Source organism: Malania oleifera, chromosome 3 (genome assembly GCF_029873635.1).
Source record: "Malania oleifera isolate guangnan ecotype guangnan chromosome 3, ASM2987363v1, whole genome shotgun sequence".
NCBI classification, from domain to species: domain Eukaryota; kingdom Viridiplantae; phylum Streptophyta; class Magnoliopsida; order Santalales; family Ximeniaceae; genus Malania; species Malania oleifera.
This window is the reverse complement of record NC_080419.1, coordinates 98,993,567-99,065,655: the sequence shown is the minus strand read 5'-3', so window position 1 is coordinate 99,065,655 and position 72,089 is coordinate 98,993,567. Positions and strand designations below refer to the sequence as shown.

At 36.9% G+C, this 72,089-nt stretch overlaps 2 protein-coding genes across 2 annotated transcripts; one reads left to right on the top strand and one right to left on the bottom strand.

The window, feature by feature from the left end:
* The first annotated feature begins 32,469 nt into the window (after positions 1 to 32,469).
* On the top strand, positions 32,470 to 38,810 carry LOC131151901 (pentatricopeptide repeat-containing protein At5g11310, mitochondrial). The gene is made up of 3 exons (XM_058103373.1): positions 32,470 to 33,197; positions 33,465 to 38,301; positions 38,419 to 38,810. Exons 1-2 carry the CDS (start codon positions 32,597 to 32,599, stop codon positions 34,691 to 34,693), a joined length of 1,830 nt encoding a protein of 609 aa, XP_057959356.1. The 5' UTR covers positions 32,470 to 32,596; the 3' UTR covers positions 34,694 to 38,301; positions 38,419 to 38,810.
* On the bottom strand, positions 35,486 to 52,004 carry LOC131151902 (uncharacterized). Its single transcript, XM_058103374.1, has 2 exons — positions 51,447 to 52,004; positions 35,486 to 36,023 (listed from the first exon to the last, which is right to left on the bottom strand). The coding sequence occupies exons 1-2, from the start codon at positions 51,914 to 51,916 to the stop codon at positions 35,783 to 35,785; spliced, it is 711 nt and encodes a 236-aa protein (XP_057959357.1). The 5' UTR covers positions 51,917 to 52,004; the 3' UTR covers positions 35,486 to 35,782.
* Between the last annotated feature and the right edge of the window lie 20,085 nt (positions 52,005 to 72,089).

Here is a 72,089-nt window from a genome sequence, read left to right as displayed (position 1 = left end):
GTTCTGGAAAGCACATTTTATACACACCAAACACTATGGCCGCGGAGGTTGCTAGATGAGATAACTTTTGATGAGGGGATGGGATCAAAAAACATCACATGTGGCTAGGTTACTGTCAAGACTTTCGCCATACAGTGGAAGCTTTGCAACCCGATGCAATCTAGATGCAAAGCCGAATGTAGGGTTCTTGCTATGGGAACTCCCCCCCAACACTCCAAGATTAGAAAACCAGGTGCCGAACCAGAACTCTGGGGGTGCCCAAGATGCCATAGGAGTTAGAGAACTTCTTGTTTTGATTTGTAGCATACTTCGTGTTGTGAGGATGGCCTCAAAAACATGGGAAAAAGGGGGGAAAAGGGGGGGGGGGGTGGGAAGGATAAAGGTGGCTACTACACCATGTACTTGAATTGTTGTGCCAAATTGTGTGGCGTACCAATCCAGAGAATGGGTAAAAAACATGGAGTTATGTAATGATAGTTGGCAAGACTTGAAAAGAATCTCAAAGGGCCAATTCTTCCTGAAACGTAGATTATAATGCGAGGAGACAACTGAAGATCTCAAGCATACGGGTCACTCAGCGATATGGGAACATTTTCTGCTTTAATTTTGGAATCGGGTATTCCAAAGACAGTTGTTCTATTTCTAGAGGGGAGAAACCATGGCACAACTGAACTGATAGGTCAGGTTCAAGACTTGTCACGGCAACAAGCGGCTGCAACGCTTGACTGACACGCGGGTGATGATACCCTTTTCAATGGTTTGCGGATTAGGGAAACGGTGGAATTTTTCAAGAATGGAAACCCAGCGTGGGGAGGCCATCTAAAATCCTCAACCTCAAAGGAAGCTTCGTCTCCTCAATGGTTCAGTCAAAACACCCATGGAAAGGGGAAGAGTAAACTTAGGTTTTTCCTTGTGTCGAGGTCCTCCCTAGAGTTTTTTGATTGCCCTCACAAACATCCACTTATGCCTTACAAGCTTCCATTGTAAACAGGCAGTGGAAGAGGATGATGCCCCGGGGTGGGTTTCATTGCGGTTGGTGACGCATTGGAAGTCATGAAAAAACAGCCGAACGTTACACAGCGAAAGGTTTAGATGCGCAATCCGACATGGCCCTTTAGCAGGGTTGTTTCACCCTGATAAACAACTCGATTCATCCTTTCCATCCGTCGTGAAAGGGCAAATTGTGAGGCCAGCTTATCTGGCAACACCTCCTTAGCCGCATCCAACACCGCTTGGATGTCAAGCAATCCAGCGCGTGGCCTACTTCGGTGTCTACCCACCACCGTGGCTAGAACTGTCTGCTCACCCCATTACCCAATTCCTTCTTGAGTTGTATGGCTGAAAGGGCTTCCCGTCGTCTCTTTTGTTTGAAATGACTTTCCAGGCATGGCACTAGTGTCTCCCACAGACCCGGGAACCACCGCAGAGCATCAGCACTTGCCCTCGTCCCCATTAGGAACTCCTTCCTAGAAGACTGAGATAGTCATCCATGGCAACCCGCTGGGAATTTCGCAGACCTTCCCATTCCTAAGCTTTATATCCACTTCTTGCTACTTTTTCACCTCCCAGAGTAGGCTGGGCTACAAGTTAACTGCTTTCATGCGTCTGTATCCTTCTCTAAGATGTTGCGTCTCCATACGTCCAATTATCGCAACAAAATTATGATAGCCCCCATCCCACCATAGCGTCTGTACTCTTTTTCTTCCCATGTAATCCTTAAGTCAACAACTCAGAGATAGATAATTTGGGGAACGCTTGATAATTGGACGGGATGTGTTCGCCTTCCAAAACGCCGTTGGGATCAATCGGTGTTGTTTCAGAGGAACATAAGACATCTTTCTACTGAGTTGTTTCGACAGCTGATTTAAACGTCTATATTGAAAGGAAAATTTCTCTTTCACCTATGGGCAACAATTCCTTGGTTAAGTGGTTAACAAGGTCTATCCCGATAGGGTAATGGAAATCTCAGGGATGATTCAAATGAAGATCCCCACGACAATGAAGAGTTGCGTTCCTTTCTTGGCCTTCTATATTCTCCAAGAGTTCGTTGAGGGGTATGTACGGAAGACCTGCCCGCCTATGACAGCCTACTAAGAAGGGTCCTGTGGAACTGGACAGAGGAGTTCCCAGGGGAGCCTTTGAATGACTTGAAGCTGCCTGATGGAGATTCGAATTTCTGTCTCCCTTCCGGATGTCATGAAACCCTTCGAGGTACAGACAGATGCATCAGACTTCGCCCTTAGGGGAGTCTTGGTACAGGAGGGGCACCCTATTACATACGAAAGTCGTAAGCTTAGTGAAGCAGAGCGGAAGTACACAACTCAAAAGAAGGAGATGCTAGCGGTGATACATTGTCTCCGTGTGTGGAGGCATTATTTACTTGGGGCAAGGTTTGTGGTGAAAACAAATAATTCAGGTGTTAGCCATTTCTTCACACAACCAAAGTTGACACCCAAGTAGGGCCGATGGCAAGAATTCTTGGCAGAATTTGATTTCTCATTTGAGCACAAGGCGGGGCGATTGAACCAAGTCGCGGATGCACTGAGTAAAAAGGCCGAAGTGGCAGCCTTACAAATGGTAACACATGTAACTTCAAGTACTGTTACCACAACGATGTGGGAACGCATCAAAGAGAACTTAGCCAAAGATCCAGTTGTGCAGAACTTAATGAAACTTACCAAAGAAGGGAAGGCACGACAGTTTTGGATGGAAGATGGATTGCTGATAACCCATGGTAACCGACTCTTTGTGCCACGAGCAGGTGATCTGAGGAAGACATTGCTGAAGGAATGTCATATACTATGTGGGCTGAACATCCTGGATGGCAGTGCACTTTGGCCTTACTTAAGTGGGGGTACTATTGGATGCACATGCTTGATGATGTGGTTGATTATACCCGAACTTGTCTCACTTGCCAACACGACAAGGTTGAGCGGAGGAAAACTGCTGGGCTGTTGGAGCCCCTACCAGTACTGTCCAAACCGTGGGAAAGTGTCTCATTGGACTTCATCACCAACCTGCCTAGAGTGGGAGACACAGGGTCTATACTTGTTATTATAGACAGGTTTTTGAAGTATGGTACATTCATAGCCGCACCAAAGTACTGTTCGGCAGAGGAGACAGCACAGTTGTTTTTTAAGAACATTGCGAAATATTAGGGTGTTCCCCACGACATTGTTAGTGACCGAGACTCAAGATTCACTCGAAACTTCTGGACAGAACTTTTCAAAATCCTCGGTTCACAACTACTAATCTCTTCGAGTTATCACCCGCAGACAGATGGACAAATGGAGAGATTCAATGGGCTACTTGAAGAGTACTTGCACCACTTTGTCAACGCCAACCAGAAGAATTGGGTGCTACTTGATGTGGCACAGTTCTGTTTCAATGCCCAAAAGTGCTCCACAACCAACAAGAGTCCTTTTGAGCTTGTTACAGGCTAGCAGCCACTGTTACCTCACACAGTGGATGAGTCGTACAGAGGAAAGAGTCCCAGGGCGTACGTCTTTACCAAAGAATGGAAACGGAATGTTGAGATTGCCCGAGCCTACCTCGAGAAAGCTACTAAGCGGATGAAGAAGTGGGCAGATCAGGGGAGAAGACCACAGCACTTCAACGTAGGTGACTTGGTGCTTGTTAAGCTCAATCCTGAATAGGTCAGGTCACTATGAGGACGAGATAGGAGACTACTTCGCAAATATGAAGGACCAGTCCCCATCTTGGCCAAAGTCGGGAAGGTCTCTTACAAAATCAACCCTCCGACTTGGATGAAAGTGCATCCCGTGTTTCACGTCAGCTGCCTCAAGCCGTACAACGCCAACACTGACGAACTAAGCAGTAATTAGTCAGCCAGAGCAGAAGTGAGTACAGTGTAACCTAACAGACGTGAAGTTGAAGAAATCCTTGTAGAGAGAGAGTTCACATCCTCAAGGAAGAAGCGGCAGGAATTTTTAGTGAAGTGGAAAGGCCTTGGTGACGAAGAAATTAGCTGGGTTTCTGTGGAAGACATGCAACCATTCGTAGACGAAGTCGAAGTGTATTTTGCGTCAAAGTCTATGAGGATGTCGACCATATAAGTGGGGGAGAATGTCACGAGCTAAACTTGTTCAGGGCATTATGCTTGTGTGTGACTGCTTGTCTCATGTGTTTGGGATGGGTTTCCATCATGTAAATACTAGTGTAGGGTTATTTTCCAGTATTTATTTCATTGTAAGCCAAATAAGGCAGTATGACTCCTCGGTCACTTTGATGTTTCCTAGTGCCAGAGTGAGAATAGCCTAGAAAGCTCTTTAGGGGAGGGTGAGTGTTCATCAATCATTGTAAAACTCACGAGAAATTGTCAATGTGCTTAGCCTACTTGCCTCCCTCGCTAAGTACAACATGTTAACGGAGGAGTTGTTAATGAATTACGTTTGCTTCAATGTTTACTGCTTGGTTGCCACGGCTTTCATGAATTGATTACTATTTTCTCTTCTATCTAAATGAATGTTAATGAAAGTGCTTCGTGGATGAATGTTGGTAAACAATAGGCTGGCTAGTTAAGCAAGAGTGCTTTAGCTAGTGCCGCACGACCCTTCACAACGGTGTGAAAATAGTCGGCCCGTGACAGTTAGGTCAGTATGCCATAGAGGCTTTCCAGTAGTCAGGTAAGGGAAATATGCTATGCTAGGCAATTTTTCTATGTTTCAGTATAAACTATACGTTTTTATCAGATGATTATTCACGATAGAAATTTATGCAGGTTATCATTTATGTATAATATGTTTAAAATTACCGTGTGGCTTGAGAATATGGGTATAGTAAAGAAACATGTTTTACAGTATTTTCAGGATATGAATTACAGAATATACAGACAGTGGTTATGTTTTTTAGTAATTATAGTACCATGATTATGTAGTTTTCAGTACCATGATTATACAGTTTCCAGTACCATGACTTACAGATTACAGTTCAGTTCAGAGACACAATTGACGCAGTTACAGTTTATTTCATTGTCATGGTAAATACAATTATTCAGAATCATGGTAAAACAACTAGTTGTATATAAAAATATATTATATAGTATCAGACCCTGTTGGACCATATAGTTACAGAGCACGGCACTGTAGCTACAAACAGTTTACAGAGTGCAACCACCTATTCAGATAATACATGGTAGTAGGTCGATTGTATAGTGCCCTAGATGTGGACAGGCTCCCCATCAGATATGAGTTGAGGAGGGCAGATCAGACCGAGGGAGTATAGTGGTTTACCCTAGTCGGCCAGCCAGGGTAGATCCCGCCTAAGGGCCGCACAACCCTGTCATGAGGGTTAAATCATGACACACAGTTATCCACAGGGAAGTTTTCAGTTATTATTATGTATATACATATTTACAGAGACAGAGAACATAATTATGTACATTAGAAGTATTTTAAATAGTAACCTAAAATACTGATATGTTAAGCAACATGGGAATGGTGGTGGTTTCTATTACTTGTACTTTATTTACAGATCCAGTTGTACATGATTTTATAGAAACAGATTTTCATAGTATTGTAACTCAATTGCCACACACTACTAATAACATATTTTCTCTTACTGAGCGTTGCCTCGTCCTAATTACTTTAACATTTTTCGGGTGATCTAGGTAGGCGAGCAGATCAGGCTCGCAGGTAGAAGGGCCTTGGTATTGCCCTGACAGTTGTGTGAGTATTTTTGGGAATATTTTGTATAGCCCTAGCCAGTTGAGTGTATTTTGGGGAAACAATCATATATGTTTTTATTTTGGAAAATACTTTAGCACTCTAGTATTGTATTACATATGGTTATGTTTATTTGAATTTTGCTTCTCGCTGCTTAGGTTGATGATTGGGTTTAATCCAGCATGGTATTAGAGCATGTTAAATGTTAAAAAAAAAAACCCTAGTTAAATAACAGGTCGTTACAGTTTGGTATCAGAGTTTAGGTTGCTAGGTTCTGTAGACTTTAGAGTGCAGCGGAAGCAATACCAGAGTATAGGAAAGAATTTGAGGTTTGTTCTGTGGTCTGGGTACAAGATTACCGTGGTGGTTTCTGTGTTTTCCTTGGGGTAACGATTTCAGGAAAACCATAGTAAACTATTGTCAGGTCGTGTGTCTAGGTGACGAAACTGGATATTGGGTAAGGTCAGGGAAGGTAATTAATTTTGAATTGGTATAGAATAGGTCCGTATAGGAGATAAAGTGCTTAAGTGTGTTTCTTGTTTTCAGGATGGACCTAGGAAGCAGTAGCACGAATGATAGGGAGGATAGACCAGGACCTTCCAGCATAAGTGGAGGAGATACAGATGTTGTACTGTGTAGCGACACTCAGCAGGTGATGGCTGAGATGTCCAAGAGCTTTGGGGAACATAGCTGTTCGATCGAGCAATTTACACGGATGAAGCCCCCATCCTTTGCTGGAGGAGATGACCCGATTGTAGCTGAGAATTGGGTCTAGGATATCGAAGAGACATTGGTGGTGCTTCCATGTACGGATGAGCAGAAGGTAGTATTTGCAACATTTAAATTGACAAAGGAGGCAAAGCGCTGGTGGAGAGCAGTGCAATTGATAGAGGAGCAAAGGTCGGTTCCAGTGCCAGTGACGACAGGACCCCATGGGAATCAGGGTACGCTGACTTCCCCAGTATGTCAGACATGCGGGAGATGTCATTTAGGGTAGTGCCAGGTAGGCAGAGGAGTATGTTAACGCTGTGGAAGACCCGGTCACGTGGTACGCGAGTGCCCAGGTAAGCCTGACTAGGTCCCTGCTCCCAAGTCCTATCAAGGAGGACATCAGGTAGCTCGGGGAGGATGCCAGGCACCTCATGGTGGCCAGCAGAAGAATGTGGCCCCAGCGCGAGTATACACTCTGACGCCGGATGATGCAGAGGCTGCTATAGATGTGGTGACAGGTACATTTACTATTTTATCATATCTAGTTATGGTTCTTTTTGACTCGGGTGCTACTCATTCTTTCATTTCTGTATCCTATATTAAATTATCTGAGAGTGAGACCCAGTCATTAGATATAGCACTGTCAGTAGCTATACCATCAGGGTCAATGATCAGATGTTAGAGGGTACTTAGAGGCTATCCGATAGAAATTCAGGGGAAAGTGTTACCAGCTAATTTGATTGTATTTGATATGTGTGAGTTTGATATAATATTAGGTATGGACTGATTGGCTGCCAATCACGCCAGTATTGACTGTCATAAAAAAGAAGTAATTTTCAGACCCCCTAGAGAGCAGGAATTCAGATTTGTTGGTTCACGGGTGCGTGCTCTATCGCAGCTGGTGTCAGCTGTGTAGGCCAACAGATTACTCCTAGATGGGGGTCAGGGGTTTATAGCGTTTGTGGAAGAAGTATCCGAAAATGAATTGAAGATTGACAGCACCCTAGTGGTACGAGAATTTCTAGATGCTTTTCTAGAGGAATTACCTGGGTTGCCTCCTATGCACGAGGTGGATTTTCCTATAGATTTACCTTCAGGGACCGCGCCGATCTCTAAGGTTCCCTACCGTATGTGTGACAACCCGAATAAAAATGGAATTTAAATGATAAAGAGGAATGGAAATGGAAAAAAAGTAACAGAAGGAGGAGGTCGAAGCATTCGTTGACGACATTGCACTTTGAAAGGAATAACCGAGGGAATCATCAGGGCTTCGTCGACGAATACAGGGGATTCGTCGACGAGGGTATAAGAAAATTTGTCGACGAAGACTGAATTTCCTCGACGAAGAAATGCCGAGAGAGTTTTGAGCCTACTGAATTTCATCGAAGAGGACTGAATTTCGTCGACGAAATTATTGAAGGATTTGTCGACGAATGATGTGGCTCGTCGATGAATCCAGTTCTATAAATATCAAAAACCTGAATTTAACTTCACAATTAAGAAAATTTTCCACTCTCTCTCTCTCTCTCCCTTCGGTCCTCCCTCCCTTTCTCTTCGATTCCGAGCCAAATTTACACCATATCAACTATTTGAAGCCACCACGACGCTCTTGGGGAAGTTCTCTCCAAATCTGCCAGAGCGGATCGTTGGTGAAAGCAAGTTGTAAATCATCCCTGAGTTGAGGTAAGGTTTTTTAAGCCAAATTTGGTCTTGCGTTAGTTATAGGAAATGATATACACGTGGAAATACTGAAGTTTAATATTGGAAGTTTTCAGTTTCAGGGTATTGATCAGAAAATCCTACAACGGGTAGACCATGATATTTTAGGGGTTTTCTTAGTAGCCAGGTAAAGGAATAAACTAAAGCAGTTATCTTTCACTCAAATTGCTATTATTTATGAGCAAACTGTTTCTTGAAAATATGTATGATATTTGAATATTATGGAATTCATGCACATATGGGAAAAATACCGTTATTATGTTAAAACATGTATATATGTATGAGATGCCAGAAATTATGATTTTCAGAATACAATGTATAGTTTTATATATGTATGAGATGCCAAAAATTATGATTTTCAGAATACAATATATAGTTTTATACAGTAAATGTGTGGCATGAATGTTATTTTACGTGGAGAAATATTATGATATGAATGCAGTATGATTTGAGAAGTTATGAAAGTATACAGTATATTATAATTATGATAAATGCATGATAAAATGATTATTTTCAGAATGACGTATTTATGTATGACATGTTCAGCACGAGGCCGTAATTATGAAATGTTCGGCACGAGGACGTGATGATGATATGTTCGGCACGAGGCCGTAATTATATCATGTTCGGCACGAGGCCGTAATTACGATATGTTTGGCACAAGGCCATAATGATGTTATATATGATCATGTATTATATGTTATCAGAACTCGAATGTTAGTTTAGTTCAGTTCAGGGGCTCGGTACCGTAGCTTATAGATCATACGTTTACGATCACATTAGTGCTAACCACCCCACGAGGGGGTGGGAGATGGATAGTCGATATGGCTTTCAGTAGAGTGTGGACGTTCACCTGGCAATCCGGACCAAGGTGTGGCTGGCCCATCGTACTTACAAACATATTTGACTCGGCAGTGGTCGGCCAGCCATTGTCGGGTCCCGCCTTCGGGCTGCACAACCCGTCATGGGGGGTAATGCATGACATCATCTAGCTATTCATCTTGGGTATGTTTTCAGTATTATTAGTATAACAGATGTTTACGTACGATATGATTTATCAGCAATTATGAAAGTATATGATTATTCAGTATGTTTTGATAAATGTTTACAAATATTTGAAATGTACTGTATATGTATAATTACATTAAATATTCATGTTGCCACACAGCTGTATTTAGTTTATTTTCCCTTACTAAGAAGTGCCTCACCCCCTAATATTAAATGATTTTCAAGAAATCAAGAGAGACCGGCGGGTCAGGGCCGTCGTTGAGTGATTGGAGCTTCCCTACTAGAAGGGTAAGCGTTGAACTAGGATTGGGAGATTTTGTTGTATGATCCTAGTGTGATTTTGAATTTTTGTAGGTTGTATATAGTAACATTATTTTGATGATATAGTAAACTCTGGTATAATGTTTTATGGTTGGATGATTGAGATTTTATACCTACTGCTGCTTAGGTTTCCGCTGTGATTGACAGGTGTCCCCGTTACCCACAGGTTCGGGTTGGCTGTTCTATTTGTTATGTTACATTTTATGTTAAGAAATTGAGGTCGTTAAAATTTGGTATCAGAGCCTAGGACACTAAGTTCTATACACTCTAGAGTGCAGCAGTAATAATACCAGAGTATAGGATAAGGGAATTTGAGGTCTGGTTTTGTAGTCTAGATACAGGACTTCCGTGGTGGTTTGTGTGATTTTCCTAGGGTGACGATTTCAGGAAAGTCGTTGTAAACTATCGTCAGGTTGGGTATCTAAGTTGCAGGATTGAGCCTTGAATTGAGATCAAGAGAGAGAATTAATTAGGAGAAAAATATTATATGAGTTGGATGAGATGTATAGAGAAGGGAGTTTTGAGTTAAGTTATTTGTTTTCAGGATGGACCTTGGTTGCAATAGTGTCCATGCCAGTAGGAGTGAGGGTGCTAGACCCTCAGGCCCTGCAGGCAGTGATTCAGATGCTGTTTTATGTAGCATGGGAAAGTAGGTTATGGCAGAAATTTCCAGGAGTTCAAAGGAATAGGGCCACGGTAGCTTAATCGGGAAATTTATAAAGATGAGTCCTCCGAATTTCTTAGGAGGGACAGATCTTGCAGTCGCTGAAAATTGGGTGCAGGAGATCGAGAAAATCTTTGCAGTGCTGCAGTGTTTGGAGGAGAAAAAGGTACTATTTGCCACATATAAATTGACTAGAGAGGCCGAGAGATGGTGGTCGACGGTGAGATTATTAGAGCAGCAGAGGACGGTACCTGTGGAGATAATGTGAGAGCAGTTTAAGGAAATATTCTTCGACGGGTATTTTCCAGCCTCGTCCAGGGAGGCTAAGATTGAAGAGTTCCTGAATTTGAAGCAGGGACAGCTATCAGTGCAGCAGTATGCGGTGAGATTCATTGAGCTATCTCGCTTCGCCCCGTACATCATTACAGATGAGGTGAAGAAGGTACGATAGTTTGAAAGAGGCCTGAGGAGAGAAATATATAAGCATGTATCGATTTTGAAGTTGCAGGATTTTGCTGAACTAGTGGATAGAGCCACTATAGCAGAGATTGGTGATCGGTTGGAGGCTGAGGAACAGAGACAGAAGAAGAGATCCACACCTTCCGGTTCCCAGTAGGGGGGTGGACGTGGTTCATGGAAGAGAGGTGGCTATTATAGAGACCGGAGATAGGAGATCGGGAATCGTGGTTTCCAGGGTGTGCAACCATCTCCAGCTTGCCCATCTTGCAGGAAGGGACACCTAGGGAAGTGTCATGCCGGGCGAGGTGTCTGCTACAGGTGCGAGGAGCTAGGACATATGATGAGGGAGAGTCTGACACAGATGGGTGCTGCTCCTGCTCCTAGACCTGCACGAGGAGGTTACCAGGTGCCACGAGAAGGCTAATAGAGGAATATAGACCCAGCCAGGGTTTTTGCTTTGACGCCGGTCGATGCTGAGGCGGCCGGCGATGTGGTGATAGGTACGGTTAATGTGTTTTCATTTAAAGTTATTGCACTATTTTATTCTGGTGCCACACACTCGTTTGTGTCCTTGGGGTGTGTTAAATTATGTGGGGCGAAAATGCAATCATTAGATGTTGAGTTATTAGTGGCAACACCGACCGGGTCACTAGTGAGATGTAGTAGGATGCTCTGTGGTTGTCTAGTTGATGTTCAGGGGAGAATTTTATCTGCTGATTTGGTGGTGCTGGATATGCACAGGTTTGACATTATCTTTGGCATGGATTGGCTAGCAGCTAATTCTGTTATTATAAACTGTCGTGCAAGGGAAGTGATATTCAGATCTCCAGGGAAACTAGAATTTAGATTTACAGGGTCACGAGTGCAATCCTTACCTCAGATGGTCTCAGCTGTTCAAGCGAGGAAACTGCTTCAAAATGACTGTCTGGGATTCGTGGCTTTTGTGAAAGAAATGTCAGAAAATGAATTGAAGCTTATCAATTATGGTGAAATAATTTACAGACGTGTTCCCAAATGAATTGCTAGGTTTGCCGCCTGATCGTGAAGTAGATTTTTCCATTGATCTACTTCCAGGTACAGCGCTGATCTCTAAAGCACCATACCGAATGGCGCCAGCAGAGTTGGCAGAACTGAAAAATCAGTTGCAGGATTTGCTTGATAAAGGTTTCATACGACCTAGTGAATCTCCGTGGGGAGCTCCAGTGCTATTTATGAAGAAGAAGGACGGGTCTATGAGGATGTGCATAGATTACAGAGAGATTAATAAAGTGACAATCAAGAACAAGTATCCTCTACCCCGTATCGACAACTTATTCGATCAGCTCCAAGGTACACGGGTGTATTCCAAGATCGATCTTAGGTCAGGCTACCATCAGGTTAAGGTGAGAGCAGAAGATGTATCGAAGACGGCTTTCAAGACCAGGTATGGGCGTTACGAGTTTCTTGTTATGCCATTTGGTCTGACAAATGCTCCAGCGATATTTATGGACTTGATGAATAGAGTCTTCCATCAATACCTAGATCAGTTTGTTGTTATTTTTATTGATGATGTACTGGTCTATTCGAGGAGCTATGAGGAGCACGAGATACTTTTGAGGCGGGTTTTACAGATGCTCAGGGAGAAGAAGCTATATTCCAAGTTCAGCAAATGTAACTTTTGGCTCGAGAAAGTTGTGTTTTTGGGGCATGTTATTTCAAGAGATGGAAATTCTGTAGATCCGAGTAAAATTGAGGCAGTGGTGAACTGGGCTAGACCGAGGAATGCCCAGGAGATTAGGAATTTCTTAGGGTTAGCTGGTTATTATCATCATTTTGTCGAGGGATCCTCAACTTTGTCAGGACCTTTGACATAACTGACGAAGAAGAATGCTATATTTGAATGGAACGACAGCTGTGAACAGAGTTTTCAGGAACTGAAGCAGAGGTTAGTCACTGCACCGGTATTGATCATCTCGTTTGGGGGTGAGGGTTATACTATTTATAGTGACGCGTCCTTGAAGGGACTTGGTTGTGTGTTGATGCAACATGGCAGGGTAGTGGCGTATACGTCTAGACAGTTGAAAGAATATGAAAAGAACTACCCTACCCATGATCTTGAATTAGCTGCAGTGATACATGCATTGAAAATTTGGAGGCATTGTCTATACAGTGAGCAGTGTGAGATTTTCTCTGACCACAAAAGTTTAAAGTAATTCTTCACCCAGAAGGAATTCAATATGAGACAGAGAAGGTGGTTAGAGTTGATTAAAAATTTTGATTGTACTATCAGTTACTACCTAGGGAAAGCAAACGTGGTAGCTGATGCACTGAGCAGGAAATCTGGGGTATCAACGTTGGCAGCTATGGAGATCCAGCGTCTGATCATGATGGATCTAGAGAGGCTTGGCATTGAATTGATAGAGAGTTATACTCCAGTATGTATCTCCAGTCTAGTGGTATAGCCTACTCTGCAGGAAAGAATTAAAGTTGCCTAGAAAGAAGATCTAGAATTGGTAGAAGTAATGGATAGAGTGCAGAATGGTCAGGAAGAAGAATTCTGCATTTCAGATGACGGAGCTTTGTAGTTCTATTCCAGACTATGTGTTCTTGCCGATGCTAACATTAAGAGGACTATTTTAGATGGGGCTCACAGATCCTTGTATACAATTCATCCCGGTAGTACGAAAATTTACATGGATCTGCAAGAGTTCTACTAGTGGAGTGGAATGAAGAGAGAGATTGCCGAGTATGCAGTCCAATGCTTGACATACCAGCAGGTAAAAGCTGAGCACCAGAGGCCAGCAGGTCAGTTGTAGCCGCTATTTATCCTATAATGGAAGTGAGATCATATTTGCATAGATTTCATTTTAGGGCTACCGTCGACATCACATGGCCAGAATGCGATTTGGGTGATAGTAGACCAGTTGACTAAGTCCGCCCATTTCCTCCCTATTAAGATCAGCCATTCCCTCAGCCAATTGGCGAAGATTTACGTTCAAGAGATAGTTCGTTCTCATGGGGTGCTTGTATCCATAGTGTCAGATCGAGACCCACGTTTCACGTCACGATTTTGGAGGAGCTTGCAGAAGGCTCTGGGATCTCAGTTATCGTTTAGTACGACATTCCATCCTCAGTCAGACAGGCAGACTGAGAGGACGATATAGATACTAGAAGATATGCTCCGTGCATGTGTTTTAGATTTTGGGGGTAGTTGGACTCAGTTCATGCCACTGGTGGAGTTCGCGTATAATAATAGTTACCAGTCCAGTATTAGCATGGCACCGTTTGAGGCATTATACGATAGGAGATGTCGATCTCCTTTGTATTGGGATGAGATGGGTGAGCAGCGAGTTATGGGGCCAAAGATGGTGCAACAGGTGTACGATAAAGTTCAGCTCATTAGGGAAAGAATCAGTGCTGCTCAGAGTCGACAAAAAAGTTATGCCGATAATTGCCGCAGGAAGTTGGAATTCAATGCTGATGATCATGTGTTTTTGAAAATAGCTCCATTAAAAGGAGTTATGAGGTTTGGTAAAAAGGGTAAACTTAACCCTAGGTTTATTAGTCCGTTTGAGATTTTAGAGAAAGTGGGGCCGGTGCCCTACAGGCTGGCTTTGCCACCTACACTATCCAGGATGCACGACGTATTCCACGTTTCTATGCTGAGAAAATACGTCCCAGATCCTTCTTATATTATCAGCTATGGTGAGTTAGAGCTCAGTGACATGCTAGTTTATAAGGAGGTACCAGTGCAGGTTCTGGACATAAAGGAATAGGAACTACGTAGCAAGAAAATTCCTTTGGTAAAGTTCTATGGAGGAATTATGCGATAGAAGAGGCCTCTTGGGAACTCAAGGAACAGATCAGACAGAAATATCTGCAATTCTTCCAAGAAGTTTAGATGCAATTAGAAAATGTGAGTAATATGTAATGTTTCTTTTGCAGGTACATGTAATATTCTAGTAGTAAGTGGTATTTTAGTTTTGGGGGAAATTTTCTTTTGATATATGTACTCTCCCAGAATTTGAGGTTGTAACCACAGCATTTCTTCGCCATAAGTGAGGGTAAGTAATAAAATGAGTAGACCATTTTGCCTAAGGGATGATAAACTATGTGAATAGTAAATTTCGATGATGAAATTTTATAAGGGGAGAATGTGACAACCCGAATAAAAATGGAATTTAAATGATAAAGAGGAAAGGAAATGGAAAAACAGTAATAGAAGGAGGAGGTCGAGCGTTCGTCGATGACATTGCACTTTGAAAGGAATAACCAAGGGAATCATCAGGGCTTCGTCAATGAATACAAGGGATTCATCAACGAGGGTATAAGAAAATTCATCGACGAAGACTAAATTTCATCGACGAAGAAATACTGAGAGAGTTTTGAGCCGACTGAATTTCGTTGACGAAATTATTGAAGGATTCGTCGACGAATGACGTGGCTCATCAATGAATCCAGTTCTATAAATATCAAAAACCCGGATTTAACTTCACAATTAAGCAAATTTTCCACTTTCTCTCTCTCCCTTCGGTCCTGCCTTTTTCTCTCTCTTCGATTTCGGGCCAAATTTACACCGAATCGACGATTTGAAGCCACCACGACGCTCCTGGGGAAGTTCTCTCCAAATCTGCTGGAGCAGATCGTTGGTGAAAGCAAGTTGGAACTCATCCTTGAGTTGAGGTAAGGCTTTTTAAGCCAAATTTGGGCTTGCGGTAGTTATAGGAAATGATACACACGTGGAAATACTGAAGTTTAATACTGAAAATTTTCAGTTTTAGGGTATTGATAAGAAAATCCTACGGGGGGTAGACCAGGATATTTTAGCTAGGTAAGGGAATAAACTAAAGCAGTTATCTTTCACTCAAATTGCTATTATTTATAAGAAAACTGTTTTCCTGAAAATATGTACAATATTTGAATATTATGGAATTTATGCACATTTGGGAAAAATACCGTTAGTATGTTGAAACATGTATATATGTATGAGATGCTAGAAATTATGATTTTTAGAATACAATGTATAGTTTTATATAGTAAATGTGTGGCATGAATATTACTTTACGTGGAGAAATATTATGATATGAATGCAGTATGATTTGAGAAGTTATGAAAGTATACAATACATTATAATAATAATAAATGCATGATAAAATGATTATTTTCAGAACAACGTATTTATGTATGACATGTTTGGCACGAGGCCGTAATTATGTTATGTTCGGCACGAGGCCGTAATTACAATATGTTCAGCACGAGGCTGTAATGATGTTATATATGATCATTTATTATATGTTATCAGAACCCGGATGTTAGTTTAGTTCAGTTCAAGGGCTCAGTACCATAGCTTATAGATCAAACGTTTACGATCAGATTAGTGCTAACCACCCCACGAGGGGGTGGGAGATGGATAGTCGATGTGGCTTTCAGTAGAGTGTGGATGTCCACCTAGCAATCCGGACCACGGTGTGGCAGGCCTATCGTACTTACAGACATATTTGACTCGGCAGTGGTCGACCAGCCATTGTCGGGTCCTGTTTGTGGGCTGCACAACCCGTTATGGGGGGTAATACATGACATCAACTAGCTATTCATCTTGGGTATGTTTTCAGTATTATTAGTATAATAGATGTTTACGTACAATATGATTTATTAGCAATTATGAAAGTATATGATTATTCAGTATGTTATGATAAATGTCTATAGATATTTGAAATGTACTGTATATGTATAATTACATTAAATATTCATGTTGTCACACAACTGTATTTAGTTTATTTTCCCTTACTGAGAAGTGTCTCACCCCCTAATATTAAATAATTTTCAGGAAATCCATAGAGACCGGCGGGTCAGGGCCGCCGTTGAGTGATTGGAGCTTCCCTACTAGAAAGGTAAGCGTTGAACTAGGATCGGGAGATTTTGTTGTATGATCCTAGTGTGATTTTGACTTTTTGTAGGTTGTATATAGGAATAGTATTTTCACTGTTATTGACAGGTGTCCCCGTTACCCACGGATTCGGGTTGACTGTTTTATTTATTATGTTACATTTTATGTTAAGAAATTGAGGTGGTTACAGTATGGCTCCAGCTAAATTGGGAAAATTGAAAGAACAGTTGCAGGATTTGTTGAATAAGGGGTTTATACAACCCAGTGTATCACCATGGGGAGCTCTAGTGTTATTAGTAAAGAAGAAAGATGGGTCCATGAGGATGTGTATTGATTACAGAGAAATCAACAAAGTTACTATTAAGAATAAATATCTTCTACCCCGTATAAACGATTTGTTTGATCAGCTGCAGGGTACACGGTTATACTCCAAGATCGACCTCAGATCTAGGTATCATCAGGTGAGAGTAAAAGTTGAGGATGTCGCGAAGACAGCCTTCAGGACCAGGTACGTGCACTATGAATTCCTCGTTATGGCGTTTGGTCTGATGAATGCCCCAGTTGTGTTCATGGACTTGATGAATATAGTTTTCCACCAGTATCTAAATCAGTTTGTAGTAGTTTTCATTGATGATATACTGGTGTACTCGAGGACTTTTGAGGATCATGAGGTGCATTTGAGGCAGGTGCTGCAGACACTCAAAGAGGAGAAGCTCTATGCCAAGTTTAGCAAGTGTGAGTTCTGGCTTGAGAAGGTAGCATTTTTAGGCCATATGATCTCACAGGACGGTATTTCAGTGGATCCCAGCAAGATCGATGCGGTGGTAAGTTAGGCCAGATCGAGGAATGTGCAGGAAGTTAGGATTTTCTTAGGACTAGCAGGTTATTACAGTCATTCTGTTAAGGGGTTTTCGGTTTTGTCAGGACCTCTCATGCGGTTGAGTAAGAAAAATGCCAGATTTATGTCAGATAAAGAATGCGAATAGAGCTTCTAGGAATTAAAGTAGCAGCTCATCATTGCACTAGTACTGATGATTCCATCGGAAGGTGATGGTTATGTTATCTACAGTGACGCGTCTTTGAAAGGGTTTGGGTGTGTACTGATGCAGCATGGTAAAGTGGTGGCCTATGCGTCCAGGCAGTTAAAGGAGTATGAAAAGAACTATCATACTCACGATTTGGAATTGGCTGCGGTTGTACACGCATTGAAGATCTGGAGACATTACCTTTATGGTGAGAGGTGTGAGATATTTTCGGATCACAAGAGCCTAAAATACTTCTTTACACAGAAAGAGTTGAATATGCGACATAGAAGGTGGTTGGAACTTATTAAGGATTACGACTACACCATCAGTTACCACCCAAGTAAAGCAAATGTGGTGGCTGATGCTTTGAGTCGTAAATCAGGAGACACAACACAGCTAGCAGCGGTAGTTCAGCATCCAATTCAGATGGACTTGGGAAGACTCGGTGTGGAGTTAGTGGAAGATGATCCTTAGGCGCTTATTGCTGGTTTAGTTGTACAGCCTACACTTTATGAGAGAATTAAAGCTGCTTAGAGAGATGATCCAGAGTTAGTGGAGGTGTTTGCCAGAATACAGGATGGTCAGGGAGAGGAATTCAGCATTTCTAACGATGGGGCTATGAGATTTCGCACCAGATTGTGTGTGCCTGCAGATGACAGTATCAGGAGGACGATTCTAGAGGAGGCACACAGATCTCTATACATTATTCATCCTGGAAGTACAAAAATGTATAGGGATCTACGGGAGTATTTCTGGTGGAGTGGCATGAAGAGAGAAATAGCAGAATTTGTGCAGCAATGTTTGACATGCCAACAGGTTAAGGCTGAGCACCAGAGACCAGTTGGTCAATTGCAGCCATTATTCATTCCTGAGTGGAAGTGGGACCACGTATCCATGGATTTTGTTACTGGGCTGCCGCTAGCACTACATGGTCAGAATGTCATCTGGGTAATTATTGACAGGTTGACAAAGACAGCGCACTTTTTGCCCATTAAGGTTAGCTACCCTATGAACAGGTTAGTAGAGATTTACATACAGGAGATTGTTTGACCCCTTGGAGTGCCTGTATCCATAGTCTCAGACCATGATCCACGTTTTACATCATGATTTCGGAGGAGCTTACAGAAGGCATTGGGGACTCAGTTAGCATTTAACACTGCTTTCCACCCTCAAACCAATGGTCGGACAGAGAGAACAATCCAGGTATTAGAAGATATGCTTCGTTCCTGTGTGCTAGACTTTGGAGGTAGTTAGATTCAGTTTTTGCCGCTAGTTGAATTTGCTTATAATAACAGTTATTAGACTAGCATCAACATGGCACCCTATGAGGCATTATATGGTAGGAGATGCCGATCTCCTCTTTTCTAGGATGAAGTAGGTGAAAGGCGAGTTTTGGGTTCAGAGATAATTCAGCAAGCGTGTGATAAAGTCTGACTTATTCAAGACAGCATCAGTGTAGCGCAGAGTCGGCAAAAGCTACGCTGATACTCTCCGCCGAGAACTAAAATTTGAAGTGGGTGATCATGTATTTTTGAAAATAACTCCACTGAAAGGGATCTTGAGATTTGGGAAGATGGGTAAGTTGAGCCCTAGGTTTATTTGCCCATTTGAGATACTAAAGAAGATTGGTTTAGTAGCCTATCGGCTAGCTTTACCACCATCTCTATTTCGAGTTCATGATGTATTTCATGTTTCTATGCTAAGGAAATATGTCCCAGATCCTTCCCATATAATTAGCCATGCAGAACTAGAAGTTAGTGAGGCTTTAGCATATAAAGAAGCTCCAGTACAGATTTTAGATAGAAAAGAACAAGAATTGCGCAGCAAGGAGATACTACTAGTAAAAGTTCTATGGAGAAACCACGCGATTGAAGAAGCCTCATGGGAGCTTGAAGATGAAATCAGACGGAAATATCCCCATTTATTTGATGAATTATAGTATTGATGTATATGCTAAGATGGTAGTTTTATTTTGTTGAGTCCAGAGTAAATGTAATGTAGAGCGTAGGTTAGGTAGTATTTTGGTTTTAGAGGAAATTTTCTTTTATGGTTGTAATCTCCCAGAACTACCCATGTAACTACGGTATTCCTCCACCATAAGTGAGGGCAGGTAATAAAATAAGTAGACCCTTTTCCTTTACTGGATGATGGAGTGTATAGATAGAAATACAGATAGTAAATTTCGAGGAGAAAATTTTATAAGGAGGGGAGAATGTGACGATTCAAAGAATAATGATATTTAAATAATAAAGAAGGAGAGAAATGGAAACAGTAACAGAAGGAGGCAGTTGACGACATTGAACTTTGGGAAAAATACCCCAATAAATTTATCAGGGCCTCGTCAACGAATACAGGAGATTTGTCAACGAGGGTACAGCAAGACCTCATCGACGAGGGCTAGCTTCATCGACGAGAAGATACCGAGAGAAGAATTTGGGCTACTCTGAATTTCGTCGATGAAGGGCAAGGTTCGTCGATGAAATTACTTAAGCACTCGTCGACGAGATGACATGGCTCGTTGACCAATCCCGCAGTATAAATAGTGAAAACTCGGATTTTTATCCTATTTCAGCACAAATTACCCTCTCTCTCTTTCTCTCTCCTCTCTCTCTCTCTCTCTCTCTCTCTCTCTCTCTCTCTCTCTCTCTCTCTCTCCCCTCTACGGCCCTTCCCCCTTTTTTCTTTGATTTTGGCCCCGTCAGTCGCTGAATCGATGATCTGAAGCCACCATGACGCTCCTAGCAAAGTTCTCTTCAAGTTTGCTGGGGTGGATCGTCGGTGGGATCGAGTTGGATTTCATCCTAAATTCAGGGTAAAACCTTTTAGTCAATTTTTGGCTTTCCGATAGTTGTAGGAAATTATGTAGGCAAAGAAATATTGATATTATATTCTGGAGAATGTTGTTTTCAGGGTGTTGTGTAGGAAGCCCTGTGGGTGTTAGGCCAGTATGCCATAGAGGCTTTCTAGTAGTCAGGTAAGGGAAATATGTTATGTTAGACAATTTTTCTATGTTTCAGTATAAACTATACGTTTTTATCAGATGATTATTCACGATAGAAATTTATGCAGGTTATCATTTATGTATAATATGTTTAAAATTACCGTGTGGCTTGAGAATATGGGTATAGTAAAGAAACATGTTTTACAGTATTTTCAGGATATGAATTATTGAATATATAGCCAGTGGTTATGTTTTATAGTAATTACAGTACCATGATTATGTAGTTTTCAATACCATGATTATACAGTTTCCAGTACCATGACTTACAGATTACAGTTCAGTTCAAAGATACAGTTAACACAGTTACAGTTTATTTCATTGTCATGGTAAATACAATTATTCAGAATCATGGTAAAACAACTAGTTGTATATAAAAATATATTATATAGTATTAGACCCTGTTGGACCATACAATTATAAAGCACGGTACCGTAGCTACATACAATTTACAGAGTGCAACCACCTATTCAGATAATACTTGGTAGTAGGTCGATAAGTGTGCGTGGTGCAGGTGCAACCATATTTATTTGTTTATTTTTTCAAAACTCAATTTTTTTTCTTTTTTTTTCATGAGATTAATTAAAATGACGAGAAAAACGCTAATTTATTACTGTTGGCCTTACAAGGCTTAAAATCTTGTTATCTTATTTTGATGCTAACAAACAAGTGGAATTTAACATATTTGTGTGAGTAATGTTATTTCAGGGCTCACATATGATAAAGTAAGGTCAAAGTGCTCACAAGGATCAAATGAAACTTAAATGAGTCAAAGTATGGATTTAAAGATGATATATTAAACCTTGAAGAATATGAGGACATAAACGAGTTGTTGAAAGCCAAGGAATATTAAAGTCAAAAGAGCCAAAGAAAGGCAAAGTGAGAAAGCTTAAAGAATATGGAAGCTTGAAGAAAAGATGGACTCAATCCAAGGACAAAGCATGAAGACTCAAGAACCTAGAATGTTAATGTCTTAGAAGTCTCATGTAAGTGTTTTAATGTTTAAAATATCGATTGAAATATTATGAAGCTCTTAGATTAACTTCTTGGACCTAGATACCTTTTAAAATACTTGGAAAATATTTTTATAAGGTCAAAAATTATTTTGAAAAGGTTAGAATCATTTTTGGGATGAAAAGCACCAAAAAGAGTTTTTCCAAATGCCGTCAGTTTTTATATATTCACATTAAGGTGCATTTGTCACTATCAAAAACTAATTATTTAAAAACGTGTTCAACATGAAAGTTGTAGTATTTTATCTTAGATTTCTTTTGAAACCAAGAACACTTAGTTTTGAGTTATATAGAAAAAGTTATGGCCAAAATACTAAAGCAGGGTCACAGCTATCAGCTAATCGAACACTATTCACGGGAGGAACTTCAGCTGACTGAACAGCACATAGAACCACTTCAGATGACCAAAGTATAACTTCAGACGTCTGAAGATTTTTTGCTGAATTTTTTGAAGAGGCAGAACACTTTAGATGACTGAACCCGAGACTTCAGTCATCTGAACACTGTTAACGGGCAGAAATTTCAAAAATTTTATTTTTTAAATATTATTTGCTTGGGCTCCAAACTTTCTAAAAACTTGGGAAATTATCTAAGAAAACTTTAGCAACAAGGAAACAAGTTTGAAAGCCTATAAATACATGGTTTTGCAAATCAAAACATACCAAGAATCGAAAAATCTATTTTGAGAAGCTGAAAGCATTCTTGTTCTTCCAAAGTTCTCTTGCTCACTCATTGCAAATCTCTTCTGCTGAGATATTTTGAAGTGCTAATCCTTCCTTATCTGAATTCCTACTGCTAAACCTCATCTAGGAAGGATATTGGTGAATTCTACACTTAAACTTCATTGTATTTCATATTGATATTTTACATTCAAGTATATAGTGCAGAAATTGTACTAAGTTGCTCTTTGAGAGTGTATACTTGTACGCAGATCTTATCTTATGTTTCTTGTAGTTCTTTGATGTTCCAAGGATTGTTTGGATCATTGGCTAAGCAAGGGGACATTTCTTGGACAGGCGGGCTTTAGCCTAATTAAGAAGTGACCGAACGAGGGGATATCGTTTGGAGAGGCGAGCTCTAGCCTAGTGAAGGAGTGTTTGAGCGTGGGGTATCGCTTGTAAAGGTTTTGTTCCACCTGTCAACGAAACAGGTTTAGTGAATCCTTTGGTGGTTTCCCAAAGGCGAGGACATAGGTTGGGTATAAGCCGAACCTCGTAAAATTCTCCGTCTTAAGGTTTAATCCTTTGGTGGTTTGCCACTCTCTATTTCCCTATTCTTTATTTTCAGTGCATATTTAAATTGCGTGGATGGTTTAAATTTGAAAATAATATAAACTATGTATATTTGGTAATCAAACAAACTTAAGGTTTAATTTTGATTTGGGTTGCGGAAATCGAAAGGGAGTACGTTGGTTGAACCATTCTTTGCGGAAACCATACGGGAGTACGTTACTTGGTAAAACACCCAAAGATAAATTAAATAAGAGTTTATTTGGATTCTGAATATTTGGAAAGAGTGATTGGATGATGCATTGAATATTGTATTGAAGGAACAAATTCATATATACATGGCTTGGTTCAAATTCATATTAATAACAGGGCTACACACAAGTTGAGAATTCTTATGATTGTTTGGTTTCATCATCATGGCAAATTGATTGGTTTGGTTGAAAAGATTACTTGTTTGGTTAAGCAATAAGTGTTGTGGTTTAAGATTGAATGTTTACTTAGTTCTTGTTTGATTGAAAAAATAGATAAACAAGTAAAAGAAGGAAGTCTCGGCTAGAGAGTCGCAGTGGAGTAGAGGAGCTGGCTGGTTCACGACACAACAGCAATGAGGAATGGCTCGGGTTGCTGCAACTGGTTCAAGGAGGTTGGAAGTCTCGACCGGAGAGTTGCAGTGGCACAGAGAGAGTGCAAGGCTGGAGCTGGTGGTTCTCACAGGCTAGCTAGTGCAGTAGAGAGAAATAAGCAGTGGGCTTCGGGGACGTTGGCTGGTTGCAGCTGCTAGAATGGTGGCTTCGGGTGTGGCTGCAAGTAGGTGGCCGGAGCAAAGAAAAGATAAGAGAGAGAGAAGAGAAGAGGATAGGGGAGAGGAAGGGAGAGCCAAGAGAGAGACTGAGGGAGAGAAAGAGACTAAGGGAGAGGTAGAGAAACTGAGAGGGGGCTGAGAAAGAGAGAGGGTCGAGACAGAGGGAGAGAAAGAGAGTTAGGGAGAGGGAAGGAGAGGCAGGGAAGGAGGATGAGGGAGAGTGAGAAGGGAAAGGGAGTCCCGGGGGCTTGCTTCGAAGAGGGGAAGAAAAGGAGGATTATAAAGGGGAGGGGGTGCGGCTGCCCTATGCGAGATTCGGCGATGGAGGCCCCGACTCGGCCTGCATAGCCGGGTCACATCAACTTTTTTTTTTTGACCCTTCTGAAGCCCGTTTCTCTCAAAACTCAAAACATGAAAGTTGTAGATAATCTTCTCATCTTTCTTCAAAATTTTAAATCGTCTTGATCGGAGTTTGAACAAAAAAGTTATGTGCGAATTACGAACTAATGCCGGTTTTAGCTCCTGGAAATTTTCATGCGATAAAAAATGCCAAAAATTCATAAATTGCTCAGGAAAACCCAAATATTATAATTAGGACACCTTGTTAAAATATTGAGAGTAATTAGACATTTAATTAAAAATATAAGCCCTAATGTCCCGATTAAAACGCCTAATTGCACAGTTTAAGCACGTAATCAAATCTTTCTCACCCTCATTTTCTCTCTCTAAAAAACGTGCCCTCTCACTTCTCTCTAAATTTTTGGCTCCGATTCTCCCCGGTTCGACGATCAGAAGCTACAACGATGATCCTGGGGAGTTTTTGTACAACCTAACTGGAGCGAAAATTCAATTTGAGCAGTTTGGAAACCATCCTAAAATTAGGGTAAGTAGATTTTTAGGTATTTTCAGTATTACCAATATTATTTGAGGCCATATTTTGTATACTATAAGAATATAATGGTGTTTTGTGGAATAAATTTTGGGTGTCATATTTTTAGGAATAGGGTGTTTTGGGCCCCTGTAGTCATGGGTGAGGACCCCAACAAGTATCTGTTCGGGAACCCAGATAAATTATGGTCTAAGAGATTTATGAATAGACAATTTCAAGAATTATGAGTGTATTGATTTACTGGAGAATATGTATATATAAATGCAGGTTTTGAGGTTGATACACTGAGGGTGCGAGAGTGGAATGTTAAGTGGAGACCAGCCTCACAGTTAGATAGGTAAGGGAAATATGTTATGTTAGAGATTTTAGAAAGTATATCAGAACTTATTATTCAATTTTTCTAGAATATTATTATTATTATTATTATAGTAGGAGTTACATATTTTAAAGCATGAGAACCTAATTGCTTATTTGTGTGGCATGAGTTCATAATAGTTTAGTAAAGTATTAATACAGTTTTACAAATATCATGTTTTATAGTATACTAGTAGAAGATATCAATATGCAGTTTCCAGAAAATATGACTTATAGTATTTTTCAGAATGCCATGACTACAGAACCATAACACTCAGTTATTCAGTTATTCAATTATTCAATTATTTAGCCAGACATACAAATTATGCAGATCAGTTTTGAAATGTTATAGTTATTTCAATATCATGGTAAAAATAGTAAGATAGTTATGTATATTAGTACTAAATAGTATCAAACCCTAAAGAAATATTTAGTCAGATTCAGACAGCAGAGCATGGTATCGTTGCTATTTCAGATCAGAGTGCATTTACATATCTCAGATAGTGTGTGGATTCCGTCTACTGTGTCAGGAGAGATTGCAGTCTCCCCAAAAAGCTGGGTTGAGGTGGACGATTTGACGAGGTAGAGTAGTATCGTGCTTGGAGAGACTGCAGTGGGCTAGGTTGTTGATTGATAGAGATTTGGATTGACTTGCCTAGTAGGCCAACCATAGTTAAGTCCCACCTATGGGACGCACAACCCTGCCATGAGGGGTTAAATCATGACATTCGATTCCCAGGGTATTATCACAACTATTTCTATAAATACAGATTTATAGTACAACAGTAGATTTATTATAATATTAGAATTATGGGCAACTAGAAAACTTAGATATACAGTTGTATTTTCAACTATAATAAATGTAATCTGTACGGTATACTAGACTATCAGTTTTACAGTTTCAGTATTATATCAATATATTAAATGTGTAAATCAGTTGCCACACACTAGTGATAGCATATTTTCTTTTACTGAGTGTTGTCTCATCCTAGCGACTTAACATTTTTCAGGTGATCCAGCTAAGCGAGCAGATCTGGCTCGTGGGTAGAGAAATTCTTGTGCTGCCTTTTTTTGGAAAGGTGAGTGTTTCCTGGGTGTTGGTTGTTTAGGGTAGATCCCAGGTTTTTGATTGATGTCACTGGATATTTTGTGATGTATATTTTGAGACTTTTTATATTTTTGGTATTGTAAATATTTTTTATAGTTTTATGTTTACCGCTGCTTAGGAATGTATTGTGTACAGAGTTTCCTCAGTGCTCCCTTAGGCCTGAGATGTTTTCAACAGGTAATATAGAGAGATTTGCTATATATTTTATATATATATTAAGGAAAAAAAATGGCATGAAAAATCAGGTCGTTACAAATGAGCAGAAGAAAGAATAAGAAAAATAGAAATGCACATGAAATAAAAAGGTTAATACCCGCTCGACACAAATACCACAAAAAGTTAGGGACACGACACATATTAAACACATATGAAGACTCTTCAACTGCTTAATGCTTCAGATGTATTCACGCCAAGTTTGTGAATGAGTTGATCTAGGGTGGTCTTGGTTGGACATGACGAGTAGGTGAGAAGATGTTAGGGTGAAGGATCCGACACCTCACAAATAGGCTAGATCCTTGTTAGACTAGTCCACTTCATATATTTAGCATTTATTCCTTGCAATATATGGAATGTTCAATCGTGACACTCCTCCTCACATATGATGAGTGAACTTAACCTTTTTGAGTGTTTTTTTAGAGTACACTAGTTAGGCCGAGTCAAAACAACTATTCAGTAGGTGTCCACTGGTATCCTAGGTGTGACGAGTTATACACATTGCACATACCTCGAGATTTTGCATGTTTATACTCGGATTTATATGACTACATTAACTCTGAATTGTATTGTTGGTTAACTTCATGTGAGTATATTGTTCTTAACGGCTATATAACGATGAAACTTGCATGAATGACTTACTTTGGAGTTGTGTGCATCGTATATAATAAACTTTTGTGAAATTTGGTTATATTCCTGTGTGTGAAACAGTATGGTTGTGTCGCATGTGCAGTCATCTCATGTTTTTTGGAGTTAGTATTTATGGGTATTGCCCTAGAATTCATTCACATTATTTGTTAGATACTAGCAAAACGTTAGTTGGGGGGGTGTGATTATGAGCTTAAATTGCATAATTAGGTGTTTTAATTCATGCATTAAGATTTATATTTTTAATTAAATATTTAATTACTCTCAATATTTTAATATTGTTCCTTATTTACAATATTTGAGTTTTATTGAGTAATTTATGAATTTTTGGTATTTTTGTCATAGGGCAATTATTGAAAGTTAAAACCGACGCTACTTTGTAATTTGTGTGTAATTTTCTCGTCCGAGCTCCGATTGAGACGATTCAAAATGGTGTGAAAAGTTGAGAAAATTATCTATAATTTCGTGTTTTGAGTTTCGAGAGATATAGGTTCTAGGATGGCCAAAAGTGGGCTTGTTCTCTAGAAAACAAGAATAAGAAGAAAGAAGAAAGAAGAAAGAAGAAATAGAAAAAAAGAAAAAAAAAGAAAAAAAAAAAGAAAAAAATATTTTTTTTTATTTGACCCAGCCATGCAGCCAGGTCTTTGTTGGCGCAAGGTAGGGCTAGCTCCCCCTCCCATATATAATCTCTTTTTTTCGTCTTTCGAAAAGGCCGCCCTAGCTCCCTCCTTTTCTTCCTTCTCTTTTTTTTTTTTCCCCTTTCTCTCGGCCACATAGCGCCCCTCTTCTGCTCCTTTCTCAACTCTTCCTTCCTCTCTAACCCTATCCTCTCTCTAACTCTCTCCTTTTTTATCTCTTCCTCTTGGTTTTCTTTTTCTCTTTCTCTCTCTTACTTCTCTTCCCTTGTGCCTTGCTGTACTCGAGCTTCTTCTTCCTGCTGCTAACCCGAAGCCCATTACTGCTTGCATTTGCTACTGCCTAAGAAGTCTACTGCTGCTGCTGTTGCTGCTTCTCCCATCTGCAACCCGAGACCTCCTCTCCTTGCTGTGCTGAACCCAAAACTTTCCTATTGTGTTGCTGTGTAGCTGAAGGTGTCCAACCCGAGAGGACCACGCCTTGCACTGCCCTTAGACCTGCTCCTCCTCCCTGCTCGACAGCTACCCATGCTACAGCTCTAATATCTCTCACAACTCTCTCTCTCTCTCTCTCTCTCTCTCTCTCTCTCTCTCTCTCTCTCTCTCTCTCTCTCTCTCATTTTTTTTAGTCGCGTTAATTTATTTTAATATACTGTGTTGGAACTTTACTTGGATTTGAGTTTAGTTAATTTTAATTTAAGATTTTGTTTAAGTTATTAATATTATTGATTTTAATTTCATTTTTATTTAAGGTCTCATTGTTGAAATTTAAATACTTGTTTTACTAAAGTGTGGTTGTTCAAGTGTGGTTTATTTTTTTATCTTTCTAGAGAATTTAAATAATTGTTGGGTTCCAGTTTGTGTTTTAGTTTATCACTTAAGTTGTTAAAGAGTCAATTTCGATTTTGGTGAAACTATTGTTAGGTTGAGTTTAATTTTTATTTATGTGGGTTAAGTTCAATTGTTTAGTTGATGCTTAATTTTAAGGTTGAACGCTTCAGTTAATTAATAAAGTTTTGATCTTTAGGCTTTTATTCGACTATTAAACGTAGGATTTTCATTTCTCATTATTAAAATTAGTTCGTGTTAGGATTTAGATTTTAAATTGCATGTTCATTTAATCCGTAAAAAGAAAATCTCAAACAATCCAAAAAACCCAAATCTGAACTTTGTTCAGTGCCCCTTTTGTTTCTTATTTTATGATTGGAATTACGCAAAATTTGGAGTTAAACTGCATTTCTTGAGAAGGCGATCTGGCCTTCGGGCTAAATATTACACGATAGAACTCCTACACTTGGGATAGCTTCCGAATTGCTCATTTTTTGAATGAGTCAATGAGTAATTATGTGTGTATATTTTGAGAAAATACTAGATTCTGGTATTGTAAATATGGATGTATGACTTTATGTTTTCCGCTGCATAGTTATGTTACTTTGTAAACAGGAATTTCCTCAGTGCCCACCTAGGGTCTGAGATGTTATAGCAGATATTATCAGGGGTATCAGAGTATTTTATTTTGTAGTATATTTATGAAAAAAAAAAATGGTATGAAATTTCAGGTCGTTACACTTGCTCTCCAAGAGGTCTGAACACTACCTCTTTATTATAGCAATCTATACTGGCGTAGCGTGAAGCGAGCCAATCCATCCCAAGAACTACATCAAACCTATACATATTGAACATTATTAAGTTGGCAGGTAGCACTCTTCCTTCAATACAAATTGGGCAACCCTTAAGTATCTTCCTACATACTATTGGGGTTTCCGTTGGCGTAACCACAGATAACTCAGTATCTAATGGCTGGGTCCCAACCCCAAAAATTTTAATATAAGCCATAGATATAAAGGAATGTGTAACTCTAGGATTGAATAATACTACTGCTTTATTAGAGAACATAGGAATATTACCTATTACCACATCGTTAGCATTGTCCACATCTCCTGAAGTGAGAACATAAACACGCGCCTGGGCTGTGTTCTATTGATTGTTGCCTCTAGGTGCCCAGTTGTTTCCCTTATACTAATTAGGATTGTAGGTGTTATTCTGCGGCACACGGCACTCTCGTGCATAGTGGCCTGCTTCACCACACGATAGCGCACATTTAATCCATTACGACATTCACCCCTATGCATTCAATTACATTTAGGACAAGGGGTGTCCTATTGATTGTTTTGATAGGTCTGGTTTCCATTGTTAGAGCATAAAAAAATAATAGGCTAAAAACACCTAACCTACCCAATCCTACTCTCATTATGATTCATGTCTATACTTTGGTAAAAATTATTTGCTAAGGTCTACAAAACCTATAACCTGTACTCTGATACCACAACTATCACGTCCCAAACCTATAGGGTATAAGGTGCGACTTCCTATAATAATTGCACAAGTGAAGTAAGAAAGAGCGAAAATAAATAAAACCTCATGAACTTTTATACTAGAGTGCTAAAGGAGTATCTCCAACATCAAAATTAACATTCTTAAAAATTCTAAAACATAAAACCATTTCCAGTTGGAACTATACTAGTATTTATTCTAAACTGTTCTTTCTAATCCTACCCATGTACCTGCTATGCCTGATTCTCAATACGCTCTTCAAAGCTGTTTGTAAGGTAGGACAATAAATGGGTGAGACGACACTTAGTGATTAAGAAAGATTATATTAGTGTGTAGCTGTGATGAGTTTCACTGTACCATAATTCTGTAACAATTAACATTTAATACTATAGTTTCAAAACTGCATTAGTAAAACTATAAAAACATTTATAAATTTTTGCATAAAATTATTTCCATTAACCTTTAGTTGTGACTTTTGCAATTGTATACTGTAACTGTTAGTTGTAAACTGTAACTGTTTTTTAAAGCAATGAACTGTAACTATAATAATTATATATATATATATATATCCTCTCATACTTTTTCTGTAAAAGATCCCTTAAGCTTGCAAATTGTGGGCCACGTTTACCTTCATGGTAGGATTGTGCGGTCCAAAAATTGGAGTTAGCTGGCGGCCAACAAAACTAAGTCAAATTATAATTGTAAGTGAGATTTTCCCTATTAAGTCTTGGTCTGAAACCATGTTTGCATTCGGGATAAATCTACTGCTATGAAAACCACTCTGTAAAAGAGTATGGGTGCACTCTCTGTGATTGCAAATTGTAAGATACGGTACTAAGTATCTGTAACTCTGTAATCTCTAAGTCATAAGGGTCTTTAAAACATACTAATATATAAATCATGCAATAAAAAATAGCATCATAAAAATGTTATCATTGCTCATTGTTTCATAAAACATATAATACACTTTATCAAAAATAAGATAATGTCACACAGTTTTCGTGCTAAAATCATTTATTTTCAATAGAATATCATAATGTTGTAAATTACCCGAGAGAATTAAAATATTTTCTTCAAAATAAACTCGGGTATATTTTATAAAAAGCTGAATAATCAAACCCACTTACCTTGATCTCCTTGGGAATTGAAAACTTTCTAGTAAAACCTTAACTTATCACAAGATAACCACAAATCCATGACTTAAAAAATGAATTATAAATTCACTAAACCCCCTCAAAGGTCTAATTCAAAATTCGATTGTATTTAATAAATCGTTTTTCTTAAAAATATGAGGTTTATCCCGAAATGATCTTCTTTTTATGCTTAAAAATTAGAAACAAATTTTGTATCCATATAACATCGTTTGGTCATTAAACTTGATTTTTGAAATTGACTTTTAGTTTTGTTAATTGAACTGCATCCCAGAATTCATCACTTTGAAAAAAAAAATATCTTTTCAAGTTTCAAAAATCACCAAATTAAATCTATATGCTCCTATATATAAATATTATATATGAGCCTAACAAATTTCGCGGTCAGATTTGAAGTAAAAGTTATAAAATAAATTCGGAACTCTAGTTTCAATTTAAAAAAGGTTCAAAATTCAGTTAAGTAGCAAAAATAAACAAGACTGATTGATTAGCCCTAGAGCAGTCATTCAAATAATGACTATTAATACCTGAAGTAGGTCATATCATAAGAAAAAAAGAAAAAAGAAAAGATGCACCTAAACTGCTTTTCTCATGAGAAATTCTCCAAAAACTTCTCATGCTTCCAAAATTCTTCATGTCAGCTCACAAAGAAAATCTGTCATTAATTATATATAGCCTAAAAAAGTAAGAAGGCATGATTTTAAAAAGGTAGCTAACAAGCAGGACTAAACTACACAATGCAGTTCACTCCACTTCACTCAAGTTTTCATTTTATTCCTTTTCTACTCCATTCTATTTCAATAACCAAACAAAACATTAGTTCTTTGTTTAGGGATGCAACAAAATTAGGGGTTCAATTTGAAGCAAGCCTTCTCATTGCTGGTCTTGTTTGGCCTTCCTAAAATGTATTATAGTGGAGAAGCAGGATAGAACTATAGCTTCAAAGGGAAAAAAAAAAAAAAAAATCTAGCCCTAGGATGACACTTACAGATTCTAACCCTAAGATTTTAACTAGAATAGAAAATGTGGCGTGTATACCTATGGAATATAATTCTCAAGACGAAAACGGAAGAGGAACTGTGGTGCTCCAAAGTTTGAGATGCCAATGCTAGAATAACATATGAATAAGGTTCAACGTCAGGTATAGCCGGAGGAGGAGGATCCATATCTCACTTGAACAAGTTAGTGCTTGTTAGGAGGTGTTTCTACCCGATGATTCTAGATAGCATCACTAGAAATGCTCAGACAAGAATTTAGATTTAAAACTCATAAACTTGGGATAATTTCATATTCATAAATTTAGTGTGTCTAAATACACTATTACAAATTCAAATTCACTCATTAAAATTAGAAAACAACGAGTATATTTGCATCCAAACTCTTAAATTCAAATACATAACTCTCAAATCACGATCCATCATTTAGTTTGTTATACCTAAGAGTTATTATATCTCAAATTAGATTTTTTTTTTTTTATGATTTTGCAACATTATCTTAATATAAAGCATATTATACAAGAATATTTATCGATAATTTCTGATCAGGTCTTCTATATTGAAGATTTCAAATTTAAATTTTAACATGATATCATGGCCTAGGAGCTCCATTTAAATTTTTTTTAAAAAAAAAATGCTGAGTAAACAAGAGTAAAGGAGAACCATTAATTATGAAAATTTTGACCGTTCAAATATCATAACTCTGCATCGCCAAACCAAGCGAGCATCTTTCGTCGGTGATTGCCTCTCCTCCTCCCACCCAGACAGCCATGAACACTCCCTTCTACTTGCACAGACACGCTTCCTTTCTCTCTCTGTCCCTCCTCCACCTCCACACCGGTCCAAGCCCTAACCCTAATCTTCAAATTATTGCCCACAGGCTCTTCTCTGACCAGTCATGGCCGTCCATATCCCCACCCCTGGCCTCAGACCAAGACCCGAACCCAGTGCCGCCTGCCACCTCTCTTCAGTTCCCAAACGCTATTCCCGACCACAACCCTAATTTTCATCACGGTGACTTCATTACGCTCCGTGGCCTCCTCACGAACCCTAGCCTCCGACCCGGTCCGCCCCTCGAAACTGCCTTGGATGGGACCGGAATTGAACCGGGTCCGTGCCTGTTACAAGCCATTTTCGATCACTTGGATTCCTCCCCAAAACCCTTGTTCAGTCTCTTCCTGTGGGCCAAGAAGCAACCTGGGTTTCAACACTCTGCCGTCGTCTTTAACTCGATGATCAATGTCCTCGCTAAAGCGCGGCAATTTGATTCTGCTTGGTCTCTCTTGGTCGATCATCTGGACGACAATGAGAGACTTAGTTTGGTCTCTATTGATACCTTTGCAATCCTCATCAGGCGCTATGCTCGTGCCGGTATGACCTTATTTCCACATTTCACTCATTTGACTTTGCATTTCATCTCTAGACCCCATTCTCGATTCAAATTTGGCTAGTTCAATATTCCTGTTAGGCATTATGCTTGGTTGGTTACCCACTGCCTTGCCTGCAATTTGTACATTTGAAGTTCGAATATAATATAGACCAGTTATTTTTTTTTAAATAATAAATTTCAATTAAGAATTGAATTTGTTTAAAATTTATTTTAGTTCTCAATTTTTATTAAGCAATATGCTTGTGCAGGTATGCCCCAATCGGCGATTCGAACATTTGAATTTGCGTGTAATTTAGATCTGATTCAGGAGTCAAAATTTGAAATGAACTTGTTGGAGATTTTGTTAGATTCACTTTGCAAAGAAGGGCATGCTAGGGTAGCGTCAGAGTATTTTGATAGGAAGAGGGTAGTGGACCCAAGTTCGGTTCCTTCCACACGGGTTTATAATATACTATTAAATGGATGGTTTCGGTTGAGGAAGCTTAAACGAGTGGAACGGCTTTGGTTGGAGATGAGAAAAGAAAATGTGACCCCAACTATTGTGACTTATGGTACTCTTGTTGAGGGATATTGTCGAGTGCGTCGTACAGAGAGAGCAATTGAATTAGTGGATGAAATGAGGAGGGAAGGAATTGAGCCAAATGCTATTGTATATAATTCAATTATTGATGCTTTAGGGGAAGAGGGGAAGTTTAAGGAGGCATTAGGGATGATGGAACGCTTTCTGCTCTTGGACTCAGGTCCCACAATTTCGACCTTCAATTCTCTTGTGAAGGGTTTTTGCAAGGCAGGTGATCTTGTAGGGGCTAGCAAGATCCTTAAGATGATGATTGGTTGGGGGTTTGTGCCAACTCCTACAACTTACAATTACTTCTTTCGATACTTTTCAAAATTTGGGAAAATTGAAGAGGGGATGAATCTTTATACTAAAATGATCAAGTCTGGACACATGCCTGATCGGCTCACTTACCATCTCCTGGTGAAGATGTTGTGTGAACGGGAGAGATTGGACTTAGTGATCCAAATTAGCAAGGAAATGAGAGTTAGGGGATGTGATTTGGATTTAGCTACGAGTACCATGTTGGTGCATTTGCTGTTCAAAATGCATAGATTGGAAGAGGCTTTTGCAGAGTTTGAGGACATGATCCGGAGGGGTATTGTTCCTCAATACCTTACTTTTCAGAAAATGAATTATGAGCTACAGAAACGGGGGATGACAGAAATGGTACGGAAATTACGTGATATGATGGCTTCTGTCCCTCATTCAATGAAGTTGCCAAACACTTATAGAGGAGGTGAAGATGCACCACGTGTAAGGAAAATGTCTATAATTCAAAAGGCCAAAGCAATGTCTGATATTTTAAAAACCTGTAGAAATCCAAGAGAGCTAGTTAAGCGGAGAAGTTCTTCTGAAAGTCCTGTATCAAGTGCAAACAAGTTAATAGAGGAAATCAGGAGAAGAGCTAATGAAAAATGAAGCTATAGATTCTCCAAAATTCAGCAGCAGTTGTTTTCTTCTATTGCATTAACTTTTCTATCCCAGGATTTCTGTGGAGTTAAATTTATTAACAAACCTTGATATATTGCTGAAAATTATGCGTAGAGATCTAGGATGTTAGTATTTAAGTTGAAAGTCCAGATCTATATCAGTGAAGCAAATGCAAAAGCCTGTTATAAGAGGATGCTAGTGGAGAATCTGTGGAACATGAAGGTGGATTACGGTATGGAGGATACAGGAATAGAAATCAAAGTAACTTTGAGCTTTAGATATGTTAGGATTCAGAGTGGACATGTATAGGCCTCTGATGCAGTGAGCATTTCTGAATATTTTGTCTTTCACCAAAAAGTGTCGAAGTTCTTGTGCCAGTTTGCTAAATTCATGTCTTTGATATGTGCAGCATAAAGAGAAGATGTGATTTAATGCTTTGTATGCAGTTTTCAGTAAGTGAAAAAGCAGTAAGGTGTGGTATGAAGTAAACTTTTCTACTATAATGGATTGCATTTTTAAAAAAAAATGTGTATTTATTACATTCCTTTTATAAAATCAGATTTAGGTTGGCTTCAGTAAAGCTCTTACTGCTTTTTAAGTATACGCTGCATTGCTATTTTTTGATAGAATACCTTTGTCAGATAAGAGGACTTTTTCCCCAAAAATTAATCAACTCTTTTGTGATTGTGGCTGTGTTAAAGTTCATTGGAACTCTTCTCATTGTTTTTTTTTTAAATAACGAAAGAAAAGATGTCATTAGAAGAGATAAGAATATAAATAGAGAAGGATAGCAAATCCGAAAATGAAATAAAATCCAAAAGATAAAATAACGTTCAAAGTCCAATTACTAAAGCCTGTTAATCCCTTTGGAAGTCTGGGAAACATGTTCCCTTAAAATACACAGCCTGCACAAGCCCGAAGAAAAGCCACATACCATATCCTGTCCCAAGCAAAGATAAAATCAGCCTCCTTCCCGTTGAAAATACACGCATTCCATTCCAGTTGAAATTCCTCATGAAACAGCAAAAACTGCCAGATTTCCAGAGACAACCAGCATCCTTACTCCTCCCAAAGCCCCTAAATGAAATAGCCAGGGAAAAAAAAGGTCTTCCACCATCTTTGGAGACTCTCTCCAAGTACACAAAGCAACATTCGATTCATTCCATACATCCCCAGTAAACAAGCAGTGTAGTGCTCTCCAGGAACCCAAATCCCAAACCCAAACCCAAACATCCTATGGGAAGAACAAGCAGCCTCCAAAGCTCCAACAGAGAAAACAAAGAAAAAGAGCTCGTCCACCTCCCTATCATTTAAATATCTACAAAAAAATGTGAATCCCATAAAAAGGTATTACCAATTATGATCATAAAGAATGACAGGATTATGAACCAGAGAAAGCTGCGGAGATGGGGAAAAATCATAAATATTGCAGAATCCCTCAACCAGAAATCCTCCCAATAGTGAATATGAGAATCATTGCCCAATTTATATTTTGGTGAAAGGGATGAATAAAATGTGTATGAAAAATAAACCTCCAAGAGCTCTTAGAAGAACATTAAATTCCCAAATTCATCACAATTGTTCACTTCACTTGCAAGCAAAATTTATTTTTAATAACTCTTAAGGCTTTAGTTGTTCACCTTTGAGGGAAAATACCACAACCATTTATCTATTAGAGCCATGTTTTAGACGGAAACTTTCCCAACACACCCTCCCCCCAAGCGCCACTCCTCCTTAGACCAACAAAGAACCTCCCAACTAACCACCTCATCCAAGACCACCTCTCACCAAGGCCCTTCCTTATGATAACCTTTTCAGAAAATTCCAACTAACACGATCATACTTTGGCAATAATCTTGTGAAAGACGGATTAGATAAACACCCCCGCAATGGACCTACTCTTTTTGGGCACCAAAGGGATGAGCATTGAATTAGTACTCTTCCCAAGAATCCCAGTCACATAAAGCTCGTTAAAAATCTTCAACAAATTCACCCTCATCTCATCCTAACAATCTTGAAAAAAAAATCAATATAAAATCCATTTGGCCCTGGAGCCCTAACACTCTCCATCCCATGCACTACAGTCCTTCCTCTTCAAAAGACCTTTCCAACCAAGTAATAGGCTTAGCATTCGATGAGAAGAAAAAGTACATAGATTTTTGTACCCTTTTTTGTTCTTTTAATAGGCAAGGTAGTTATATAAACTAGGAAGGCTCATGTACAGCCCATATATTTGGGTATGTGCAAATCTACAAGGATTCTACTGCCATACAAGCATCCTCTAGAATATCCGTACCCCTATAAACACAAGAAAAAATGGGCTTAGTATCCCAATAGAAGAAACAAATGCATGAGAAATGTTTCTTTGCCTTTTACGAGAAAGAAATAAAAAACTGCACAAGAAAGATAGATCAATATTACTTAGAATGTTGAAGGTACTGCTTCTCACAAGAGGCACATTACAGCTCATGCTCTAAAATGTGGAACATAAGGGGTATATTTCTATACAGATATATTTGTGAAAAATGTGTAATGGCACTTGTATATTTTGGAGAGGATGTTGAGATGTTCTATGTCTAGAAGAGATTTTCCTTTGTGAAATAGTTTAATAATGATTGAAATTAGAATTATAACGTGATGGTTCCTTACTTTTTAACTAATAAAAAAAAATATTTGATGGGAAAAATATTGAATTAAAACTTCGGATCATTAGATTTAGCATTTCCCTCCCCCCCCCAAAAAAAAAAGTCCTGCAACAAGCCTTCATCGATCTTGGCATCACCAGCTGAAATCCCAGCATGGAAAGCATGAAACACCATATCTTTCCTGCCCCTTGGCAATGGAGTGAAAAAATAATTACATCTTTCCTTTTTCTTTGCACATGTAGAACCAATTGACATAAATCATCTCACACTTGAATTATCCCTGGTAACTGGTAAGGATGGACTCCCATACTGCTGTCTGCCGGAAAAAAAAATGTAATCTTGCTACGAGCCCTATGTCCCAAATCAGAACCAATGAAATCTGTGACCTTGGAACTCCATAAGGTAGGCATGGAAAGATTTGACAGTGAAAATTATCCTTGTCACACACCAAAAGCATCCTATCCTCCTGAACCTCTGGCTATGGGCTCTCATAAAGCTTTGCAAGTAAGCCCTGGATGACCTCAACCTCCAAATACTGCTAGTGCTTCTGAAAAGATACACTTATTTTTTTATTGCTTTTTCATTTTGAACGGGGGAATGCATACACACAGCACAACAATCCTCTATTTTCCTGGAATCATTGCCTTTGGAGATCAAAAAGATTGGATGAGGTACTTTTAAGAATGGCCATGAAATTGGTCTGGGGGAAATGGTTTTTACATTAATACTTCGTAATCCTTGTGCCTAATGTGGTAATGTAATCAATATATTAGACCATCATTTTGTTTTGCCCCGGATGTTTGTATAATTAAAATTGTTGTTGATGCAACAGGTATATAAGATGGCATTCATCAATTACTTGGACAAATCTTTCTTGGAACATGATTACCTGCCATTTTTGAGAGAGCTATTTTTGGCAGATTGACTTTGCTTTGGCAACTCCCTTGATAGGCAAGTGCTGAAGTGTATTTCATTGGTTGGGATTTTTTGAGCACCTTTTGTCGCTCCTAAGACATATGATTCCAGCAACAAAATTTGTTATATTAATTTTCAATTAATATTTAGCAGAATTGTGGACTTGGAATGGTATTCACACCGACAAACAAAGAGAAAAACTTGTACAGCTCGTCTTACACACTATTTTTTGGCTGGTTTGGAAGGAAATAAATAGAGGAGCTCTTAATGTTGTTGAGTTGTCAGTCAACACAGTTCAAGACAATTGGATTTGAACCCTGCATGTCTGGTTCAATGGGCATACTTTTGTTAATAGCGCCATGCTACCATTGATTCTTTCTAGTAATTTTTTGTTTTTCGTACTTGAGTTGTACCCGTTTGATTTTATTGATTCAGACATTGTGTGTAGGAGCATGAATTTTTTCAAGCTTTGGATGTGAATTAGGTTGAAAATATATATGATTTTGTGTTGGATTTTGTTTAAATCCACACAAACTCAAAACAAAGGTCCAAATTCACGAGGCCTAGCATGGTATTTGTGTTTCCTTCTGCTGTTTATAATAATAATAATAATAATAATAATAATAAAGCAATGCTAACCAGCTAAGTTATTCTCAAATATTTAACTGCTTACCATAAATCTTTATGTTTCTTGATATTGGTTCATTATTTTAATTTTAATTTTTTTTTATTGTGTAGAAGTTCACTGTGTGTGCATGTTTGTGTATTCTTCACATGCAAGATTCATGAACTTGTTCCATAAACCATTGCTCAGCAATATTCTCCTTCTATATTGGTGATGTATGCCTAAATCACTTGTATCAAAGTTGCCCCATCATCTGACCTTCATTTTCAAATGGACTCTCTGTGCCTAAATCACTTGTATCAAAGGTGCCTATCATCTGACCTTCATTTTCAAATGGACTGTCTGTGTATGTGTGTGTGTGTGTGAGAGAGAGAGAGAGAGAGAGAGAGAGAGAGAGAGAGAGAGAGAGAGAGAGAGAGAGAGAGAGCAATCAGTCCAAATAGGGGTTTTATGGAGAGTTCAAGGATCCCAACTGTTCACGAAAGCCTGGATGGCATAACTACTAACTGATCAATTACGGGTGGGACCTGATTGTGTCAATCATAGTAGTCACTTCATGTTGTCTCCTTTTCCCCCTTATAATGTGGATACATTAGTAAAATAGATTTTATAGATCATTGTCCAGAACGCTAGTAGTTTATTTAAATCAGGAAACTTGTTAGAGATTAATCATACAAAAACTTTACGCTACTTGGGAATCTAATTGTCATTGTCACATGATTATATAAAACTAATTCACTGAATTGTGATGTTGATAATATGACTGATTTCTTTATCTTTGTTGTTTACTTCTTCTTTTCTGAAGAATGATTAGATGACGACGATAACAAAGACCATGGTGATGGTACATATCAATAATGCAGCTAATAATAGCATAGAGAATGCGTGAGGATCTCTGTGGATTTTATTTGACAACAGTTTTGGTTCTTCTGCATTTCCCTGCAGCTTCCCTGTTGCTGTTCACGAGCAAGCTGGTAGAGAATCTTCCAGCCTCAGTATGAATCGTATTGAACTACCAATCATTTCAATTTATATTTATACTTTGAGAGAGAGAGAGGAATATTGTGTTGTCATTGTCATTGGGGCTAATGATCTTGAAACATCATCATATTCCCTCTTCCCTGTCTTCTACATCACTCTCCTTTCTTCAACTTTGACGTGAAAGGCAAATAGCCAAGCAGAGGTGACGGGGCAAGGCAAGGGCTTAGCCCGAGCATGGAAGACAAAGCAACTCGAGATGAAAAAATCAAAGGACCGGAGCTTGGATTGGACTTCTATTGGATTAAAGTATCGAACAGCCTGAGGAGTACTCCTCGATGAGCTTAAGATTGCGTTTTTGACTACTACACTTTGTTGATGCAACGAACTCTTTCTATTCCACAAGCAGACACCTTTCGAGAGAGTCTTCCTTTTATTGGCTTGCAACCTACCTTGAGAAGAGAAATTCCTACCAGATGATTGATGAATGTAGGTCGGGTCTCAATGTGATCATGACATTGTAGGTGTTTGTGATGGACGGATGCGACTTCCCTTAGTTGGTTTGGGTGGCGTAGCCCGTTGCAGAAGTCCCCCCTTAAACCCCTTCGTATAGATCGAGACGTGTAGCTTGATTCTTTACTCATTCCATACTGGGAAGAATTGCAGGATCGATAACACTTCTTCCTATTTATTTCTCAATGATATCCGACGATTAAGACAATTCCCGTGAAACTCTTTCATTTAATAGAAGTCAATTCCTAGCTAACAATTGGATTATCCACTCTCTTTATTTCAATTCTCTTTTTTTTTTTTTTTTGGTAAAAGAGGGCGGCACCTCCTAACTTTATTAGAAAACCTCTCACTTATGGCGGAGGAAAACCGTGGTTACACTTTTGAGACTTTGGGACAACGGAAGCAAATTCCAAGATCCCAAAACTAACTTAACCAATATAAACTAAACCAAAAAATCAAGCACTAGCAACCAAAAAACTAAGAAACCAAACCACTAAAAGTGTAATAATACAAAACATTATGAGCGCAAAGAAGGAAAACCCAACAAGTCTAATCGAATCATTCCCCTGATTTGCTGAGGAAGATCATCTTGGCAACTATATGATTGAGAAATACCAGATTCACCCTATTTGGCAAAGAAATTTGTACTTTTATTCACCTCCCTGTAAACATGTTCCACTTTGAACTATATGCCTCTTAATGCTAGCATAAGTTCTTCCCACAATTCCCATAAGTTCCAAATCGAGCACTTCCCAGAATTTATCCACTGAACCAACAAAGCAGAGTCACATGCAATCTCCACTTGATCAAATCCGAGATCTTTGTACAGATTAATCCTTAAAATAATTGCCTTCAATTCAGCCGTGTTATTTGTTCCATAACCCAATAATGAGGAAAAAGTTGCTTTAAATAAACCTTTTTCATCTCTTATCACGCCTCTACCACCACAATTCCCTAGGTTACCTCTACAGCTCCCATCCATATTCAACTTAACCTAACCTATCCCAAGTTTACACCATCTGACTACACGAGGAAGACGAACCCCCACATTTTTTACTTGAATATCCAAAGCAAGAAGGACTGCAATATCCGTGCAAGAAGCAGGTGCACATTTATTTTGCTTGTCTAAAATGGATCTCAGCCAATATTTAATATCAAGCCACGCAGTTCTTACCGAATCATGAATTGATTCCATCCTGACTCTACTTCGATGAGTCCAGAGTCTCCAAATGATGAGACTAGGTATAAGACCTACTAAAATGCCTAACTGTGAGGCCCATTTTGCACAACTAAATTAGACATTAACTCTGTCTTTCCAAGTACTCGTTGCCATACAACTAACACCCAACGCCGCTGTTGCTTTTTTCCATACCTCCTAAGCAAAAGATCCGGTGCAAAATACATGGTCTAGAGATTCAATCTTGGCCTTTGAACAACAATCACATCGAGAGACCATCTGGACACCTACTTCTTTAATACGAGTATCAACCGGAAGACAAGCGAACCAAGACTTCCACATACAAATTGACACCCTTTTTGGCAACATAGGATGCCAGATCCATTTTGCAACTGAGAATTCCTCTTTATGCTCCCTTATAATTTCTCAAGCACTTGGCATGGTGAATTTCTCATCTATTGAAGGTTCCCAAATTACTGTATCTGGACCCTCCTTGCAAGAAATAGCAGAGTTCATTACTTCCTCAACCTGATCTTCACCCAACAGATCCACTAATAAATCAACATTCCACCCATCTCTATCCCAACAATCTCGAGTTCGAAGCTTATGGTTACTGATTTCTTGAACCTTAGCACAAAGGGGGCCGGAGGCTAACCAACGATCAAACCAGAAAGAAGCCGACCCTTCTTTAATTTGAACATGGACATGCTCTGAAACTTTAGGAATCATACGAACAATCGATCTCCAAAATCTGGTTCTTTTCTCTAGTTTCATTTCTCTCAAGTGGTGTTTCTTATACAAATACTTGGCTTTAAAGAATTGAGTACACAGATTATCCATAGTTAACAATCTCCACACAAACTTCATATGCAATGATTTTTTTACCTCCTCCAAATCCTTAACACCAAAACCACCCTCACAAACAGGCTTACATATATTAAACCATGAACACCAATTCCTTTTCTTTTTATCATTTACTCCACTCCAAAAAAATTTCGATAACATAGAATTTATCTTTTTGAAGATAGTAGTAGGAATGTCCAATACTGCCAATTGATGAACCGCCATTGATGATAATACATGCTTAATTAAAATTAGGTGGGCCCTTTGAGATAAAAGCTTAAATTTCCAACCCGCTATCTTTTTCCTCAATTTATTAACTAGGGGCTCTAAAATACGGGCCGTAAGACGACCCGATACCAAAGGAACACCCAAATATGTAGCAGGAAAACCTCATTCCGTAAATCCAGTCGTCCTTAACAGAGATCTCTTTCGAGCAAAAGCAATTCTCTTTGACAAAAAAATACTTGACTTTTCTTTATTTATCAATTGACCATACCAATCCTCATACTTCTTCAAAGTCTTAATAAGCATTCGAATGGAACTTCTCTTGCCATTGGCAAAAATAAGAATGTCATCCGCATAGAGAAGGTGAGATACCAAAGGCGCCCCACGAGAATGATAGTAAGCCCCTATCTTATTCTCATTATTTCAATTCTCAATCATCGATTTGTGTTTGAGATTAGAAGACCACGCGTCGACCAAGGCTAACTTGATCTTCCGCTCCGGGGACGGTGAAGGACACTCAAACGATAATCTTTTGAAAGAATCCAATGTGTAAAGCATATTGATTAGGGGTAAGAGAAGAGGAATCAACTAATAAGCAAAGTAAAAGAAAGAAAGGGAAAATACAATCCAAGTAGAAGGGTGAATATTCATAAAAATTCTTGTGTGCATTGTTTAAGGGGAGATGACTTTTGGTGGCGAAATTTTATTTGTTTGTTCTCTCATGACTATTGAGTTCCATCCAATTATTTTTGTGAAATTATTTTTATCCATGTGAGTCCCCCCCCCCCCACTTGTAATCATCACTTTTATTGCTGAGAAAGTGAAGTTCAACTCATGAAAAACTAAGCCCGGAGGTTAGTTTTAAAAAAATGTATTATTAGTATTAAGAGAATGATTATATAAAAGTTATTGGAATAGATATAGAATGTTATGACAAATATGAATGTCACCCCATCTTCCACCACTTCGGTTTTTTCACCTCAATAAATGTTTTGTTATCCATATTACCATATCAAAGGGCATTCTACCCCTCACATTTGTATACACACATTGCATACTTGTATACACACCTGTATGCTTAAAGTAAGTAGGGTATATAGAAAGAAGAGGAGAGATAGAAGAGAAGAGAGATATCTTGTACAAGGCCGGAGGTTTTTGTACAAGGGTTGATTCCAAATCATCTTGTAATTCCTCCCGAGATAGTGAAGTTTTTGATCTTATCCGTCCGTGGAGTAGGCATAGCCGAACCACGTAAATTTTTGTTCGTTTTTATTTATTTTCCTACATCTTTTATAACACGTTATCTATATGAGACTATAACCAATTGAGTTATTTCTTTAATTGTTATTTAATTTATTTATTTCTTGTAAGTTTTACTTGACAAGAATATAATATTATCCAAAAGAGAATATGTCATTTAAAGTTTAAAGAGTACCAATCTCCAGAAGAGATGGTAAGATAATCTTTCTGAAGAGGTTATATATTTAAATCTCTCGAAGAGATAGTTCTCCTGAAAAGGCAATTTATTTAAATTTCTTGTCTACATATTTAATTTCCTAAAGAGATAGACCTCTTGAAGAGACAATATATTTAAATATTTTGTTTACATATTTAGTCTTTCGAAGCGATAGACCTCCTGAAGAGACTGTACATCTAATTTTCAGAAGAGATGATAAATATTTATCTCCTGAATAGGGTATATTTTTAACCTTCTGAAGAGATGTTCAAATCGACATCTTGAAGAGGTGAAATATTTATCCTCCAGATGAGGTAATATATTTAACCTCCGAAAGAGATGGTAAATTATTACCCAATTTAATATTGTAAATTGGAATCATACTCCTAAAGAGTACAAATTTAGAAAAATAAAATAATGTTCCTGAAGAAACATATTTAAGTACCCCAGAAGGGTGAAAATAATATTATCTTATTATCTCAGTTTTATTTTAGTTTTTACATTTTGTTTTCTAAATTGTCTTATTATTGTTAATTTATTCAAATGTCGAACCTAAACAAAGTTGAATTTGTTGCCTTTGATATCAAAGACAACAATTATTTATCATGTATTCTTGATATTGATATCCATCTAAATGCAATAAACTTAGGAAATACTATTTTAGATGGAAATGCCACATCTCTGCAGGATCACGCAAAAGCTATGTTCTTCCTCCATCACCATTTAGATGAAGAATTAAAGACTGAATATCTCATTATTAAAGACTTACTTATCCTATGGAAAAGTTTAAAGGATAGATTTAACTACCAAAAAACTGTGATTTTACCAAAAGTTTGATATGAATGGTTATAACTTGAGGTTACAAGACTTTAAAATAGTCGGTGAATATAACTTAGCTCTGCATAAGATTATATCGAAACTAAAATTATGTGGTGAAAATATTACTGATGAAGACATGCTAGAAAAAAACTTTTACTACTTTCCATCCCACTAATGTGCTCCTACAGTAGTAATATAGGGAGAAGAAATTTACTAAATTTTCTGAACTTATATCATGTCTTCTTGTTGCTAAGCAAAATAACGAGCTTTTGATGAAAAATCACCAAACTCATCTAATTGGTTTGACCTCATTCCCTGAAGTGAATATAAATACATCTTGTGGTCGAGGACGAGGCTGCTGGCATGGTCGTGGTCGAAATAATCATGGGCATCAATGTGAGACTGCAATCCCCTTGAAGAAGGATAACCCCCAGAAGAGGGATGACCCCCAGAAGCGGGTTAATGATTAAAATCAGTGACCTAGGCAACATAAAACTAAATGTTACAGATGCGGAGGAAAAGGTCATTGATTGCGTACCTGTCGTACACACAAACACTTGGTAGATTTATACTAAGCCTTTATAAAGAAAACGAAAAGAGTAAAAAAATTAAAACAAATTTTGCTAATAATGTTTTTCCAATAGATCTTAATGTTAGACTATCCAACTCTGTTTATTTTGATGTTGCTGATTTTCTTGTAAATCAAAATGAAAATAATGATGTAATATTTTAAGATATATATAGTAAGCAATATTGTATTTTGATTTTAATAAATAAATTATTGTATTTATTGTTGCTATAATCAATTATAATAATGAGTTTTTAAAATATGTATTGTAGTGTGAACTGTCTTAAAGTTTTGATCGATTCTAAGATGTCTTTTGAAGAAGTTTGTTTAACTGATAGTGCTACAACACACACAATTCTTCGAGATAGAAAATATTTCCATTACTTGAATATATCTTCAACAAATGTTAATATAATATCTGGTTCTACAAAATTGATTGAAGGCTTTAGAAGAGCTAATATAAAGTTACTTGATGGTACTTTATTACAAATTGATGAAGCTTTATATTCCAACATATTCAGAAGAAATCTATTAAGCTTTAAAGATTTAAGACACAATGAATATCACATTGAAACTACAAATGAAGGCAGTAAAGAATACCTTTATATTACTTTTATTGTTTTTGGAAAGAAACAAATTTTAGAAAAACTGCCAACTTTATCTTCTGGATTATATTATACAAAAATTTAAACAGTTGAATCATATAATGTCTTGCACCAGAAGTGCAATGATCTAAAGTCATTTACACTTTGGCATGATTGTCTTGGACATCCTGGAGATGTAATGATGCGAAGAATCGTTAAGAATTCATATGGTCATCCACTAAAGAACCAAAAGATTCTTTTATCAAATGATTTCATATGTACTGTTTGCTTTCAAGGGAAATTAATTGTCAAACCATCTATTTCAAATGTAAGTCTTGAATCTCTCAGTTTCTTACAGAGAATTCATGGTGATATATGTGAACCAATACATCCACCATCTAAACCATTTAGATATTTCATGGTCTTAACTGATGCATTTACTAGATGGTCACATGTCTCTCTACTTTTTACTCTTAATATTGTGTTTGCTAGACTTCTTTCTCAATTGATTATATTACGAGCTCATTTTACCCGTTGTCCAATTAAATCAATTCGTTTGGATAATGCTGGTGAATTTATATCCCAAACTTTTAATAACTATTGCATGTCACTTGGAATAGATGTTGAACATACCGTTGCTCATACCTATACACAAAATGGTTTAGCTGAATCTTTTATTTAGAGACTTCAACTCATTGATAGACATATGATTATGAGAACTAAATTTCCTTTATCTATTTGGGGACATGCTATTCTTCATACTGCATGTTTAGTTCGTATAAGGCCAACTGCTTATAATAATCTTTCACCAATGCAATTAGTTTCTAGGCAACAACCTAATATTTCTTATTTAAGAACTTTTCGTTAGAAGTATATGTTCCTATTGCCCCTCCTCAAAGAACTAAAATGGGTCCTCAATGTAAGCTTGATATCTATGTTGGTTTTGATTCTCATTCTATTATTAGATATCTTGAATCTTTAACAGGTGATTTGTTTAAAGCACATTTTCAAGATTGTCATTTTGATGAAGTAGTATTCCCTACATTAGAGGGAGCAAAATCAGTGCCTGAAGCACAAGATGAAATCATATGGAATGCCATGAGTATTTCTCATTTAAATTCTCGCACAAATTAAAGTGAACTTGAAGTTCAGAAGATTATACATTTGCAAGGGGTTGCAAATCAATTACCAAATTCTTTTGCAAATACCAAGGCCATATTAAAATCTCTTATACCTGCTGCAAATATTCTAGCACATATTGATGTTCCTAAAGAACAATAGCCGAATAATGAACTTAAACTGCAAGTTAAGTGTGGAAAGTCTATTGGTGCAAAAGATAAAACTCCCAGAAGGAGGAAATTGAAATTTGTAAACACTCTAGAAGATGATAGGAGGATAATCCATTCGATATTCACAAATGCATTTCTCCTGAAAATGAAATCCTTATTATGGAATCTCCAGAAGAGAAACCTCTTGAAGAGGAATCTTTTAAAGAGAAAACTTTTGAAGTGACATCCCTTGAAAAGGGACAGGTACTTGGAAATAATAATGAGATCTCAATTCATTACACATGAGAAATGTAGAATAAAAATAAAGTTGTTGTCAACAACACATTTGCATATGCAGTAGCTACTGACATTACCAGAAGTAATGAGGATCCTGAACCTAAATCTAATAATGAATGTCGATATAGAAGTAGGCCAAAATGGAAAGAGACTATCACATCAGAATTAAACTCTCTATCAAAAAGAGAAGTTTTTGGACATGTAGTCCAGACACCAGAAGATGTCTGACTCGTCGAATACAAATGGGTATTTGTGCGCAAGAGGAATGAAAATAATGAAATTACTCGATATAAAGCAATGCTTGTGGTACAAGATTTCTCGTAGAAACCCGGAATTGATTATGAAGAGACATATTCTCCCGTAATGGATGGAATCACTTTCAAATTCTTAATTGGGCTAATAGTTGCTAAACGACCGAGCATGCGTCTTATGGATGTAGTAACAACATACCTATATAGATCGTTGGATAATGAAATTTATATGAAAATCCTTGAAGGATTTAAATTTCCTGAAGCAAAACCCAAAAATTTATATTCAATTAAACTCCAACATTCTTTATATGAATTAAAGCAATCTTGATGCATGTGGTACAATTGATTATGTGAGTACCTTATGAAAGAAGGATTCATAAATGATCCAATATTTCCATACATTTTTATTAAAAGGTTAGAATTCGGATTTGCTATAAGTGCTGTTTATGTTGATGATTTGAATTTTGTTGTAACTTTTGAAGAGCTTACTAAAGTTACTAATTATTTAATAGCGGAATTCGAGATGAAAGATTTAGGAAAAACAAAACATTGTCTTGGCCTACAGATTGAACATGTAAATGGTGGAAATCTTGTTCATTAATCTAAACATACATAAAAGGTATTAAGACAATTCTATATGGACAAAGTTCATCCTTTGGAATCTCCAATGATGGTGCAATCACTTGATGTTAAGAAGGATCTATTTAGACCTCATGATGAGGGGGAGAAGTTACTTGGTCTTGAAGTACTATATTTAAGTACTATCGGCTCTTTGATGTGCCTGACCAGTTGTACAAGACCCGACATTGCATTTGTTGTAAATCTACTGGTAAGATATAGCTCTGCTTCTACTCGATGACACTGGATAAAATTAAGCACATTCTGCGCTATTTGAGAGGTACATCTCATTTGAGTTTATTATACTCATTTGATTTCAAATCCCAACTAATATGATATGCAGTTGCTGGATATCTATCTAATCCTCATAATGTTAAATTTCAAATTGGATATGTATTTCTTTATGAAAAAACTGTTATATCTTGGAAATTAGTAAAACAGATGATTACAACAACATCCTCCAATCATTATGAAATACTAGATATCCATGAAACCAGTAGAGAATGCATGTGGCTCAAATAATGATTTCTCATATCCAAGCAAATTGTGATATTCAATCAATCAAGGATATTCAAACAATTTTATATGAAGACAACGCTACATGTATAACTCAACTAAGAGGAGGATACATAAAGGGTGACAGAACAAAGCCTATCTCTCCAAAATTCTTCTATACACATGAACTCTAGAAAAATGGTGATATAGATGTTCAACAGATTCGATTAAGTGACAATCTAGCAAATTTGTTCACCAAAACTTTGCCTACTACAACATTCAAGAAATTGGTTCATCTCATCAAAATGAGACATCTTAAATATCTTACCAGAAGGAGTTAGCATATGGGCGACATCCAAGTGGGAGTGTTATGAAAAATATGAATGTCACCCCATCTTCCACCACTTATGTTTTCCACTCCAATAAATGCCTTGTTATCCATATTGCCCTATAAAAGGGCACCCTACCCATGAAATTTGTATACACACATTGCATGCTTGCATACAAACTTGCATGCTTAAAGTAAGTAGGGTATATAGAAAGAAGACGAGAGATAAAGAGAAGGGAGATATCTTGTACAAGGTTGGAGATATTTTATACAAGGGTCGGTTCTAAATCATCTTATAATTCCTCCCGAGATAGTGATGTTTTTTATCTCATCCACCCGTGGAGTAGGTGTCGTGACGTCTCGGAGCGCGTGTGCCCCGGGCGGCGAAATAAAAATCAATTTTAATATTTTCAGGAAAAATGGGAATATCGGAGTCGCTACTAACCTTTTAGTGTGGTTAGAATACATGATTACTACCCCGTTAGGGGTAGAATGGGCCTACGTTACCAGAACTGGGGTCGGGAGTTTGGTTACGCGAGGGGAAGGTACGAGCACCCCTTACGCGTCCGTTCTTACAAACGGTACCTAATTAATTTAAAATTATCCATAAGTTAATTTAAAAAGTCTTAAGTTACTCCTTTTATGAGTTTATAAATACACATGAAAAATAAATAAATAAATGAATGTAATATATACATATATATTCCCTCAGAGCTTAAGGTATGTGAAGCTCGAAGGCTCATACCCCCGCAATAAAATCATAGGGATAAACATATACGAAAATAAAATAATACTATAAAATAATAATATCATAATACATGATACAAAATATAAATATACCCAAGGAACAAAAGTACTAAAAATATTTAACATTAGTAATAATTAAAAGTGATGACAATATTAACAATAATAAAAACATATTACTATAATAATAGTTCTATACTAATAATATCATATTAATATTGCGACGCTACACTATAATAGTAGTATATAAAATCATAATAATACCGTACTAATATACGAAGTAAATATAATAGTAATAACAACTAATGAATAATAATAGTAAATAATAGATATGATAATAATAGTAAGTAATAAATGATAAGGATAATAATAAATAATGATAGGAACAATAACAATATTTATGGTAATAGTAATATACATATTTTATTTACCTTAATATTGACACCTAATTAAAGATTCAATACATACGTATATAAGCAATTAATTGATGAAACAAATCAAATTAAAGACAAACAAATAATGAACTTATGGAAACCTATTCAAGCTATTACTAATATGTAAACAATGAGTATGGTAACTTCTAAACTTATCGTAATAAATCAAATCTAATTCGACATACAATCCTAAATAGTTACAGTATTACATGGTCAACCATTATATTACGTACAATACAAAATAATGAATTATATCATATACAGGATAATAGAAACAATATAATAAATCCTAATATACCTAAATTATATATGCATGACAATCTTATAACCTAATAAACCATAATAATAAAAATAATATGAAATAACATATTACCCTATTACCTAAATATACACATGACAAAAATACCAATAAACGACAATATTACAACATATCCTAAAGAGCTATGACTTAAATAACACAAATTCAATAATAATATTTAAACCTCAAGAAAATATCTAATATAAACAAAAATCCTGCACCCAAGAAAAATAAATGAGTTAATATTTAATATGCATAAACAAAAACAATAAAGATTTAAATATAAATAAAAATCCTGCACCCAAGAAGAATAAATCAATTAGTATTTAATATGCATAAATAAAAATAATTAAAATTTAAATATGAACAAAAATCCTGCAACAAGAAGGATAAAATCAATTAGTATTTACCATTTAAAAATTAAAAATAATATTACTATATTGATTATCTAACAAGTATAGTACTAACAAGTAAAATAAAATAAACACATAATAAGAAAATTTACATAAATAAAAGTATACACAGCATGTAAAAAAAAAAAAAAAAACTTATACTTTATGTCATAAAATGCAAACTGAACCCATATTTATATATATATATATATATATATATTCATGTGTGTGTGTGTGCAGGTACAGCAGAGGGAGGCAGGGGACTCACCGTGGGCACTGGTGGAGGTTCGGTGATGGCTGTTGGCGAGTGGGAAGATGGCCGGTGATGGGGTCGTGGCCGTGAGCAGCGAAGACGCCGGAGCTAGTATGGTGCCGACTCTGGGCTGTTTGGTATGTTCGTCGGAGCTGCAGAAGGAGGAATGGGTGGTACAGAGGACTCCCGGTGGTGTAGCACGGCTGTGCAGCAGAGAGGTGCCAAGGGAGTCTCGGGTCCACTGTGTTATGCTCTGCTGCCTGCTGTGGACTCGGGGCAGAGGATGGTCGTGGAGTAGGGATGCTGGTGTGGTCGTTGGAGGTTGCTCGGTGGGCTGGAGTTGTAGGGCGCTGCAGGGGACTGGCCGAGGATGGGGCTGGATCGTGAGTGAGGGAGAGAAGCGTGAGGGCGACGGGAGAATGAGGGAGGTGCTGTCGTGATGTCGTGAGGTAGCTGGGTGGCCGTGAGTGAGGTTGTGAGGGCATCGGAGAGGCTATGTGGTTGCTGTGCTACGGCTGCAAAGGAAGATAAAGGGTGGTGCTTTGTGATGGAGAGCTGCGGCTACAGAAGAAGATGGTTGTTTTTCTTTTGTTTTCTTCTTGGTTCCTCCGCCCCCCCCTTTTATAAGAAAAATTCTAAAACCCTAAAAAAACTTCCTTTTTTGATTTTATTTTTCTTTTTCTCTTTTTTTTTTTTACTTTTATTCTTATGGTAATAATGAAAATAGAAATAATAATAATAATAATAATAATAATTATAGTAATAATATAAGGATAATAATAATAATAACATCAATAAGGTAATAATAATAATAAATAATAATAATACTACTACTAATAGTAAATAATAATAATTATAGTAAAAATAAAAATAATAAAGATGCTATCAGTAAAATAATAATAATAATTATACTAATAAAAATAAAGTAATAATACTAGTATTAAAAGTAAAAATTAATAATAATAATAATAATAATAATAATAATGTTAACATTACTAATAAAAATGAAGATAATAAAAATAATAATAACCAAAATAAGATACTAATGCTAATAAATAAATAATAATAATAATAATAATATAATAATAATAATAATAATAATTATAATAATAATAAGGTAAAAATAAATAAATAAAAATAATAGTAATAATAATCCAGAATAATTATAGTAAATTAATAATAATAAATAATAAAAATAATTAGAAGAAAGTAATAATAAAATAACGATAATAAAAATACTAATAATAATAAAATAATAAAAGGGAACCCCTTGTTCTATTTGGTTAAGGCAAAAATAGGGTGTCTACAGTAGGCATAATCAAATCACGTAAATTTCTTTCTCATATCCATTTATTTTCCTGCATCTTTTATAACATAGAATAATTATTCTCAAATCTCATTGTGGTCATATTTATTCTCATACATGTTTTATGTGTTTTATGTTAGATGGATAACCCACTTTGGCATGCGTACCTTTATATATATAAATTATTATATATGTATATAATTTTCATTTTGTTAACACCTTATAACATTTTTAGAGCCAAACACGACCTAACCTAGCGTTTTAGAATTTGGGAGTATAGAGTTTGGACCTTAAATTTGAACTTGCTCTCTAAAATTTGCACACATATAAATTTATAAGGATGTTGATAAAACTCAATACAATTTTGTATTTTATTTTATTTCAATTCAAACAAATGCAAAATTACAATCCAAACTTTAATCTCCCAATCATATAGTAAGAGTGATATAGTAACAATTGGAAAGATCCTATGTAGAATACAACCCAAATGCCAAGTCTTCTAACTTGTGCATTAGCAACTATTGTAATTTCCTTTCGCCCGTAATTTCCTTTCGCCCTGATTAGGCAAAATGCATCTGCAAACAACAAAGGGTCATTGGCAAAATGAATAGGGAAACCCTTGAGCTACCTCTAGATAATAAAGGCTTCATGTGTAACCTCAAGGGATTTAAGCGGGGACATAAAGGGTTTTTACCAATTTATTTTTAACAATCCAATATTAAAATATTCCTCATTCAGCAATTACCATCCTCGGTTTTGAGTAAAATTCAATTATGAGGATCGACATTGGCATCATATTAATCAGTACTTCATTAAAACTAACAACTCATTATTTATTGTAAAATCCTTTATCTAATCTCTCTCAATAAGCCTATACATCTCCGCACCTTATACATATGAATATTCCAGAAATTCCTTATGAGAATAATTACATATTACAATCCTTATTATCTTCTCAATGATCCAATGTTATCTTTGTTTTATCTAACAAGATTGCGAAAACATGTTTGAGCTTAGATACCATCTTCAAGTTTAGGAAACTATAGGATTTTTCATCCCAAAATTCATTCGCGACTTATACCAATTCTGGTTTACAAGCTAGTTTTGTTGAACCCTAAATTGTTCTCTGCTTGTGAGCTATTATCCTCCACCTTGAGCAAAATTGGATTACAATATAAGGTCAATGTTGGCATCCATTAATCATTGTTTTTTCAAACCTTTGAATCCATTCTCCATTGGCAAATCCTTTATCCCACCTCTCTTCGGTAAGCCTATCTCCATGCCTTCTATTGGACTTTGTGAATTTCATCCCTAAGAAACAAATACGGTCCACATAAAAACAACTTTTTATGAAATTCTAAAAATTCTTTACTTTATTTGGTCACATACCCCCAATTTCTTGCTCTTATCTTTATGACTCAAGATCTTAGTGAGCTCCCTAACTAGACACCTTTTGAACCAATATATTTCCTTTTGATTCTAGTAGGGTTAAGTTTATCTTGATTTCACTTGAACATTCAAGTTTGTTTTTCAATACCACACAAAGACCCCTATTTTGCCTTCCTAGTTCAACACTTCTACCATTGATCTACAAGAAAATAATGCTTGCAAAACACCCTTGTAAATATGCCCATTTTGGTTTTAATTCATTTAAAAAATTCAATGGTATGATGCATTTTTTTTAGATCACCTACATTTTTTCCCTTCTTTTGCAAATATTAGCCACTGTATCTTACCTTCACTAAATCTAAGGATGATACATATGTCGTCAAGTTGGTACCCCTAAATTCAATATGAAACACTCATTTGTGATGTCAAGAAAAAAAGGAAGTCAACAATATTATGACACAAACAACTATACCAAAGATTAATTATTATGAAGGTTGTAACAAAACCTTTGCTCCCATCATCTACAGGAAGGAGATTTAGAAGATTCTTCCTACTTATTATGGCCCACTAGGAAAATGGACATCATAATATGTTAGTACAACATAAATGATCCATAATGGTGACCTATGTTGTCACTAAAAATTCAAATTGTTGTCACTAAAGACTATTGAGACAAAAAAGTGTCGTCATTAGGTCATCACTTTAGGTGCTGACAGTAAAGCTTTTAGTAATGACCAAAAAAGGTCGCTGCTATAGTGTATATATGTAGGGACAAAAGCATTGTCACCACTATCGGTACTTTTAGTGATGACACATGGTCGTCACTAAATGGCATATGAAGGTCGTTGCTATGTAATCTTTAGTAACAAGTGCATTGTCACTAAAATCCCTTTTGTTTTCACATTATAGCCCTTTTGCAGCAACAAAGATGCACTTTTAGCGACAACTTATATTGTGGCTAAAACTATAGTACCCCTTCGCAACAATGTACTTTTAGCAACAATTCATGTTGTTAATAAAACCTAGAGTATCCTTTTCCCAACAATGGAGAGGTACTTTTAGCAACAACTTCTTCTTGTTGCGAAAACGAAGTATGTTGCAATGTCCCTTGTTGTCCATATTTTACCTATTTCATATACCTATTTTTTACTATTCACGTTTTACTTATTAATACAATTGCCATGTTTAATCAACATTTTTCTCATACATCAGGAAAAGATAAATCAATTTGCAACAAAAGTAAATATGAACTATATTAAACATGTAAAAGTGAAAGTTTACTACAATCAAGTACGTAGCAAACATGTTCAAATGGAGATGTTAATACAAGAATAACCTCCAAACCAAGTTCGGTTTTGTTTACAAACAAAAAAACATGTTCAAAGACCCTTAAAATATCAAATAAAGTTCAAAATAGATTCACTAAACTAGAAGCCCGAAAAGCCGAAAGACCACCATTTAAGTAAAACCCCCAGCACAGTCGTGAGCCGCTCGCATGCCCATCCATTTACTACAAAATACATAAAACATAATTTAGAGAAAAGGTAATTCCCAACCCTCTTTTATGACCCTATCTAAACAAGAAGGAAGAAAAAAAACCTTAAAAGATCCAAAAATCGACCATAACCTAGAAGGCTAAAAAAGCGGTACAACTTAGTAAACCCAACTAGCTTACCTAGAAGAATGAAAAATCTCAACTTGGAAAATCAAAGGAGGTTTGACTTGGTAAAACTAACATGCTAAATGCTCTTGAAGGTCAACATGTAAAAAACTCAATTTGGAAGGCCAAACAAGGTACAACTCCATAAAAATTAACCTACTCAAAGCTCTGGATGGTATAAATGGAATAGCTAAGATGGCCAAAGATGTGCAACACAGTAAATCCACTTTCTTAAAGCACTAGAAGCAAAACATGAATACAAGGGGCAAATAAGAAAAATATTAGCCAAGAAGCCAAGGAGGTGTAACTAAGTAGGGCAACAACTTGCATATAACGGAAAGTGCCATAAATGAAAGCTTCAGTTGAGGAAGCCCATGAGAATTTTTCATTGCATCATGCCACTGATTTGAGGCACTTCAAAAGAAACAAATTTCAACCTATGAGAAGTTAAATTTACAAGGAAGGCTTCTAGGCCTTAAACGAAAACTAGAAACTTAGCGTAAAGATATCCTTAGTCTCCTTAGTAGCTCTATACAACCAAAATGAAAAAAATAAAAATAATAATAACTAGAAGGACCAAAAGAGGTTCAATTAAATAAAATTGACCTGCTTAAAGTTCTCAAGTTGACTTGGTGCCACCCTATAATCCCAAGTTAAATGACTCACCTTGACTGGACTTACTGCAAGATAAAAGCTAGCTCCACTATACCTAATTGACGATGATCATGATTTTTATTGTTAGCTCACTAGACCTCCTTGTTACTCTCTTTACCTAAGTCATCTTCGTGAAATTGCTCTTTTTTGATGTCATTAGGGGAGTGGCCTCTTAGGAAATTGAATGGGTAGGAACAGTATCAGACAACTAAAATAAGAAATGAGAAAATAGGAATTGACACCAAGATTTACGTGGAAAACCCCCAAACAAATCGAGGAAAAAACCATGGGTAAGAGTAGAAGGAATCCACTATGAAAAATAATGATACAACTTCTCTCTAAGAACAAAAGGAGAACAATGATACCTCTTTTTTGAATTAGGAGTACACAAATCTCACTAGAAACAACAGGCTACAACAAGGGCACTTTTTTATGAGAGTACTTGATTTCTCTCTCTTTTAAGCTGGAGTTGGAGATGCTAGAGATGATTTCTTCCTTCACCACCACTTCCCTATTTATAGGGGTTTTGTAAGCCTCTTTTTCAAAGTCGTCAAATGAGTAGTACAACCACCATATGAATAGTACAACCACCAAATGAATAGTGCAGCCACCTTTGTAGACTTATGCAGCCACCAAATGAATAGTGCAGCCACCATATAAATAGTACAACCACCATATGAATAGTACAAGCCCTATATTGGACTTTGAATGCTAGAAATGACTATATAATTCAATATTCTCCCACTCAAAGTCATTTTCAAACCTTTTTTTTTTCATCCTTTCTAGTCTTGCCAGTTCCATGCCACTTCCGTTTCTGTTAGGTCATAAAAGGATCTACACCATATGAACTTGTCAGTGTTGATTGGTTTTGTCATAACATCTGTTAGGTTGTATTTGGTGTGAATCTTTTGCATGTCCACACTTCCTTCTTCCACAACTTCTCGAACGAAGTGATATTGTACACCGAGGTGTTTTGTCCTGGAATGAAAAGCCAGATTTCTTGCAATATGCAAGGCACTCTGACTGTCACAATATAGAGAAATTTTCTCTTGATTGTGCCCAAGTTCTTCCAATAGTCTTTTAATCCATATTGCTTCCATGCAAGCCTGCGTAGCTGCCATATATTCAGCTTCAGTCGTAGAAAATGCCACAATAGTCTGCAACTTTGATCCTCTTGTCAATATCACCTGCAAAATCTGAATCAACATATCCCCTGACAATGAATTCTGATCCTCCGTAACATAATGCAGCATCTAAGGTCCCTTTGATGTATCTTAGGACCCTCTTCACAGCATTCCAATGCTCTCTACCAAGATTCGCAATGAATCGACTGACCGTACCAATTGCTTGAGCAATATCTGGTCTTGTACAAATCATAGCGTACATTAGGCTTCCCATTGCTGATGTATATGGCACTCGAGACAATTCCATCATCTCCGCTTCATTGCTAGGACACATACTTGAGGATAATTTATAATTGATAGGAAGTGGGGTAGAAATTGGCTTACAATCTTGCATGTTGAAGCATCGCAAGACTTTCTTCAAATAATTCTTTTGAGAAAGCCAAATCTTCTTGTCTTTTTTGTCTCGGTTAATTTGCATCCCTAAAATCTTGTTTGCTGCTCCCAAATCTTTCATATCAAACTCCTTAGCCAATTGTGCCTACAATTCTTTGACTCTTTCTCTGTTGGGGCCTACAACCAACATATCATCCACATACAACAATAAAATAATGAAATCATTATTACTAAACCTCTTGTAGTATGTACAATGGTCTACACTGAATCTGTTGTATCTGAGACTAATTATGAAGGAATCAAATCTCTTGTACCAACATCTTGGCGCTTGCTTTAAGCCGTATAGAGATTTGGTTAACCTGCAAACCAAGTTTTCTTTTCCTTTTTCTTCAAAACCTTTTGGTTGGAGCATGTAAACCTCTTCTTCAAGTTCTCCATGAAGAAAAGTAGTCAGATCATGGCTACTAGTAATAAAAGCATAAGATACCAAATCATCAAATCCATACCTTGGCGGTGGTCTGATAGTACTATTGCCCTAACAAGACTTAATCTCATTTTGATAATGACAAAATAAGACATCTAATTGTGCTATCAAGTGTATTTACAGGTATTATAGCTTACAAACACAATGAAAGATGTTTAAATGTGAAGTCATGAATATAAATACCTAGTCATTTTATCATGTATTTTGTTAAACTAGGTTTCATGTAAGTACTTTTCAATTGGTGTTATGAAGCTCTTAGGATTAATTATTGGACTTAGAGACCTGTTTTAATGAATTGAAAAATATTTTTGTAAAGTCCAAATATCATTTCAAAAGGATACAAATAAGTTTTGGAATTAAAAAAAATAAAGAACATTGAATTTCAGGGTGTTTGGGCGCCTAAGGCTTATGCTCAGTCGAACGAATCCAGGAGTATAAACAAATTGGTCTGACATAAAAGAGTTTGGGTGATTGAACCTATGGTTCATTCGACCAAAAGACTACTGCCATTGTTAAGTCCAGATAGTGTTGGTTCGGGTGACCGAACTAAGGGTTCAGTAGATCGAATGGGTTTAGGCGACCGAATGTAAAGTTCAGTTGACCAAAAGGCTATTACTTGTTTGAAAATTCATAATTTTAATTTGTTTAGGCAACCAAACTACAAGTTTAGTCGACCGAAACGCACGATATGTTTTGCGAACAGTGCGATACCTTTCCGACTTTGAAATATATTGTTACCAAAACTTGCACAAACATTTAGACTTCAAACGTAGCTATAAAAGGCTAACCAAAATCATGTTAGAAAAGAACACATTGATTTTACGTTTGAAAATATGATGTGCACCATTTCTCCTTGCTGAAAATATTTTTTGGTTTTATACTTCAAAGTTCAAAGATTTCAATCTAGAAAACCAAGCCAATCTCTTGAGCTTCATAGCAAATATTATTTTGAGAGTATCATAGTGTTTATATGTGTACAAATCTACTCTGTTAAGAGAGTTTGTTCTTGTACAAAAATCAGTTCTTGATTTCTCTTTAAAATGACGATTCTGGTTGTGAATTGTTGACAAGCAAGAGGGGTGTTCTTGCTTGAGAGATTTCTTTGCCTACTGATGGAGAGAGGTGTCTCCATCTACTGAAGGAGAGAGGTGCTTCACTTACTGAATGGAGGGATTAGTGAAATCCTCATAACATGTTGCTTGAGGAAAGGACGTAAGCACAGTTGCCGAACCTTGTAAAAAATTCTGGTGTCACTCTTTGTCACGACTTGAAAATTTTGCTCTATTTTTTTTTATATATTTAAATAATATGATATGTCTACTCTGATACCAAACTATAATATACACATAATCAACCCGGACCAAAGTGGGGTATCAGGGATATACCTGTCCATAAATGCTTACTATCTATGCAGCGGAAAACATAAAAATACTCTAACCTTATATATACAATACCAGAGTGCTATAACATCCATACCTATACATATACATCCCCAAAGATTCATGAAATACCCTAGTGATTATGAAAAAATATATCTCTCAGCTCAAACACTTACCTTGAAACTAGGGCAGTACCATAACCTCCTCTACTTTGGAGCTCGCTTTGTTCGACGATCTAGATCTCCTGAAATGTTTGAATTCTTGGGGTGAGATACCTCTCAGTAAGTGGGAATAGGTTAATATCAATGTGTGGTAGATGAGTTTTATATAATCAAAACATAGTTATTAATTCAACTGTAACTGTAAAAGCATCTCTGTATATATATATCATAACCCACACCTATGTCATTTCAAATACACTTTTTCTATTTGAACATACTTTTAATTGCGATAAATAATTTTGCTTTCATAAATATGTATATATATATATATATATATATATATATATATAATTGTGAAAACTTCCCTGGATGGATAACTGTAAGCATGAATTAACCTCGCATGATCAGGTTGTGCGGCCCGTAAGCTAGACATAATCGTGGCTGGCCTACCAGGCTAAATCAAACTATATCTGTATATGTAACTGTAACTGTAACTATGAGTATGATTGGCCTACCCAGCCTGGTTCATACTCCAAGGGGACCCTTTACTCTCTTTTGGCCCAATCGACTGATTACCAACACTTTATCTAAAAGTGTGGCTGCACTACTATAACTGTATAGCAATGGTACCATGCTCTCTGTAAATCTCTAGCTCATCAGGGTTCTGATAATATATAATACTATTTATAAATATTACTATGTTACCATGATTCTGTAGAAACTGTAATACCAATGATTTTGCATAAACTGTAATACCATGATTTTGTATAAATCTGTAATATCATGCTTCTCTATAAACTATAATATCATGGTTCTGTATAAATCTGTAATACTATGAATCTGTATAAAGCTGTATATCATGGTTCTGTATAAATCAGTATAAAACTGTATATCATGGTACTGTAAATACTGTATATAAACTTTAAATTTAAAACTATCATTTTTCATGCCACACAATTTAAGCGATATTCATAATATAATAATTTGTGTGAGAAAAACTGTATTTCCCTACGGTATGGGATAAACTATAATTCTCTGCCGTAAAATAATAATATTCTCATCTCTAGGGTTTATGTGAATCCCAAATACCAGGCTTTTCCCAAAATACGTACATATTCATAAAACTATAATTGCCATACCCATAACTTTCATACTTTGTATTATTTAGACATTCAGACTCTGTAATCCTGTAATCACATGCTATACTTTATTCAGTACAATTATCTAAAATAACTGACGTAACTTATTCCCCTTACCTGTTTCTTGGAGCTATGCCTGCAGGGAACCCAAAACTATGCTTACGACGCTCGCACAAACCTGTATCCATATACCCTAACTCAATCAGCTCAACCCCATAATATTTACCCTTTTAATATCCTTATGATCCACATATTCCAATAATTGATTAAACCTGAAAAACAACTTCCTTACCCTAGGTTTGGAGTGGTGCTTGGGAAACTTGAATAACAAAATCACTTTGGCTAAACAGTGAAGAATCGTAGCAAGGATCTCGAAATCATGTTAATCCTTCAATTCGAGCTGAAATTGGGCCAAAATCGAAGAGAGAAGGGAAGATGGCCGCAACCCTAAGAGAGAGAAAGAGAGGAGAGAGTTTTATTTTTAAAAAATAAAATAACTTGAATGCCTTATATAGGCTTGTTGGCGTAGGAAAACCGTCGACAGTTTGGCCTTTTTAACCAAACCATTTCTACTATTTTACCTTTACCTGGCCGTAGTAACTCAAAACCATCGACGATTTTCTTGGGCTTGACGAAACCATTGACGATTTGGCACTTAAATTGCTCTCGATTGTTGTAACTGTCGACGATTTTCTGAGATAGCCTCAAACCATCGACGGTTTGGACCTATGCCAAACCAACTCCTTTTCTTTCCTTTATTATTTCATAAATTACTATTTCCCGGGTCTCTACACTCTTTCCCTTATCTCATTTACTTTTCAAGCATATTTATATTGAATTATATCTTTTGTGTATGTTGTGAATGGTTTGTTTTGATTTGTGAATGTTGTGAATGATTTGTATATCCATATCTATCAAACTCTGCTGAAGTCACTAATTTATGTTTGATTAAATCTGTTGAGTATATTCATTATTAATAATTATCAACTGCAAGCATTGTGCATAGTTTGTGATTGATTACAAATTGGTATATAAGGTGAAGCTTTCTCATATTTAGGAATATTGATATTGGTATAGTTGTTTGCTGTAAATACTTTATGGTGATTAAAATATTTAGAGCATGTGTTAAATAATTTTTAAAATTGATTAAGCTTCTGCACATAAAATTTTAAAATATCCAATTCACCCCCTCTTGGAATTACACCTTTACTTTCAAGTGCATCTGGATCTTCGTATAGGAACACCGTCAACTTGCTGGTTTTTCGAGCTAGACTCCCTGCAACCGGGGGACTAATATCATTGTCATTATCCTGAATTTCTAACTCCACCTGCACAACATGCTTACTTCTGATCTAGTTTTCTGGCTCCTGTTTCTCTTCGTCATCAACTTGAGTACACTTCACCAAAGCTTTCTCATCGAAAACTACATTACTACTGATCACCACCTTATTTGCCATTGGATCCCACAAATTGAACCCTTCACACGTTTTTGATAACCCAAAAAAAAATTAATGTCTAGACTTTGCATCAAGTTTTGATCTCTCCTCACTAGATACGTGTACATAGGATGAACAACCGAATACCTTCAATCCAGAGTAGTCTACCACATTTTCCGTCCATACCTCCTCTGCCACATTCCTTTTTATTGATGCCCTTGGTGATCGGTTTACTAAGAAACAAGTCATACTAACTTCCTCAACCTAGAAGTTCTTCGCTAGCCCTGCATTAAGCCTGAGACATCGAGCTCTCTCGGTTAGAGTTCGGTTCATACTTTCAGCCACACCATTTTGCTGAGGTGTCTAGCGAACAGTGAAATGTCTCCTAACACCCTACTGTGCACAAAACTCTGTGAGCCGAGAATCAGGGTACTCGGTCCCATTGTATGATTTGAGGTATTTAATTCTCCTCTCCGTTTAGTTTTACACTTTAGTTTTCCACAACTTAAACCTGAAAAAAGTATCTGACTTATGCTGCATGAAGTATACCCAAACTTTCAGTGAGTAGTCGTTAATAAAACTCACAAAATAAATATGTCACCCCGTGATGCTACTCTTATCGGCCCCCAAACATCAGAATGTATGTAATCAAGAATATCTTCCGTCTTGTGAATAGTTGATTTGAATTGCAGCTTGTTTTGCTTCCTGAGAACACAAAACTTGTAGAAGTTCAACTTGCATGTTTGCATACCCTTCAAGAGCTTCCTTTTGTGAAGTTCTTTCATGCCATGTTCACCCATATGCACTAGCCGCATATGCCACAAAACGATTTCATCATATTCAGAATCTACAACTGTAGCTCCACCTACAATAGCTTCCCCAGCAGTGCATAAATGTTTCCATCTAACTTTTGCCCTTTCATCACCGTTAGATTGCCTTTGCACACCTTTATAATTCCACTTTCAAACTTGTAATTGAATCCACTACAATCCAAAGTGCCTAGTGAAATGAGACTCTTCCGTAGGTTCGGTATGCGTCTTACATTACTCAAGGTTCTTACAACACCATCAAGCATTTTGATTCTTACATCTCCTATGCCAATGATTTTACGTGATACATCATTGCCCATAAGTACTAAGCCTGAATTTACCAACCTGTAAGTGCTGAACCATTCCTTATTTGGAGTCATATGATAAGAACATGCCGAGTCTAGGATCCACGAGTCCATGAGGCAATTCGACCCTAAAGAAACTGAAAGTATTTCACCATCACTACAATCTAAATTCCCTTTTTCATCTACATTTTCTGATTTTGAAGTACCTTGCTGATTTTCAACAGTCTCTTTCTTCCATTCCAGACACTCCAATTTTATGTGCTCATTTTTGCCGCACTTAAAACACCGGATGCCCTTTTTCTTTTTAGACCGTGATTGATTCTTATTTTGAATCGATCCATTTCTAAATTTTCATCTCTCACGTTCATAGTTACTTTTCACAACAAGCCCTTTTGCATGAGAAATTTCATCACTAACTTTATTTCTTTGATGAAAGCCAAGTAATGCACTTGTCACCTCTTCCACATTCAGAGTCTCTTTACCCCATGTAAGATTTGTAACCAAGGTCTCATACGTGTAAGATGCTGACAGGGAATTCAATAGCATCAATGCCTTGTATTCTTCCTCGAATTTCACATCATCTTGCATTAAATCACTTATGATTTGATTGAATGCATTGATGTGTTGGTTCAAATCCGAACTGTAACGACCTCAAAATTCTTACCATTTTTTTTATATTTATATATTTGTGTATCCATATCCATATCCATATCTAAGCAGCAGAAACACAAATCATACAACCATTCATATATATACTATACAATACTAGAATCCAGTATATACAGACCATAGCCATACAAAAATACCCCTCCAGCATCATTTACCCAAAAATATACACAGCTCTATCAAAAACTCACCTTATAACCAAGGTAATCAGAATACTCTCTATCTGCGAGCCTGATCTGCTCACCTAACTAGCTTACCTGAAAAATGTTAAAGTAATGGGGTGAGTTGGCGCTCAGTAAGTGGAAATATGCTATTACTAGTGTGTGACAACTAAGTTAAGAGTACTTTTAAATAGTAATTGAACTGTAATGCAATAAATAATCTGTAAAGCATATCTTTCTTTCATAATTTAAAATATATTGTATCGTCTGTATTTTCTACTTTTCATACTGATAATATCATACTATACTCATCATATACTGTAAAACTGTATACATATACATAACTGTGCTTTATTCCTAGGACTCTGTATGTCATGATTTGACCCCTCATGACAGGGTTGTGCGGCCCGTAGGCCGGACTTCATCTGGTCGGCCCTCTAGATAAGTCAATATACTCTACACTACCTCAATCCAGCCAAACTGCATCCACTCCTAGGCTCGAGATTGGCTACTACCTCGTCAAACCGGCCCCCTCCAGCCAGTGAACTGGGGAGCTGCATGCTCTCCGAGCACGGCTGACGGTACCCACACACTATCTGAGATATGTGGTTGCACTCTATCTGTATATAGCAACAGTATCGTGCTTTATATTCTATATCTGTACTATATCTGTCTGTAATCTTTCCATAGGGATCTGATACTATATACATATATACATATATACTCTTTTACTGTTTTCATCATGTTTCCAAAATTACTATAACGCTATCTTTCTGTAATGTAAATACTGTAATCTCTATATACTGTATCTGTAGCATCTTGATGCTACCTCTGTATATCTATCTGTATACTCTATTTATATACTCTATCTATATACTCTGTATGTTATGGTAATAGGAAACATGTCATGCTATAACACTGTACATACTGTTCTGTATAAAACTGTAATATATATATATATATATATATATATCTGTTCCATGAAACTATTCGTATAAACGCTGTATATGCATGTAAATTTCTCTGTATAATCTCTGTGAATATATATCTATATCTGTATATTTTGTATAACTCCATATACTGGGAAAAACCATATAAACTGTATATACTGTCTATATCTGTGCATTCAGTATAGTATGATATATTATAAAATCTGTATAAATTCTTCATCACATGAAAATCTACTTAGGCCACACAAGCATTTAAACTCATATTCTGTAAATGCTGTATAATAAACTAGTATAAATATGTGTCTATGAAATCTCTATTAACATCATTAAAACTCCTAGCATAGCATATTTTCCTTACCTTAACTCTGAAAAGTCCCTATGAAATTTTGGCTCTATACCCGCAGGGTTCCTAACTCAACATCTTGAAAACACAATCCCTCAGAACAAAATATCAGTATTTTCTTACCTACAACATTTCTCATAACTGAGGGAAAGACAAATACTGAATAAAATGCCTTATCCTGAGATTGGGACGAAATCCAACCCAACTTTTCCAACGATCAGTTCTGGCAGACTTGCAAAGAACTTCGCCAGGAGCGTCGTGGTAGCCTCAGATCTTCGATTCGGCGAGAAACAGGTCCGAAAACGAAGAGAGAAGTGAGAGAGGGTCGTAGAGAGAGAGAGAGAAAGGAGAGAGAGGGAGGCGCTGACAATGATAAAAATCCTGGTTTTTCACTATTTATAGGGCCAGATTCGTCGACGAGACACGTCACTTCGTCGACGAATCCTTAGTAAATTTGTCAATGAATCCCTGTATTCGTTGACAAAATTCAGAGAAGCCCAAATCTGTCTCTCAGTATTTTCTCGTCGACGAACCCCTGTATTCGTCGATGAAGTCTACTACCTCCTTCTGTTCTTGTTTCCATTTTCCTCTCTCTTTAATATTTAAATATCAGTATTTTTCGGGTCGTTACACGAACCATCCACCATATTAAGCCAATATAACTTTTGCTTAAGGAAAAGTTTATTCGTAAGAGACTTAGACATGTACTGGCTTTCAAGGCTTTTCCATATAACCACTGGAGAATCCTCTTCCATGGCATGATATAACACATCATCCGCTAGACATAATTTGACACCATCTTTGCCTCTAATTCGTTCCAATTTGCCTCGTCCATGCCTTCCGATTGAACACCATACAAGGCTTTCACCATCCCTTGTTGCACAAGAAAATATTTCACCCTTCTTTGCCATAAACCGAAGTTACCAGTTCCATCAAACTTGACAACGTCAAATTTCGCAGACGAATAAGTACTGAAAACCATAACAATAATTGCTCTGATACCAATTTGTTGTCTTGAATCATATTTGAACAGCGGAATATCAATGTGGCAATCAATGAAAACCAAATGCAGAACACACCCACGCAGTTTATATGAATGCAAATATACAACACAAGGAATTACGTGATTCGGCAATGCCTACATCCATGAGAACAATCGGAAAAGAAATATTACTATCTTGTGTCAAAGACACTTCCAATGTTACAGATACATCATAATAGACATATATATATAAACACTTGGGAGGCTTTCCCTTTAAACCCCCAACCAACTTAACGTTCACAATCAAAATTCAAAATCAGTGTCACTGCCCAGAACGAAACCGTTGACGGTTTCAGCAAACTATCGATCATTTGAGATAATATTCATAAAATCCGTTGACAATTCCTTCGACAGATAAAAGCCGAGAACAAGCATTTTGAAATTCAGCCAAACCATCGACGGTAAAAGCAAACCGTCGACGGTTTCCCCCAACATGCTGATTCTACTATGTTTTTCTCCTTGTGTATGTCATTCACTCAAAGATATGAGCCACAAAACACAACATTATTATAGTGTGAAAACATATTGTTAGCCCTAAGGGCTAGGGGTTTCCATTCCAACTTGTTTTGATGACAACAACCCATTAGTGGCTCTTAGGTTTACTAATATTTTTCCTTAAGTTTAGTTTAGATATATAGGACAATTCCAAAGCAAAGCATAAGGGTTTGACGTGTATCAAAGAAGCAATAAGCAAACGACCATTACCAAAGTTCAACACATGGCACATCCGGAGCTCATCCAACCAAACAAAGCATATACAAAACTTTACATTGTTTGTATGATTGTTAGGTTGTGTGTGTGAGAGGTAGGATGTATGTTACAAATCTTGTGAATATGGTGTGGTCAAGAGTATCTTGCAAGAGACGAGCAAATTGCATATGCATATAGTTCACAATAGGCTAAGACATGAAAACCGAGTTCACACATGCATATCGAGTCACTTAACTGGATAAGATGTCAAAATGACTTTCAAATGTATTTTATCAAATCAAGACATCTTATAATTGGTAAAAATAATTTTGGACAAGATTGGTTTTTAACTTGAACAAAAGATTATTTTTTGGAACTTGTCCATTTTCATTTAGGTTTTTATTAAAGCAAAAACAGAGTGACTCGTTGATGAGTGTATTGGACTCATCGACGAAGAGATCCCGAGGCCACCTAAAATCTCAGAGGTGACTCGTCGACGAATGTATATGAGTGGATCGTCGACGTATACAGGGGAATTGTTGACAAAGAGAAGCCGAGACCTATCTGATATCAGCAGAATAGACTCGTCAACGAACACAGAAGATTCATCAACGGATGCATGTGTAAGACTCATCGACGAGGTCATGGATTCGTCGATGAGTGTCAGGTGGCAGAGTGCATTTAATGCGCAATAACGACTCATTTTCAAATTATCTTTTCTCCATTAATGCCCAATGGCTCTCCAGCGAGCTGCTCGTCCTTTTGCCCTTTGATATGAGTCTTGTGCATTCATTTTAAGTTAGTTGAGCACTTGGTTGTTAAGCACATTGATTGAGCATTCATTTCAAGGTTTTCATATTTGCTCATACTCTCTTGCTCTTTACTCTTGTTTTACACACTATTTACAAAGAGAGTAGCGGGAGGTTTGATTTGTATTATCAGCTCAAGAAGGAGCACTTTGAAGTTGCATCTAGTTGTTTTGATTTGTTGTATTGAGGGGTTCTTTGTGAGCCTTTGTAAGGTGACTCTTGGTGAGCATCTTGTTGTAGCTCTTGGTGAGTAGTTGGGTTGTGTACCCAAGATTGTAAAGGCTTCTCCATCTTGAAGGAGGATTGCTTAGTGGATTTGTGGAATCCTTGAGTTGGTCTCAAGGCGTGGATGTAGGTTTGGTGCCGAACCACGTTAATATCACCGTGTTGAGCTTTTCTTACCCTACCTATTTTATATTAATTGCTTGTTAGTATTTTATTGGAATATAAATTGTGATATAATACTCTTGCATCTTATTAAGATAATTTTTTGATTGTAGAAAAAGTCATATTCCGCAAAAGACGTCTATTCACCCCCCTCTAGACGCACACCCGAGCCAACACATATGTCCGTTTTTTGGAAACAAGGCCGAACCAAACATTGCATAAATCCAAATGTATAAATAGAAGCATTAAAAAAATCAAACAAACAAATGAAGTATTTTCAAATGCATCTAGAAAAGAGAAACTAGGTTTCTGTTGCTATCGAATTTTTGTAGTCATACTACAACATTGCATCAATAGGTTGTGGTCAAGGACAAATGTGTAGGTTTTTAGTCAAAATTTCCACCAAAATAATGAAAATACAAAAGAAATTCCCCATGCACAAGAAAGCATAAAAATGCACAATTTACTTTGGATGATAGTAGTAGCAGTAGTTCAATAGATGGTTTTGGGTTATAATTGGTGAATATTAAAGGAAAGGGGAAGAAAACATAATGAAATGAGGAATAATGCTTAAGGGAAAAATAACATCTTGTATATTATTTTAGCTATTGGTTGATAAAATAGTTGCGCATAGCCTTTACTTTGTGCTAAACAAAACTAATGGATGGGGTTACCAAGTCAATTAAACTTTCAACAATTCAAAAATGCTAGTATAGTTTGTAGATTTTCCTTTTATTTTCTCCATTCACTCTCTTAATCTACTTACACCTTTAGAATAACAGTGACGAGTGTCGATAGTCATTTTTTACGTTCCAATACAAAGGACCTTTCATATGTGTGAAAAGTGGAAGCAAATAAAAAGAGAGGAGGAAATTAGTTAGGGGCAGTTGACCAACCTCCTTGAGTGGTCGACCAGCCCTCTCTAAAAATAGTCGTTAGCTAGAATGCTTAGTCGGTCGACCGAACCTTTGAGGTGGTTGATTGGCCTTCCCGTAAAACTTAATTTTATGACTTGTCTTTGCACGATTGACTGGAGATCTTGGACCAACCACATGTCCCTTTAATGTCACATGTCAACCTTTGACATTGGCAGGTAAGGGGTAGCGGTTATTGGTAGTTATTTTTAAAATTTTAAATTTGAAATTCAAATTTAAAAATGGTTTTCGTTCCACTCCTAAGAGGTCTATAAAAGACCCCTTGGGGTAGAGTTTAGGGTAGATTGAAGTAAGGGCAAGGTGAGGATTGTTTGTAAGAAAAAGAGGTTTGCGAAAAGGGAATTGCCAAAAGGAGAAGAGAAGTAATTCAATTCATTATTTGTGGGGGCATTTAAGAGAGTGATTCTTCATTGAATGACCTATACTTGTTTACAAAAAATAAATAAATAAATAAATAAAACATTTAGAGGTCAACGCCTTTCCTTAATTTCTTATAATGTAATTTTCTTGCATTTTCCATGCATGATTTGTCATGATCCTTAGAAGCATGTTCTACGATATTCATATTCCATTTCTCTTGGATTTTTTTGATGCTTTATATGTGGTTTTATAGTGTTTTTCTTCTTCTTTAAGATGTGTAAGGATATGCATGAGAAAAGTAATAAATATGGCATGGAATTGGGCAATTTTAGTGCATGTGGTCAATCAGCCCATGCAGGCAGTCCATTGGCTTGAGCTGATTTGAAAAAGTAGCCTTTGAGGCTACACGCAATCGATTCGTCCTCTGAAATTTCAGTAGGCAGTCGACTGCCAAATCTCGAGAGGTGCAAATTCTGCACCTTTTCCACTTCTCTTCATAATTTTGTTTTATTCTTTATTCTTACACTTTCCTAAGTGTAAATCAATGTGTTTTATGATGAGGTTTTGAGGTTTTTATGATATTTTCATAAAAATTCAAATTTTCATGAGATTAAACATAAGTGATCAGGTTTTCTTCAAAGCTTTCAAAAGAATCTAAATGTTTTTTTGTATAATGTTGGAGTCATATACCTATGATAAAACTTTTGGGTACTCTCCAAGCCTTTAACGAGGATTTTAAGTTGGGTTTGTGGTTCGTCTTCCAAAAATTCACAATATTTGCATATTATGTACTAAATGAGAATCATTTCATGACAATCACCTGGGAAAGGCTTGAGGGTGGAAGAATAATTTTTCAAGTACAAACTTGTTCTTCTAATCTCTATTTCGTAGAGAGTTCATTAGAAAATCTATTTCTTTATTAAGAATATAATGTTTTTCAATGTAAGTTTCAAGATAATCAAGGATTTCATGTGTTTTTTAAGAATGATTTTGCAAAAAAGTGATCATCCCATTGATTGCTTCTAAAAATTATTTTTAAAAATGATTTTTGAACTCTAGATGATTTGATTCCTCTTTTGAGGATATATTAGCAATCTACCTTGTTAGATTCAACTATAACAAATAAAAAAGTCAAATCTCCTTTGCATCTCTCATTTATTTAGTGTGATTTATATATGTTTATCTATTTGTTACGCATTTTTTATTCTATTTTGATTTGGCATCAAAGTAGTAGGACTTTTCTAAGGCCTAAACCTTGCACAAATCCTATGGAAAGCCTTTTCAAAGGGGTGAAGGTTATGTATTTTCAAAAGATAAACCATATTCAAGGGATGTACACACACACACACACACACAAGGTGAGCGCGACAATCATTCAAAGGAATGGGTGTTTTAGGGCGCTAACCTTGTGGGTTCTCAAGAATAGGAATTCAAAATGTTACCTTCCCTATGCACAATTATATTCTCGAACCTAATCTTTTTTTAAAAATGGTTTTACTTTATTTTACCTTTTCAAAAATAAAATAAAGTGGCAAGTTCATTTTCAAAGATAAAAATGGATAAGTTGGATGTATCAATGGTTTGATACTCTAACTTATTTAACTTCAAAACGGTCACCAAATGATGGCAACCCAAATAGGTCTTCAAAACCCGATGTTGACAATGAGCATAAAGAATCATATTTAAATTGAGCGGATCAAACATTATTCATCACATAATTATTATTATTATTTAACCTGAACATAATAGTACAAACTAAACACGGATGATTTCCATTAAACTAAATGTGCATATATTAATTTTACGATACAAACTTCAAATGACAACATCTCATTGGAAAGGTTAACAACTTAACATAGCATTTTTTGAAACTTGAAATTGGAGACTTTATTAATTAATTAAGGAAAATTTACTATTTTCTTAATTTATATTTGTGCAAAGAGCTAAACAGAAGACCCATTTCTCCTTACTATTTGTCTACCAAACCCAAATTGCAAATCCAGTTCTTCAATCCATAATTACCATTTTTGCTGATTATGTTTGATTTGCTTCTAATCTTTTATTTCTCAAACAGAT

Bases quoted from the DNA above. Each gene is read 5' to 3' on its own strand.
- LOC131151902 (XM_058103374.1), bottom strand. From the start codon at position 51,916: ATGCCCTCACAACCTCACTCACGGCCACCCAGCTACCTCACGACATCA. The intron at 36,024-51,446 runs GTGAGTCCCCTG...ATTTTTTTGTAG, and splicing joins AACCTCCACCAGTGCCCACG to ATATTTAAATGATAGGGAGG.
- LOC131151901 (XM_058103373.1), top strand. From the start codon at position 32,597: ATGAACACTCCCTTCTACTTGCACAGACACGCTTCCTTTCTCTCTCTG. The intron at 33,198-33,464 runs GTATGACCTTAT...ATGCTTGTGCAG, and splicing joins CAGGCGCTATGCTCGTGCCG to GTATGCCCCAATCGGCGATT.